The sequence below is a fragment of the Haliotis rufescens genome, unplaced genomic scaffold (assembly GCF_023055435.1).
Source record: "Haliotis rufescens isolate VD_foot unplaced genomic scaffold, xgHalRufe1.0.p SCAF_117, whole genome shotgun sequence".
NCBI lineage: Eukaryota > Metazoa > Mollusca > Gastropoda > Lepetellida > Haliotidae > Haliotis > Haliotis rufescens.
Genome location: NW_025963799.1, coordinates 997 through 73,085, shown reverse-complemented (window position 1 = coordinate 73,085; position 72,089 = coordinate 997). Strand labels below are relative to the sequence as shown.

The window sequence follows — 72,089 nt, the reverse complement described above, 5'->3', positions numbered from 1 at the left end:
TAAAACCGTGACGACACGCTACTTCAGACATTAGGGATTTACATACTTTACCGGGACGTTTAAAATGTATTGATTTTATTATTTGAACATAAAGTAGACGGCCTTCCAGCAGATGTATATGAAAACACTGTCACCAGAAAGTATATGCTGGTATATATTTTGCACGGTGTCTCGAGAGCACGGATTCAGAGTAATCGATAACTGTACAGGGTATATAATTTTTATGTATATATGGTTTGAAGTGCTCGGACAAACTACTGCTTCTGATCGGTGTTATTTTAGTGTTACAGTACTTATCGCAGTTTACTCAATTCGACTTGTAATTGGGATAAGCACATATTTCATTATCAGCTCGATTATCCTGCGTATTATTCTTTACCATTGTTCCGTTTTGAGCCCATGTCGAATGACACGCGTTAGAAACAACCGTGTTATCAACTCGCATAGTTGAGCGAGACATATTCTGGGCTAAGTGAAACAAATGTAGAGGGTGATGTCCCTTCCGGAACAAAAGTATGGTAGAGTATGGGACCAGGGTACTTATCCTACTAGAATATATACTACCCTGGACCACTGGGGATGATAATCAAGGCCACATAGAAATAAACCTTCGTTATGTGGAGTTGGTGGAATACTTCGGACCATGTTTGTGATTGTTAAAAGGAAATAGTTAGAAAGGATGTTTCAGCACGTGTCAGTAAGATGTCACCTGGTGGTGCTGGTGATATTTAAGCACGTGTCAGTAAGATGTCACCTGGTGGTGCTGGTGATATTTAAGCACGTGTCAGTAAGATGTCACCTGGTGGTGCTGGTGATATTTCAGCACGTGTCAGTAAGATGTCACCTGGTGGTGCTGGTGATATTTCAGCACGTGTCAGTAAGATGTCACCTGGTGGTGCTGGTGATATTTAAGCACGTGTCAGTAAGATGTCACCTGGTGGTGCTGGTGATATTTCAGCACGTGTCAGTAAGATGTCACCTGGTGGTGCTGGTGATATTTAAGCACGTGTCAGTAAGATGTCACCTGGTGGTGCTGGTGATATTTCAGCACGTGTCAGTAAGATGTCACCTGGTGGTGCTGGTGATATTTCAGCACGTGTCAGTAAGATGTCACCTGGTGGTGCTGGTGATATTTCAGCACGTGTCAGTAAGATGTCACCTGGTGGTGCTGGTGATATTTCAGCACGTGTCAGTAAGATGTCACCTGGTGGTGCTGGTGATATTTCAGCACGTGTCAGTAAGATGTCACCTGGTGGTGCTGGTGATATTTCAGCAACGCTCCAGTAGAGGGCAGAGGGCAGAGGACACCGATAGCCGGATTCGCACAGTATTATTGAATCCGGGGCATAACGGGCCAGCACTTTAACCACTAAATTCCCCCAGAGCTATGGCATAAAGTGCATAGTATGTCCGTCTCAAACTCTCTCCCCTTGCTAAGGCTTTGCATTGAGTTTTACTTGACACTATAATACTTGATGTTATAATACTTGACATAATAATACTTGACAATATAATACTTGACATTATAATACTTGGCATTATAATACTTGACATTATTTTACTTGACATTATAATACTTGACATTATTTTACTTGACATAATAATACTTGACAATATAACACTTGACATTATAATACTTGACATTTTGATACTTGACATTATAATACTTGACATTTTTTTACTTGACATTATAATACTTGACATTATAATACTTAGCATTACAATACTTGACATTAAAAAAATGACATTATAATACTCGACATTATGAATATTAACATTATAAAAATTGACATTATAATACTTGACATAATAATACTTGACATTATTTTACTTGACAATATAACACTTGACATTATAATACTTGACATTTTGATACTTGACATTACAATACTTGACATTATTTTACTTGACAATATAATATTTTATCCAGCTATTTTAGGTGAAGCGAGTGTTAAAAAATGTAAATATGATATTCCTGTCTCGAATATCTATCGGAACAGATTCCATTGGGCGTGAAAGGCAAAACAGCGGGAACATTATTGAATGGGTCACTGAAAGCCAGTGATGACACCAGGCCTTCGAGAAATGGGTAAGTATGTCCTGCTCTACAGGCAGCACCCGCAACCCACACTTGAATATGTCAAATGTAAATTAGTGAATGGTGAAGTGAAATGTGGTTTAAGGTCGCGTTCAAGATTATTTCACTCATCTAGCCAGTTAAACAAGTGCTAGCCAATTGCAACCGAGGTACCATGCCGCCCGCACCAATGGATACTCCACGCAGACATGGTAACCTGACCAGTCCTTGTGTCGCCCCTAAATCTCCATTTTTCACCTGAAACAATCAAGGGAACATATGGTAAGTTAAATAGGTAATTTCATCAGACATTATTAACGTCACTGACTAGTTTGTAAATGTCCTCCACATGTCTACCATGATGGTTCATGTCACTAAGGGGTCGTGTCGCTAAGGGTTCGTGTCACTAAGGGTTCGTGTCACTAAGGGCTCGTGTCACTAAGGGCTCGTGTCACTAAGGGTTCGTGTCACTAAGGGTTCGTGTCACTAAGGGCTCGTGTCACTAAGGGTTCGTGTCACTAAGGGTTCGTGTCACTAAGGGCTCTTGTCACTAAGGGTTCGTGTCACTAAGGGCTCGTGTCACTAAGGGTTCATGTCACTAAGGGCTCGTGTCACTAAGGGTTCGTGTCACTAAGGGTTCGTGTCACTAAGGGTTCGTGTCACTAAGGGCTTGTGTCACTAAGGGCTCGTGTCATTAAGGGCTCGTGTCACTAAGGGTTCGTGTCACTAAGGGTTCGTGTCACTAAGGGTTCGTGTCACTAAGGGCTCGTGTCACCAAGGGCTCGTGTCACTAAGGGTTCGTGTCACTAAGGTGGTATAACACCTGCCTCACTCTGTCTTTAACTGAAACAAGTCTGTCAGAATCTGGGTTATCCCCACTCACTCATTTTCTCAGAACTGTCGCCGGATTTATTAGTTGCCAAGAGTTATCTCTTTTTCATTTTACGGACGCTTCATCTCTCAATCTTACTCCTGTTTGTCTTACCAGCAGAATCTCGTGCTAATACCTGGGGTGTGACGTGGACACTTTCAAATGCCACTTCATGTCACGCCATCGTCGAGGGAAGACATTCTTTCTTCCTCGACTCGTCAATTCATGTTGATGATATTTATATATTTTTACAGGTATGTACCCGTGTCTATCTACTTTCTTTATGGAAATCTAGTCAATAGAATAGGTAACGCGATTGTAGAAACTAAATCATTAATGTTATAAATTGTTTATATCATACTCGGTCTAAAGGCATCGCGTTGCACGAGATTACTAATTCAAACACTAAGTTTAAAGCACCATCCTGTAAGTAAGATTGTGAGTGAAAGATCTGGTTAAGTTCCATTTGTTTATCATGTATATATATTTTATTATTACATAAAAGATCATAAAAATGTTACTTTGTTTATAATGTGGTGACGTCACACATAACGTGTGCCGCCGAAATCATTTATTGCTGCATTTATAGTATATAAAGTAACAGCGTTTGAATATTATATTGTGCCATGCTATGCAACGTAACAAAATGCGACTTCATGTCACGCCATCGTCGAGGGAAGACATTCTTTCTTCCTCGACTCGTCAATTCATGTTGATGATATTTATATATTTTTACAGGTAATAAATCCTTTTTATACCTCATCCACACCGCCTCAGTTCCTTCAATTACATCGTTGGCAGAACCCGCGACAAAATGGCGCCCGAACAGGGACTGAGGTAGAGCCACAACATCATTTACAACGTCATCACAACATCAACATCATCATTGAAGTCGTTATCGTCCACGTGATCATCGTTTTCAACCATATCATCCTTATCACCTGAATCACCTTCACAGACTTTTTAAGTATATACTTTGACATTTTAATGATTTTATAATCATAAATCTATATTGTCAAGCTGTGATAATTTATATTCAGACATTGATATTCAAGGACGACTGTGATATTCAAGGACGACTGTGATATTCAAGGACGACTGTGATAGACATTATATGCAGGCAAGTGTGCATTAGAATATCTCCACCTGTACTTGTGTTGTACGCTTCTCATGGCGATGGACTCCGAACACTTCCAGAAATGTTAACATTATTTTTTACAATCTGCAAAGATGAACTTTAACGTCTGCTGATTGACTATTACACTGCTGATTTCACGCTGGAAATGTGTATGCCGTGGAAATTGGTGATATCTATACTGCATGTTTATGCTTTACTACCAGCTTTATCTATTTATTAGTATTTGTGCGCACTAGGTCCTGTTGCATGTATATATATATATATTCTTATAAATCCATATAGTAGATACTTCAAGTGTTTATTATGTGATGATAAGAATATTGACTAACACTGCAGTTATTTATTATTAGTTAGTTGATACTTAGTCTGAGATAAACATTAGTAGTTAGCTTTAGTTATTAATATTAGTCTTAGATATTGGGAGACAATTAGACAATCTGTATAAACGATGTCTACTTAGATAATTGTCTCATCTTGGACTTTGTTATTCAATTTCTTAGATTATTTCTTAGTTTATTTCATTCTTCAATATCTTAATTTAGCATTAGTTTTAGTATTTACTTCATTGGGTGAATGAGAATGATCGCGACCCACATCACCGGCATTAGCACTTACTAATGTAAACAAGCACTTGTTTTCGCGTCACTTTTCGCGTTCCGTGCCTTCACTTCGCGTGTTTACATCCGGTTACGTAACTTGTTCTTGACTACGCGTGTTTACATCGGTACTTTGCTTCCGGGTTATAGACAATCTTATTTAATAAAATCATGTAGGTTTCATACTGAGTTTTCTTTTAATTACTGGTGACACTATTCCTGACTTTGTCATTGGTAATTACCTCCCTTTGCTACACACTGTAGACTGCTTTACATTTGCTCTTCACTGTATTATGCTTTACATTTTATTGCTATGAACTGACGTTTGTGTTACACAGTATCCTTAGTGGATCAGGCGATATTGGTTGGCTGTCACATCCGTGGGTTGTGTTTGGTTGGTTTGCTCTTCCTGAGTTGGCAGTAGGTCTTGTGTATACACAAGCTGGTATTATTTTTGTTCGTTATATTGGCTTCAGTTGGTGAGGCACTTGGTGTGTTCCTTGTTTATCACTGAGGATAATCGGAACTTTGGTGATTGTGCATCTGTTGTTCTGGCAATAGATAGTCCGGTATCCGTACTTCATTGTTCAACATGGCTTCTGGAGGTGAGAACTGGAATGATGACAAGCCCATAACACAGGAAGACGAACAGAAGATGTTAGCATATCTCACTACCACTGGCCGGTATAACATTCATCCTGTACCCCCTTCCTTCTTGCTTCACCAAAGCAACGTATCTACGCCAGTACATAAAAGGGAGCCCATCACGCCAAGACATCTAGGATTTCAACCTGGACACACCACTGATCAACATGTCCCTACAAATAGATCACCATACGAATACAGAGGATCTCTCAACCAGCAGATGTACCAGTTTCAGTTGCCTAGGATTTCCCACTTTTCCGGAGAAACCCCTGTACCGAAAACGGAGTCATCATTTGAAACTTGGAAATGGGAAGTCAGATGCCTTATTCGAGATGATGCTTACCCACCTGCTATTCTGTCTCAGGCTGTGAGGAAGTCCCTCAAAGGTGATGCATCAAGTGTTCTTCTTTCACTAGGTGAGAGGGCAACAGTTGACACTATCGTGAGGAAACTGGAAGGACTATATGGCACGGTGGATAATCCGGAATCCCTGATGCAAGCTTTCTACACGACTCGTCAACAGGAATCTGAATCAGTTGCATCATGGGGAATTAGATTGGAAACCCTACTACAGAGAGCCACAGATAGAGGAAGCTACATGGATGCTACATCGAGAGACAGTATTCTGAGGAATAAATTCTGGAGTGGATTATTTCGGGAAACATTAAAGAATGCTACCCGGCCTTCATTTTACTCAGGACAGGATTTTGAGGATCTTCTGCAGACCACAAGAGAAATTGAACGTGAGATGCAAGGAGAGCCACATCCAAGGATGAGATCCAAGGTCCAACAGCAACCACACGTCATGGATAGGAACCCCACACCAGAAACAAATGTTTCTGCCAAGATATCTCAGCAGCTATCAGAAGTTATAAAGAGACTGGAAAAGCTGGAACCAGCGCAGCCAAAGCAACAGCCCCAGACGGACAACAAACTTCTGAAGCAGATCTTGGATAGACTTTCAGTATTAGAAGCCCAGAAGGATTCTTCTACAGTTACAGGTATCCCAGTTAGAGGCAGAGGTCGTGGTAGACTTGAACGTGGGAGACGTGGTGGATCTTTAAACTAGAATGGCCTACTGCTGAAGGGCTAGTAGAGGCCAATGGAAGTGATAGCCCTAACCCAACAGATTTACATGACAGAATGATCGGAGAGGCTAATGAAACTCAAGTAGTCATCGCTGGCATTAAATGTTCTGCACTTTTAGATACAGGATCCCAGATTACAACTGTCAGTCAAGCCTTTTACAATTCTACATTATCAGAGATTGAATGTCGGCCCCTAACTGAGTTTGAACTTCAAATAACTGGAGCTGGAGACACTAACATACCTTACTCTGGATACATTGATGTATCAATATACATTCCTTGCTATGATGTCGAATTTCAGATTCCTATACTAATAACCAAGGATACAAAATACAACAAGGACATCCCTGCAGTGATTGGCATCAATGTTCTCAAGAGATTAAAAGCCAGAAACCAGGAAGCAGGAAAGGGATTACCAAAGGAATGGACTACTGCACTGGATTCAATTAGTTACAATGGAATTCTAGGAACAGTCAAGTCTACCAATGATAAACCTATCCTTATTCAGCCAAATGAGATGGTCACCCTCAGTGGAGTTATTCGTCATAGTCCAGGGAATTACACTGCTGTTACTGAACATCTTGAAGTTGAATACGACATGCATACAGGTTTGTCTGTTTGTCCACGCCTAGTTGAAGTTGGAAAACATGGGAAGTTATCCAGAATACCAGTTCGATGCTGCAACCTGTCTGCAAGAGTCATCACCATCCGTCCAAAGACCAGACTCTGTCAACTCCACCAAGTTCGTGTCATTACACAAGTGCCCCTGGATGTATCTGCTAAAAAGACGAATCATGTATCAGAGGACACAACAGATACTTCTTCTCAGCATTGCAAATCAAGGATTGATCTCTCTGACAGCCATCTTGATGACCCACAGAAGCAAGTAGTCTCTGACATGCTACAGCGTTGGGATTGCATTATGTCTTCAGATATCACAGACTTAGGTTGTTGCAACACTGTGAAGCATGGAATCAGGTTGACAGATGATACTCCTTTCAAGCAGCCACATCGAAGAATCCCTCCTGGATTATTTGAAGAAGTAAGGGAACACTTACATGAGATGATAGCATGTGGAGCCATTAGAGAATCTCACAGTCCCTACTCATCTAATGTGGTGTTAGTCCGCAAACAGGATAACAGTCTTCGTTTCTGTCTTGACATGAGATTGTTGAATTCAAGAACAGTTCGGGATTCCTACTCAATTCCAAGAATTGATGAAACCTTAGATTGTCTGTCTGGATCGAAATGGTTCTCCAAGTTGGACTTGCGCTCTGGATACTGGCAAGTTGAGCTTGAGGAAAAGGACAAGGAGAAAACTGCATTTTCCGTTGGACCATTAGGTTTTTATGAATGTAATAGAATGCCATTCGGTCTAACCAACGCTCCAGCAACATTTCAAAGGCTCATGGAGAAATGCATGGGAGATTTAAATCTAAGAGAATGTCTAATCTACCTTGATGACATCATCATCTTCTCAAGCACAATTGACGAGCACTTGGAAAGACTGGAAGCAGTATTTCAAAGACTCAGAAATAACGGACTAAAGCTAAAACCATCTAAATGTCAGCTTTTCAGAAAAAGGGTGAAGTATCTTGGTCACATTGTATCTGTTAATGGATCCAGAGAAGATTAGTGCTCTGAAGACCTGGCCAGTACCACAGAATACAGAAGATGTTCGCAAATTCCTAGGATTTACTGGGTACTACAGGCGATTTGTGAAGGATTTTGCCAAGATCACTAAGCCACTCAATGATTTGCTCATAGGACAACCCAAGAAGAAGAGCAGGCGACCTACAAAAGAGATCAACAATTGGATCTGGTCAGGAGAACAGCAAGCAGCATTTGATACTCTCATCCATCATTTAACGCAACCACCGATACTCGCCTATGCTGATTATTCCCTGCCTTTTGAGGTACACACAGATGCAAGCGGAGCTGGACTTGGAGCAGTTCTTTATCAGAAGCAACAAGGATGTTTGAGGGTTGTAGCCTATGCCAGTAGAGCTCTAAGGAAGAGTGAGAAGAATTACCCAGCTCACAAACTGGAATTCCTGGCACTCAAGTGGGCAGTAACTGACAAGTTCCACGAATATCTCTATGGAAACAAGTTTGAAGTGAAGACGGATAATAATCCTTTGACATATGTCCTCACTACTGCTAAACTTGATGCCACTGGACATCGCTGGCTAGCAGCACTTTCAGCCTATGATTTCAAGGTCATTTATCGCCAGGGAAACAAGAACCAAGATGCAGATGGATTGTCCAGACGGCATAATCATGGAGCTGATTTAACCAAACTTGATGTTCCAAGTATCAAGGCAATATGTCAAGTTCACCAGGCGATAGGTACTCGTGCTGAAAGTCTCACTTTTCATGAGGAGGCCATATATCCAGAGGAACCATCCCTGCCTTTAGCCTCGAAAGAACACAACTGGAGGAAAGAACAATCACTGGATAAAACACTTGCTCGGCTGATATCACTTTTGAACCTAGGACACAAGCCAACAGCACGCCAACGTTCTCTTGAAGATCAATCCGTCAGGAAACTCCTTCTGGAATGGGACAAGTTTCTTCTAAACAAAGGAGTTCTCTATCGAAGTGTGAACAGTTGTGATGGAGTTGTACATCAAATTGTGTTACCAACCATACACAAGGAAACAGTTCTCAAGGCCATCCATGATAATTCAGGACATCAAGGCAGAGACCGTACTCTCGACTTAATTCGAAACAGATTCTTCTGGACTGGCATGAATGAAGATGTAGAGAGATACATTCGTAAATGTGGAAACTGCATCAGGCGAAAATCACCTGTAACAAGGAAATCAGCTGAGCTAGTCAACATTCAGACAACCCAACCAATGGAGTTAGTGTGCATGGACTACTTGCAATTGGAGGAATCAAAAGGAGGATTCGGGAACATTCTTGTGATCACAGATCATTTTACAAGATATGCTATTGCCATACCAACCAAGAATCAATCCGCCAAGACAACAGCAAGAGTTCTTTTTGATAATTTCCTTGTGCACTATGGATTTCCAGCCAAACTCCACAGCGACCAAGGGAGAAACTTTGTAGGCAATATCATCAAGGAGTTATGTCAACTGACAGGAATTCGGAAGACTCGAACCACACCATATCATCCCCAAGGAAACGGAATGTGTGAGAGATTCAATCAGACTCTTCTGAACATGTTGGGAACCCTTGAAGAAGATAAGAAAACTGACTGGAAGACTTATGTTTCTCCACTGGTTCACGCCTACAATGCCACAAAGCATGAGAGTACAGGATACTCACCTTTCTACCTTATGTTTGGTAGACATCCACGCCTGCCTGTTGATGCTTTCCTTGGAGTCAAGAAGATTGGTGATGATCACACTACCACGACAGAATACATCAACAAATTGAGAAAGAGATTAAACTTTGCCTATGAAAGTGCATCACGGGAAGCCCAAAGAGCTGGTCAACGTCATAAGAAAAGATATGATGCTAAAGTGCGCGCCTCAACTCTCCAACCTGGTGACCGTGTCCTTGTTCGTCTTGTAGGACTTACTGGGAAACACAAGCTTGCTGATAAGTGGGGACGGGATGTGTTCCAAGTTATAAACCAACCAAATAAGGACATCCCAGTATTCACCCTGCAACAGGAAGATGGCAAAGGACTGAAGAAGACACTTCATCGGAACATGCTCCTGCCACTTGTGTCAATACCAGCGGAACCAGTGTTTGGACATCAGAAACACAATGAAAGAAAGGCAGGGACGAAGAAATCTGTATCCTTGAAGGTGAAAGAATACCAAGAACTCATGGAGTCAGAAGACGAAAATGCCGAGGAAGTATTTGTATTGTTACCAGATCCGATTAGTCCACCAGTGTCTCAGGTTACTGGATCCAATGGAACTAACTTTGGTCAAGATCTAGAAGAAAGAACTGAAGCTTATAGAGAGGAATCCACGGAAACAGTAGGAACTGTGATTGAGCTTGAAGACTCATTTCCTGCTGACACGTCTCCTGGACCATCATCTAACAGTTCTCAAACACGCTATACTTCCAGCCCTCCTGAACAGTCATCTGCTTCAGCGGAAGAGGAGCCCGATACAACGTCTGCTCATGACGAGGATGTAGTTGCAGACTCCACTGATCATGTGTCAGAACGGAACTCTGATATGGGGAGGCCTACCCGTAACAGAGCTCCTCCGTTTTGGCTCAGAAATGGCGATTGGGTAACTGACTACAGTATTCTTGCCAAACCATCTGTTTCCTCTGATAAAGATGTTTTCCTTTCTGAGGATACATCATCGGCCGCTGGTATCTCTGAATCGTTTGAGGTTTCCAACCATACACAAGGAAACAGTTCTCAAGGCCATCCAATGGTAACCGGTGTCGCCGGATTTATTAGTTGCCAAGAGTTATCTCTTTTTCATTTTACGGACGCTTCATCTCTCAATCTTACTCCTGTTTGTCTTACCAGCAGAATCTCGTGCTAATACCTGGGGTGTGACGTGGACACTTTCAAATGCCACTTCATGTCACGCCATCGTCGAGGGAAGACATTCTTTCTTCCTCGACTCGTCAATTCATGTTGATGATATTTATATATTTTTACAGGTATGTACCCGTGTCTATCTACTTTCTTTATGGAAATCTAGTCAATAGAATAGGTAACGCGATTGTAGAAACTAAATCATTAATGTTATAAATTGTTTATATCATACTCGGTCTAAAGGCATCGCGTTGCACGAGATTACTAATTCAAACACTAAGTTTAAAGCACCATCCTGTAAGTAAGATTGTGAGTGAAAGATCTGGTTAAGTTCCATTTGTTTATCATGTATATATATTTTATTATTACATAAAAGATCATAAAAATGTTACTTTGTTTATAATGTGGTGACGTCACACATAACGTGTGCCGCCGAAATCATTTATTGCTGCATTTATAGTATATAAAGTAACAGCGTTTGAATATTATATTGTGCCATGCTATGCAACGTAACAAAATGCGACTTCATGTCACGCCATCGTCGAGGGAAGACATTCTTTCTTCCTCGACTCGTCAATTCATGTTGATGATATTTATATATTTTTACAGGTAATAAATCCTTTTTATACCTCATCCACACCGCCTCAGTTCCTTCAATTACATCGTTGGCAGAACCCGCGACAGAACAGACACGTATTATCGAGTTTAATCGCCCCCACAAGAGTTTATTTTTATCTCAAATAAAATCCAAGTCTTCTCCGTCACTGTCAGGATGTTAGACAAGGAGCAGACCAATAACTAGATTAAACACTCCAGTGATAAAGAAGATTGAATACGTGTATGACCTTCACTTGATGAAATATACCTTAATCCAATAACACTGTCTGCACTGACAGAAACGAGGCCATGCCTCACACAAGCTGCTTTGGTTGCATCTGAGTCTCCAGCAATATGCGTCAGTATCCTTCACGGGACTGTTTGTTTGGTTGTTTGTTGTTTAACGCCGCACTCAGCAATATTCCAGCTATATGACGGTGGTCAGTAAATAATCGAGTCTGGACCAGACAATCCAGTGATTGACATCATGAGCATCGATCTACGCAATTGGTATTCGCCAAGTCAGCGAGCCTGATCACCCGATCCAGTTAGACGCCTCTTACGACAAGCATAGTCGCCTTTTACGGCAAGCATAGGTTGCTGAAGACCTATTCTACCCCGGATCTTTAATGAAACCCTGACAAAACCATCAAACTGACATACATCCTCATGGTATAAATGCACTTTTATGTGGCAGTGATTGTAACTGTGCTACATTGTTTCTGTTGAGATTCGGTAGACGCTCGTTGCATTGTTTTGGGACAGTGTAGTACTATTTAACCTAAGCAGTCGTCAGGAAGTTACTATATTCAGATACTGGTGTGGCGTGTAAACGTCCGGCATACCGTGGACAGGTAGGGGATGTTCTGTGGTGTTCTGGAAGCGAGTTGGATTATATATAAGGGGGCAGCTGCGTGTTTGTGTATCTCTCACACATTTCGTCTCACGCTTTTAATCGCTCTGGTACCGGTTTTCATGTGAGGATCGCTCAGCATCCCTGATTCCCTGCCATGCCCATCTCGGAAACCTGACGGTAGTCGCCGCTGGGTGAATATACTCTTATGACTGACTTTTGCTATCACCACTGTATTTGTGTATTTGATACTGATCACTGCCATCATGTTATATATTGCTATTGAATACTGTCCTACCACTTTAGTGTGTACTGCCATCGTAATTACCCTGAATTTATTTGTATTAATTTGTGAACTTGGTGAATTTTGTAATACATTTCTTGATTATATACCACTTGTTGGTTGTTTGTTTCATTAACGTACAGATTTCTGGATTAACAATTGTTTCAATTTGGGAATCTACACTTAACAACACATGCCCATACTCAAGGGCAGTGGGGCTCGATCGACATGGTGAAAACCCCGGTTTGGCCTATTGACATAAACTGATCCCAGTCTGAGATTTGAACACACACCTGCTAAATCATTAGAGAAGTGAGTGAGTGAGTGTGGTTTTACGCCGCTTTTAGCAATATTCAAGCTATAACACGGCGGGGGACACCAGAAATGGACTTCACACATTGTACCCATGTCGGGAATCGAACCCGGGTCTTCGGCGTGACGCGCGAACGCTTAAACCACCAGGCTACCGGTCCGCCACAAAAACCTACACTAGGGGCGGTGGTGATAGGCCTGAGTTAAAGTGTTATCACCAAGGCCAGAGTTTGATTCCCCACATGGGTACCAAAGATCTCACTCACTCCATTTATCTTAAAGATTCTTAGTTGAGAAATAATCCTAAGTATCAATTCACAAAGTGTCTAACCATTCAATTAATATTTCGTAAAGTATTAGTTTAATTCTTCTCTGAAATATACATTATTTTTACTAAGAAATTTCCAATACCCATCGAGCGACGTATTGAGGTCCCAACCACGATATGGCTGAAATATTGCTGAAGCCTTCACACCACACTTGGTTTGTTACGCTACAGATTAATGTGTTACTCTGACATATTCAGCCAGCGACTGGGTCGCCCCTGAGCTTGTTAATCGTACGTGATATTTTTGTACGGTTCTATTCGAAATGTAAAAAAGATAGTTGGATTCACCTGTTACATTGCGTCACGTGACCATGGACCAGATACAGGGATGGGGTCCGGCCATCATACATTGATGATCGGAAAATGGTCGCACGTGCAGGTTTCCCTATTTGGAGACAGATCTGAAACTGGTGTTTTGGATTGCGGTACAAACGTTACGCAGAATGACACGAGACTGTAGTGATTGTTTTACCCTCGGGTATAACGGAAGACGAAACAGAAGAGAAAATTACGATATGATCGGCAACATGTGGAGGCGTTGCCAAGTCGACACACGTCGGATGGTGTTTCTAATTATAGATGACAACAGTGGAGGGTAGTTCGGCCTGATGCAGGAGTGGTAGGGTAGCCTACTGGTCAAAGTGGTCGTTCGTCATACCACAGTCGCGGGTTTGATTCCCTTGTGGGGACAGTAACCTGAAGCCATGCTTGGTGTCTCCCGGGCCGGTGTTGGCGCACTCCCTCATTTGTTGTCTTGAATACAGTTAGTGTTCAAAGTATTTAACACGATACACATAGTATTTAAGAAATAAACATTATTTCTTTCATTACCGTTTCGACATGTCAGTCCAATCAATAACTACTCACTCGCAGGGTATTCTGTAGCATGACTGTTTCTTCTTATGCCGCACCCCACACCGCAATATTCAAGCTGTATGTATGCCCATAGCCTGTAAATAGCGTCTGGACCAGACAAACCAGTGATTGATGCCATGGGCAACGAGGTACGATGCCACACAATCAACCAGTCTACTTGGGGTTGTTGAGGATCACGTCAATCCGGCCGGGCCGTTCTATAGATCACATGTTTACAGATCCAAAATGTTCACATTTGTAAGCTATAACATGTCGATTCCCAAAATAAAACAATATGTTTACCCATAAATCTGTACGTAAAAGAACTTAGTGTGAAACCAACAAACAAGCAACAAATCGTATACAATCAACAAATGCATTACAAAAGTCACTAGTTTTTGTATTTGATACTGATCACTGCCAATATAGCCATTGAATATTGTACTCTCAATCTGTTGTGTACTTCCATTGTAATTGCTGTACAGTAGTTGGTGTTGATTTGTTAACCTAAACCAATGAGGTTTAATTTGTAAATGTAACGACAAAACCCTTTCCATATCCAATAGGAAATCTCCGTATAAAGCAGGGCTATTTACGATTCCGACTATATCATGAGCATGTGTTCATGAATCACTATCGAATAGTTATGATACCAGATGTTCGCAAAAGGTGAGCACAGTGGGTGCCCATGGGTATGCCTTCTTCTAGCCTAAATGTCCTACCCCCAAATGTTACGTAGATGGCATTTGCTTTCATTTTTCACAAATTGTCCAGAACCTCTGCATATCGATACGTGACTGTATCTGTGTTCGCTACGTTTTGTAACAAAAGTCCCATGGATCAAGGAATGAAGTCTGACATGTGAGATATTTGTGTACAGAGTTGTAAAATCAAATGTTTTGACAGAATGGAACTTGGTTCTTTTCTGAGATTGCAAAAAGAGTCAAGCAAATCCTTTTAATTTTTATAATCCACATTAGTTCGTTAACACAGTTGAAACTATAATATCTCCACAGCGGCTTACCCAACATGTCATATTGAAACTAATTATCAAGTTAACTCAGTTGAATGATAAGATTTAGGTAATCAGTTATGAACAGTTTTATATAAGGGAAAGTTAAAGTATACCTGACAAATGCCGGTCACGTGTCATCAGCTTATCCGTCACGTTTGATTTTAGGTCAGTATGAGTAGGGCAAACAAAGGACCTAGGGCTGGGATACTAATAATCCCCTCGCTGAGCACACGGCGACTGCTTCTTTGATGGGTTTTACCGTACTCGTTATATATTAATGTCGAATGCATATTAAGAGCAAATGAGTGAGTGAGTGAGTGAGTTGGGTTTAACGCCGCTTCTAACAGTATTCCAGTTATATCGCGGCGTGTCAGCTTAATGTGGGAGGAAAGCCCGAAGTGATGCAGGTCTCGGACGTTAACCACTTCGGTGAAACCCACGAGCACGGGTATGGTGCTGACAAACCTAGAAACATAATCGGTGCGAACCGGGATTCGAGCCCACAATCATAGGTTTCTGGCGTGCCCAAGGGACGCAACTCTGCACAGCGAATCGCGGCGCCTTATACGACTAGGCCACCCGTGCCCCCTAAGAGTGAATGAGTTTGGCGGGGGACACCAGAATTTGGCTTCACACATTGTACCCATGTCGGGAATCGAAAGCGGGTCTTCAGCGTGACGAGCGAACGCTTTAGCCACTAGGCTACCCCACCGCCCCCTGCTTGTATTGGGACTTTTAATTCATGGATACATACATGTAGTACCCTGGTACAGTTACTACAAAATATATATATATTATATATGGAGGAGATACACAATATTGACCTACTCCAACCTATTCCTTTTTGTCTTCCTTATGTTGGCTTGACCTACTGACCTACCTATCATATGGATTCACTAGGGCCTCCCTGTTAAGCCCTCGTGTCAGCAAAGGAGCCATTTCGCCCTAGCTCAAATCATATTCATCGCCAAGCCAGGTCTCTCGTAAGGTACATCTTAATATCTACTGTACCGTCAACTATGCAGCAACGCCCCACATAATTATTACAGGGGCGGTCGGGTAGCCTAGTGGTTAAAGCGTTCGTACGAAATTGTGTCTACTTTGTGCCTACTTTCTGCCTACTTTGTGTCTACTTTGTGTATAGATCCTTATACCGTTGTCAAGCAAGACAAGTAGACACAATTTATGAGTAACAATGTTTACTGAAATGGCGACATGTATAGATCCTTATACCGTTGTCAAGCATGACAAGTAGACACAATTTATGAATAACAATGTTTACTGAAATGGCGACATGTATAGATCCTTATACCGTTGTCAAGCATGACAAGTAGACACAATTTATGGATAACAATGTTTACTGAAATGGCGACATGTATAGATCCTTATACCGTTGTCAAGCAAGACAAGTAGACAAAATTTATGGATAACAATGTTTACTGAAATGGCGACATTTATAGATCCTTATACCGTTGTCAAGCATGACAAGTAGACACAATTTATGGATAACAATGTTTACTGAAATGGCGACATGTATAGATCCTTATACCGTTGTCAAGCAAGACAAGTAGACACAATTTATGGATAACAATGTTTACTGAAATGGCGACATGTATAGATCCTTATACCGTTGTCAAGCAAGACAAGTAGACACAATTTATGGATAACAATGTTTACTGAAATGGCGACATGTATAGATCCTTATACCGTTGTCAAACATGACAAGTAGACACAATTTATGGATAACAATGTTTACTGAAATGGCGACATGTATAGATCCTTATACCGTTGTCAAGCAAGACAAGACTAGTAGACACAATTTATGGATAACAATGTTTACTGAAATGGCGACATGTATAGATCCTTATACCGTTGTCAAGCAAGACAAGTAGACACAATTTATGGATAACAATGTTTACTGAAATGGCGACATGTATAGATCCTTATACCGTTGTCAAGCATGACAAGTAGACACAATTTATGGATAACAATGTTTACTGAAATGGCGACATGTATAGATCCTTATACCGTTGTCAAGCAAGACAAGTAGACACAATTTATGGATAACAATGTTTACTGAAATGGCGACATGTATAGATCCTTATACCGTTGTCAAGCAAGACAAGTAGACACAATTTATGGATAACAATGTTTACTGAAATGGCGACATGTTTAGATCCTTATACCGTTGTCAAGCATGACAAGTAGACACAATTTATGGATAACAATGTTTACTGAAATGGCGACATGTATAGATCCTTATACCGTTGTCAAGCATGACAAGTAGACACAATTGATGGATAACAATGTTTACTGAAATGACGACATGTATAGATCCTTATACCGTTGTCAAGCATGACAAGTAGACACAATTTATGGATAACAATGTTTACTGAAATGGCGACATTTATAGATCCTTATACCGTTGTCAAGCACGACAAGTAGATACAATTTATGGATAACAATGTTTACTGAAATGGCGACATGTATAGATCCTTATACCGTTGTCAAGCATGACAAGTAGACACAATTTATGGATAACAATGTTTACTGAAATGGCGACATTTATAGATCCTTATACCGTTGTCAAGCATGACAAGTAGACACAATTTATGGATAACAATGTTTACCGAAATGGCGACATGTATAGATCCTTATACCGTTGTCAAGCATGACAAGTAGACACAATTTATGGATAACAATGTTTACTGAAATGGCGACATGTATAGATCCTTATACCGTTGTCAAGCATGACAAGTAGACACAATTTATGGATAACAATGTTTACTGAAATGGCGACATGTATAGATCCTGATACCGTTGTCAAGCAAGACAAGTAGACACAATTTATGGATAACAATGTTTACTGAAATGACGACATGTATAGATCCTTATACCGTTGTCAAGCAAGACAAGTAGACACAATTTATGGATAACAATGTTTACTGAAATGGCGACATGTATAGATCCTTATACCGTTGTCAAGCAAGACAAGTAGACACAATTTATGGATAACAATGTTTACTGAAATGGCGACATGTATAGATCCTTATACCGTTGTCAAGCAAGACAAGTAGACACAATTTATGGATAACAATGTTTACTGAAATGGCGACATGTATAGATCCTTATACCGTTGTCAAGCATGACAAGTAGACACAATTTATGGATAACAATGTTTACTGAAATGGCGACATGTATAGATCCTTATACCGTTGTCAAGCAAGACAAGTAGACACAATTTATGGATAACAATTTTTACTGAAATGGCGACATGTATAGATCCTTATACCGTTGTCAAGCAAGACAAGTAGACACAATTTATGGATAACAATGTTTACTGAAATGGCGACATGTATAGATCCTTATACCGTTGTCAAGCATGACAAGTAGACACAATTTATGGATAACAATGTTTACTGAAATGGCGACATGTATAGATCCTTATACCGTTGTCAAGCAAGACAAGTAGACACAATTTATGGATAACAATCTTTACTGAAATGGCGACATGTATAGATCCTTATACCGTTGTCAAGCAAGACAAGTAGACACAATTTATGGATAACAATGTTTACTGAAATGGCGACATTTATAGATCCTTATACCGTTGTCAAGCATGACAAGTAGACACAATTTATGGATAACAATGTTTACCGAAATGGCGACATGTATAGATCCTTATACCGTTGTCAAGCAGGACAAGTAGACACAATTTATGGATAACAATGTTTACTGAAATGGCGACATTTATAGATCCTTATACCGTTGACAAGCATTACAAGTAGACACAATTGATGGATAACAATGTTTACTGAAATGGCGACATGTATATATCCTTATACCGTTGTCAAGCATGACAAGTAGACACAATTGATGGATAACAATGTTTACTGAAATGGCGACATGTATAGATCCTTATACCGTTGTCAAGCAAGACAAGACTAGTAGACACAATTTATGGATAACAATGTTTACTGAAATGGCGACATGTATAGATCCTTATACCGTTGTCAAGCAAGACAAGTAGATACAATTTATGGATAACAATGTTTACTGAAATGGCGACATGTATAGATCCTTATACCGTTGTCAAGCAAGACAAGTAGACACAATTTATGGATAACAATGTTTACTGAAATGGCGATATGTATAGATCCTTATACCGTTGTCAAGCAAGACAAGTAGACACAATTTATGGATAACAATGTTTACTGAAATGGCGACATGTATAGATCCTTATACCGTTGTCAAGCAAGACAAGTAGACACAATTTATGGATAACAATGTTTACTGAAATGGCGACATTTATAGATCCTTATACTGTTGACAAGCATGACAAGTAGACACAATTTATGGATAACAATGTTTACCGAAATGGCGACATGTATAGATCCTTATACAATTGTCAAGCAAGACAAGTAGACACAATTTATGGATAACAATGTTTACTGAAATGGCGACATGTATAGATCCTTATACCGTTGGCAAGCATGACAAGTAGACACAATTTATGGATAACAATGTTTACTGAAATAGCGACATGTATAGATCCTTATACCGTTGTCAAGCAAGACAAGACTAGTAGACACAATTTATGGATAACAATGTTTACTGAAATGGCGACATTTATAGATCCTTATACCGTTGTCAAGCAAGACATGCCATGCTTGACAACGTTATAAGGATCTATACCGAAACGTCGCCTTTTCCGTATTAAAGGCGTTGTTATACAGAAATTGTGTCTACTTTGTGCCTACTTTGTGCCTACTTTGTGTCTACTTTGTGTCTACTTTGTGCCTACTTTATGTCTACTTTGTGTGTACTTTGTGTCTACTTTGTGTCTACTTGTGTGTACTTTGTGTCTACTTTGTGTCTACTTTGTGTCTACTTTGTGTCTACTTTGTCATCCTTCTGCTGGTATTATTTAACCTACATATGTTAATCTCTCATGTGTGCATTTGTTGTTACTGTTAATCCTCCACCTACTATATATATTTTCTGTACCATGTCAATTAGTCAGCCTTGCTTGAAAACGGTATAAGGATCTATAAATGTCGCCATTTCAGTCAAATAAAACAGTTGTTATCCATAAACTGTGCTTACTTGCCATCCGTCAACTTCTGAGAAACAATTATAGCACGAAATATCGTGTTATGTCTACAGACTAAATTGCTTTCAGTTGCCTGTACGCTCTTGGTCATCAACACAGACTAGATCTATTGTTGTCAGTCTACCTGTCGTGATGTGCCTCCTTGTTCCGCTTCATGATAAGTATCACTTGAGCAGCTTATTGGATGAAGATTAGCCGCATCACCAGCTACTGCCACGTTTTAATACCACCCCCACCCACCCCCTCCCCCACGAACCTCTCACTCCACTCGCCAATTCCTGCCAGTGTCACTCACGCAAAGTCTGGCGTTGTTCCATGATGTTTAACACTGCGGGCTGCCCAGACAGATCAATGATGCAAGTCTTATCTTTGTTCTGACCGAACTCACCATCACATGTAGACATGATGTTACAAAAGGTATTGTCATAATGTACAGCGTTGATCGTTGAACATGTAATATACATCAATTGATTGTCTGGTCAAGACTCGACACGACAGTAGGCCAACATAGGGCTTGAATATTGCTGAGTGCTACGTTAAACACCAAACACTGAGTGAGTGAGTATGGTTTTACGCCGCTTATAGCAATATTCCAGTAATATCACCGCGGGGGACGCCAGAAATGGGTTTCATACATTGTACCCATGTTGGGAATCGAACCCGGGTCTTTTGGCATGGCGAGCGAATACTTTAACCACAAGGCGACCCCACCACCCCTGAACACCAACCACACAGACAAGGTGTCACAGCTTGACACTCCACCTCTGGTCTGTATGTAGATAGACCGCCTCCGTGGTCTAGTGGTAGAGCGTCCGCCGGAGAGCGGAAGGTCCGGGGTTCGACCGCGTCATACCAAAAGACGTCAAAAGATGGTACTTGTTGTAACCCTGTCTGGCGCTCGGCATTAAGGGGCTAAAACAAGGACTGGTCGGCTCGGAGTCAGTATACTGTGTCTGAGTGGGGTATTCATGTTAAACTGCAGCATGGTATCTCAGTGAGCTAGCACTATAAATCGGCATCAGTCCGGACTAGTACAAGCAGCCACACAAACACACACACGTACATGCACGTCGTTTTATAAGTGCAATAATCTTGGACGCAACGTTAAACTCCATTTCACCTCACCTGTATGTAGATAACATGCAATCTTCAAGGAAAGCGATAAAAAAAAGAAAGGCATGTGTGGTTGTCAAGAGATTCATCCTGCGACTTCTGCAAGACAAACAGCGATCCGTGGTACAGATGTGAGATTGAAGATGACAAAGTTAACCAGAGAATTCATTAAAGGTTAGGGGAGTACGTGCGCCAGTTACTCCACCATGTCAAACACGGGAGTCGTAACGCCTGGTGTCGTGTGTGTCCACCAGTGGCCGGAATGACTGCACGGGAGTCGTAACGCCTGGCGTCATGTGAATGACTGCACGGGCGTCGTAACGCCTGGTGTCGTGTGTGTCCACCAGTGGCCGGAATGACTGCACGGGAGTCGTAACGCCTGGCGTCATGTGAATGACTGCACGGGCGTCGTAACGCCTGGTGTCGTGTGTGTCCACCAGTGGCCGGAATGACTGCACGGGAGTCGTAACGCCTGGCGTCATGTGAATGACTGCACGGGCGTCGTAACGCCTGGTGTCGTGTGTGTCCACCAGTGACCCGAATGACTGCACGGGAGTCGTAACGCCTGGTGTCATGTGAATGACTGCATGGGAGTCGTAACGCCTGGCGTCACGTGAATGACTGCACGACACCTTTTGTGATGGAACGAAGAACCATGGCAAGGGCACCTTGTGGAATGGCAGCCCACTCGTGAAGAACTTGGCGTAATGCGACAGATGGTGTGGCTCTGGTTAACGTTGACGTCCACAACACTCTTGTTCGTTCCACGTGCTCATTTGGGTTAGGATCCAAGGATCTTGACCTCTCAAGAAATCAGTACCGACTCGCAGTTCACGTTCATTAACAGACTGACGTCAAAGTATACCCACTCGCCAGTGTCCTCTCTGTCAAGTACAACGTTGTTACTAGGACCGTGCGTGATCTTCTCCAAACATGGTACTATGTAACGCGGATCGGGTGGTCAGGCTCGCTGACTTGGTTGATGCATGTCATCGATCCCAATTGCGTAGATCGATGCTTACGATATCAATCACTGGATTGTCTGGTCCAGACTCGATTATTTACAGACCGCCGTCATATAGCTGGAATATTGCTGAATGCGACGTTACACAACAGACCAACCAACCAACTATGTAACAAGTATATGCTTGATCGAACTATCGAGCGTTCGTCTGTTCCCCGATGAAACACTTGTAATGAAGGTACTACCCATGTCATTCGACAGACACATTTACTCAGAACAAAACTGATGTCCTTGTTTGACATGACAGGGTAGAGTGAGGGCAGGCCACAAACCTGCTCCCACATCCTGCTGACCCGAGGACGACCCATGAGGTCATGCAATCATGTCGAGAAACTCGCACGGTAGAACGCAGCGTGGTCAGGGTTCGTTGTGGCCGACTGGAAATGTAAACTGTTGGAAATAACACACAGTGACACACATTTGCTGTATGACGTAATCAAGTACAGAGGCATGGATAGCATGACGGGAAAAAGGTCGATTTTGTTCATTTCAAAACGAAATCTAACTCTGGTCTATGACCCAGGATGTCTTTTGTTTCCTGTTTCCTCTTTCGAGGAGTGACTGATACGTTGTGAACATCAGTAATAACACCGACGTAATAGTGAAATATTTTCTTGTGGACATTGCACGATGTCATGTAGGTATATGCACAAAAACGTGAGTCATTTGAACGATTTGTTTCTCTGTGAAATCACTAAAATAAGCACTGGTCCGTGACCCTGGAACATGGACAAACTCGTGGACGGCGCAGTGATCAGATTATGACGCAACCCCTTCTACCTGAGGCTTAGAAGTTATACATCGATCCTCGTATGCATTCGACTGTCAACGCGTTGCTATGGTGATTCATGTCAATACTCATCGCCTGGCAGTTTCCGCGTACATGGAGCGCCTGCCATGTGAAAAAGTTGATGACACACGGATACCCACTCACTCACTCACTCACTCACTCACTCACTCACTCACTCACTCACTCACTCACGCACTCACCCACCCACCCACCCACTCACTCACTCACTCACTCACTCACTCACTCACTCACTCAACAATGTCTAATACACGTTCAAGGATCCGGAGAAAGAATATCTTTGTTGATTCACACACTACTTGCAGATGAATGTTTATTTAGTGTGTACACATAGACGAGCAATACGTCACAGTAATTGTAATGGGAAAGATAATACACGATATGAGGTTTAAACATGACAATGGGATTTGGTTTGTCACGATAAGACATTCGGACAATACACATTGAAACCCTTCAGGCGTGATATCTAAACCTATTAAAGTCACCGAAGAAGAATTCCTTTCAACCTCACGCTGTCTCAAATTTGATATTTCCTGATTAACTCGATTTCTGTGTTGCCAAGCTTCTTACATTGTGGGTTATCTTCAGTGCGTGCTGTTTGTACAAAGTAGGGGGCAAACAGTGGTGGAAATGCCATTGCTTCATTAGGCGAAATTGAAGCCTTGCTTCTCCCAAATGAATCCCTCGGAGCTGATTATCTTGACTTGCCATTCATTACCATCATAATTACCATTCAACACAGGGCAAAGAAGCGAATTGAGTTTATTTATTAGGACCGAGTAATTGTCCAGCCTACTTAATTTGTCTTGCTTTTATCGCCTCCCTCCTCGTTCTTTAACCAATTAAGGAAGCTGATAACGAAGCAGGGGCGTCTCTCTCTCTCTCTCTCTCTCTCTCTCTCTCTCTCTCTCTCTCTCTTTCTCTCTCTCTCTCTCTCTCTCTCTCTCTCTCTCTCACTCGTTATCAATGTGACATTCTACGCCGCAGACGCAGTCAGATGGTTCTCTTTGCCAGGACTCGTGTGTAAGATTATTGAACACTGAGTGAGTATGGTTTATCGCCGCTCGAACAGGATTTCAGCTGCATCACAGAGTGTCTGTATGATGTGGGAGGAAAGCCCGAAGAAATTTTGGAAGAGGTCTTAGATTTTGATCGCGTTGATGAAAGCCCACACGCACAGGTATGGTACTGAAAATAACTAGATTCGAACCAGTCCTAGGTTTCTGGCGTGCCTAAAAGACACAGCCCCTTTAGTCGACCGGGGGGGGGGGGGGGGGGGGGGGGGGACTCCCAAGACATTTTCACAACATGTAATAATTTGATTACATCGTGTTATTTGCTCGGACATTAACCTTTACCTGTGTTAGATGAAATCACCGCTTCTGATCTCACTGTACAGACGATGTTGTTATCACAACGTCTGTCCTCATTTAGTTATACAGTTTACGTAGTCTTTGCACACTGAGAATGTGTTGAGTCAGATTTCACTAACATGCAGTATACACTGCAGGAAACAGGTGGTCGCAATGCATGCTACGCATGTAAACCAGTATTACACAGGATTCCACATGAGGGGGAAACACTTTGGGGGAATCTCTCCACGCGATGTTTGCACTGTGCACGCTGTGGTACACCATTAGTCTGAACACTGTCAGAAGGTGTAGCATTGTCATGCTAATCTTTGTCTGATCTTTATGATATTCTTGTTGGAAACCAATAGGTCTAAGAATTTGATGCATTAATATACCGTGAACACACTGGGTTTTATACAAGCCGGGTCTTATACAATACTGTGCTTGGTTTTGGTTTGCTTTTTGTTTTTTAACGCAACAATCCGACATATTCGAAACAACCACTGGTTACTGTGTGATCAACACGTCGTACTATCAATCAAGGCACTAAGCCTGACATCCGGTCAACCAAGTTGCCAAGTCTGACCATTTGATCAACCAAGTTGCCAAGTCTGACCATCCGATCAACCAAGTTGCCAAGCGTGACCATTCGATCCATCAAGACACCAAGTCTGACCATCCGATCCATCAAGACACCAAGTCTGACCATCCGATCCACAAAGTTGCCAAACCTGACCATTGGATCCACAAAGTTGCCAAGCCTGGCCATTCGATCCATCAAGACACCAAGTCTGACCATCCGATCCATCAAGACACCAAGTCTGACCATCCGATCCACCAAGTTGCCAAACCTGACCATTGGATCAACCAAGTTGCCAAGCCTGACCATTCGATCCACCAAGTTGCCAAACCTGACCATTGGATCCATCGAATCACCAAGTCTGACCATCCGATCCACCAAGTTGCCAAGCCTGACCATTCAATCCACCAAGTTGCCAAACCTGACCATTGGATCCATCGAATCACCAAGTCTGACCATCAGATCCACCAAGTTGCCAAGTCTGACCATCCGATCCACCAAGTTGCCAAACCTGACCATTGGATCCACCAAAGTACCAAGCCTGACCATCCGATCCACCAAGTTGCCAAACCTGACCATTGGATCCATCGAATCACCAAGTCTGACCATCCGATCCACCAAGTTGCCAAGCCTGACCATCCGATCCACCAAGTTTCCAAGCCTGACCATCAGATCCACCAAGTTACTAAGCCTGACCATCCGATCCACCAAGTTGCCACGCTTAACCATCCGATCTACCAAGTTGCCAAGCCTGACCATTGGATCTATCGTATCACCAAGTCTGACTATCCGATCCACCAAGTTGCCAAGTCTGACCATCCGATCCCCAATTTGCCAAGCCTGACCATTCGATCAATCGAGTCACCAAGCCTGACCATCAGATCCACCAAGTCTCCAAGCCTGACCATCCGATCCATCAAGACACCAAGTCTGACCATCCGATCCACCAAGTTGCCAAGTCTGACCATTCGATCCACCAAGTTGCGAAACCTGACCATTGGATCCATCGAATCACCAAGTCTGACCATCCGCTCCACCAAGTTGCCAAGTCTGACCATCCGATCCCCAATTTGCCAAGCCTGACCATTCGATCAATCGAGTCACCAAGCCTGACCATCAGATCCAACAAGTTGCCAAGCCTGACCATTGGATCCACCAATTTGCCAAGCCTGACCATTCGATCCATCAAGACACCAAGTCTGACCATCCGATCCATCAAGACACCAAGTCTGACCATCCGATCCACCAAGTTGCCAAACCTGACCATTGGATCCACCAAGTTGCCAAGCCTGACCATTCGATCCATCAAGACACCAAGTCTGAACATCCGATCCATCAAGACACCAAGTCTGACCATCCGATCCACCAAGTTGCCAAACCTGACCATTGGATCAACCAAGTTGCCGAGCCTGACCATTCGATCCACCAAGTTGCTAAACCTGACCATTGGATCCATCGAATCACCAAGTCTGACCATACGATCCACCAAGTTGCCAAGCCTGACCATTCGATCCACCAAGTTGCCAAACCTGACCATTCGATCAATCGAGTCACCAAGCCTGACCATCAGATCCACCAAGTCTCCAAGTCTGACCATCCGATCCATCAAGACACCAAGTCTGACCATCCGATCCACCAAGTTGCCAAATCTGACCATTCGATCCACCAAGTTGCCAAACCTGACCATTGGATCCATCGAATCACCAAGTCTGACCATCCGATCCACCAAGTTGCCAAACCTGACCATTGGATCCACCAAATTGCCAAGCCTGACCATCAGATCCACCAAGTTGCCAAGCCTGACCATCAGATCCACCAAGTTGCTAAGCCTAAACATCCGATTTACCAAGTTGCCAAGCCTGACCATCCGATCCACCAAGTTGCCTAGCCTGACCATCAGATCCACCAAGTTGCTAAGCCTGACCATCCGATCCACCAAGTTGCCAAGCGTGACCATCCGATCCACCAAGTTGCCAAGCCTGACCATCAGATCCACCAAGTTGCCAAGCCTGACCATCAGATCCACCAAGTTGCCAAGCCTGACCATCAGATCCACCAAGTTGCCAAGTCTGACCATCGTTAATCCGACATAATAATATGCTACTAACCATGTCGGATTAACGGGACTTGACTGTATTCGTTATTTGTAGACCACTTCCATGGTCTAGTGGATACAGCGGAAAGCGGAATGTCGGTGGTTCGACCACCTCTCGCACCTCATCAAGGGACGTTAACAGATGGTACTTGCTGTGACCTTCTTTCGCCTGGCGTTAAGGGATACTGGTCGGCTCGGAGTTTGCTGTCTCAGTGGGCCCGACGTCTTACTTCATTTCACCTCAATAGTTGGACCAGTTGTTACAGCTTGTTAACATAGTAGCATGCGAGATGAAGATCATGCAGTGTTCTGGTAACAATGCTATACATGGAGAGGGCGAGTCCACGTCGCTTTGCTGGAGGTATTTTGACGTCATCGTGTTGATTCCTTTGAGGCATGTTAAAACCATACACCCAGTCACAGAGTTGCGGTCATGAGAAATATGCATATTCCAGACATGAACAACCTTTTCAAACATCGTGGATGACAAGTATTCCATGTGGCACTGCTCCATTAGAATTAAGTATGAATGTATTACCTGACACTGCACAGACGTACTCCTGCAATGCGACTGCGGCCTGTAAAGAAATCAGACAATCAGGTGATTGATGAACCAAAACATCCAATGGCACGAGAGTACCGTTACTGATTTTGGTGAAACTTTATGCTAATTTTGAATTACGTCTGCTGTGTACAAGTGCAGATATACTGCTTATAAATAGGTTCCAAAAACGTTTTAGAAATATATTCGTTTTGCAGTGGGAGCAGGTTTAAAGTCTCGGCCCAAACATTTCTCTTGTAGTTGACCAAGCATAGATAAATGCCACTGAAACTATGATGATAAGCCCAACAGCAGAACACCGACCCAGTTCAAGTAAATATGAAATGTCACTGTAATGCTACTATTCCACACAGACCACGAATCCAACGAATTGATAAATTTTAGGATTCGTAGTTGAATCGTTATCAGTTCGTGAAATTCTTAACTGATTCGCATATATTCGTAGTTAGTTCTTACAATTCTTGAGCTATCGGGAATTCGTGGCAAAGGTTTTGAGCTGTTCAAAGTTTCGGCCACGAACTCCCGATTAAAAAATATCGTAGTTAATTCGTAACAAATTCGTAATGCATACTTAGGCATCGTAACTGAATCGTAATCGATTCGTAGGCATTCGTAGGTATCCTTAACTCATTCGGGGATTCGTGAGTTCGTGGCTTTACGACGAATCGGCTACAAATCTGTCACGAATGCCACGAATACACGCCGAAGCAGGTACGAAGCTCACGACCCAATCACGAATCAGCTACGATTGCCGGTAAATTGGGTATATAAGGAAATTAACATTGATTTCAGGTCATTAGCTGCTTCCAGTTGCAGGGCCAATAATACAGCTGCTCTACGTTGGACATCCATTTTGAAGCTGATGCCCAAGCATGGGTTGGGGCCTTTTTATAGCTATCTTGGGGGAAAAAGCCCAAAATTGTCAAGAAAAGTCACGAATTCATTTTTATTCGTACCTGATTCGTACATGCATTCGGCGTATTCTTAACTGATTCGTAACTGATTCCTAACTTTCGTGCAGTATTCGTAATAGCTTCTTGTAAATCGTAGTGAATTCTTGACAATATTCATGCGAATCAAGCCGAATCCCACGAATATTCGTAACTCTATCGTACCTGTATCGTAACTAGATCGTAGAGCGTCACGAATTTAACCAGAATATTTGCTAAATTCCACGAATCCTCACGAATCCTAAAATTTACAAATCGTGGCGATTCGTGGGATTCGTTCTCTGTGTTGAATAGTAGCATAAGAGAATAACCAGTCAAGATTATCCGTTATCCCGCCATCTGTACAAAACGTAATATGTCCCAACGTGCCTCAATCTCCTCTGTAAGTGCACGACTCTACACTGTTATTTAAGCCCGTCCCAATGTAATGATGACTTGTATATGCTGCAGGTTTAGTTAAATGCAGTACTTAAAAAAAAACCGCTTATTAATTCGGCAAGTGATCTGTCTTCAAGTATTGCCTATATTCCTGTAAACAGCCGCGAACATTTGTCGACTGCTAAACTACTTTTAGTTTATATAAACTGCTCATGTGAAAATCGTTCTGACGCATATAGATCCGGGGTAGAATAGTTCTTCAGCAACCAATGCTTGCCGTGAAAGGCGACTTTGCTTGTAAGAGGCGACCAACGGGATCGGATGGTAAAGTAGGTTCATAAACCTGAAACCTTTTCAGAAGTAACACTTTACAAATCCGTATGCATTCAGTTGATACTTTGTATCGTGAAAGTACAAAAAATATAACTTTTGATTGGACTTGCCTTTTAAGATCGTTTTTAACACGTCTGACGTCATTTGACATCAAGCAACTGTTAATTCACGATCCGAATACAAACCTGTTGACCCCATTTGTCAACAACGTATTGATCTCTGCCATTTCAATTGTTCTGTCACACAAACCTTGACGTCATCACCCACCATGTGACGTCATCCTTTATTAAGTGGTAATTCTCTCGACTCGTGCTGAAGTGAAATGCTGTCCTAACCCTATCTCGTCAAGCAAAAGTGAATACTCCTTTATTAGATCGACCTTTACAAGCACTGTGTTTTATTATTGCTTTAAAGATAACTCGCGCGGTGACATTTACCATACGTGCTATTTTTTATCGGTTTATCGGGAACTCAATGGAATAACTGACCAGTGTTTGACCTGTCCATTAAGCAGAAACAATTCACGCCGACTCCGTGTGACAGTGTGAAAGACTGTTGTAACATTGTCTCCTTCAAACATAGGTTTGTACACGGTATTAAATAAGTGTGTGTGTTTGTTTGTTGTTTAACGCCGCACTCAGCAATATCCCAGCTATATGACGGCGGTCTGAAAAATAATTGAGTCTGGACCAGACAATCCAGTGATTGAAACAATGAGCATTAATCCACGCAATTGAGATTTGATGACGTGCATCAACCAAGTCAGCGAGCCTGGCCACCCGATCAACGTTAGTCGCCTCTTATAGCGATTAAAGGGACCTTCTAATAGGAGTCATAGGGAGACCCTTAAGTGAATCGCTTATACTGAATAAAGAAAGACGCTAAAAGGAGGAATAGGGAGACTCTATGATGGTTAATTAGAGTTGAGGGGAGAATATTGAGGGAGTAATAGGGAGACTCTATAGCTAAACAGAGGATGAGATTCTAAAGGGAGTTAAAGGCAGACGCTAGTGGGAGTAATAGGGGTAAAGGGAGACTCTAGTTGGAGTAATAGGGGTAAAGGGAGACTCTAGTGGGAGTAATAGGGGTAAAGGGAGACTCTAATGTGAGTAATAGGGGTAAAGGGAGACTCTAATGTGAGTAATAGGGCTAAAGGGAGACTCTAATGTGAGTAAAAGGGCTAAAGGGAGACTCTAATGGGAGTAATAGGGGTAAAGGGAGACTCTAATGGGAGTAATAGGGGTAAAGGGAGACTCTAATGTGAGTAATAGGGCTAAAGGGAGACTCTAATGGGAGTAATAGGGATAAAGGTAGACTCTAATGGGAGTAATAGGGCTAAAGGAAGACTCTAACGGGAGTAATAGGGGTAAAGGGAGACTCTAATGGCAGTAATAGGGCTAAAGGGAGACTCTAATGCGAGTAATAGGGCTCAAGGGAGACTCTAATGTGAGTAATAGGGCTAAAGGGAGACTCTAATGGGAGTCATAGGGGTAAAGGGAGACTCTAATGGGAGTAATAGGGCTAAAGGGAGACTCTAATGGGAGTAATAGGGCTAAAGGGAGACTCTAATGGGAGTAATAGGGCTAAAGGAAGACTCTAACGGGAGTAATAGGGCTAAAGGGAGACTCTAATGTGAGTAATAGGGCTAAAGGGAGACTCTAATGTGAGTAATAGGGGTAAAGGGAGACTCTAATGGGAGTAATAGGGCTAAAGGGAGACTCTAATGGGAGTAATAGGGCTAAAGGGAGACTCTAATGTGAGTAATATGGCTAAAGGGAGACTCTAATGTGAGTAATAGGGCAAAAGGGAGACTCTAATGTGAGTAATAGGGCTAAAGGAAGACTCTAACGGGAGTAATAGGGGTAAAGGGAGACTCTAATGGCAGTAATAGGGCTAAAGGGAGACTCTAATGTGAGTAATAGGGGTGTAGGGAGACTCTCATGTGAGTAATAGGGCTCAAGGGAGACTCTAATGTGAGTAATAGGGCTAAAGGGAGACTCTTATGGGAGTAATAGGGCTAAAGGAAGACTCTAACGGGAGTAATAGGGGTAAAGGGAGACTCTAATGGCAGTAATAGGGCTAAAGGGAGACTCTAATGCGAGTAATAGGGCTCAAGGGAGACTCTAATGTGAGTAATAGGGCTAAAGGGAGACTCTAATGGGAGTCATAGGGGTAAAGGGAGACTCTAATGGGAGTAATAGGGCTAAAGGAAGACTCTAATGGGAGTAATAGGGGTAAATGGAGACTCTAATGGCAGTAATAGGGCTAAAGGAAGACTCTAATGTGAGTAATAGGGGTAAAGGGAGATTCTAATGGCAGTAATAGGGCCAAAGGAAGACTCTAACGGGAGTAATAGGGGTAAAGGGAGACTCTAATGGCAGTAATAGGGCTAAAGGGAGACTCTAATGTGAGTAATAGGGGTAAAGGGAGACTCTAATGGGAGTAATAGGGCTAAAGGGAGACTCTAATGTGAGTAATAGGGCTAAAGGGAGACTCTAATGTGAGTAATAGGGCTCAAGGGAGACTCTAATGTGAGTAATAGGGCTAAAGGGAGACTCTAATGGGAGTAATAGGGCTAAAGGAAGACTCTAACGGGAGTAATAGGGCTAAAGGGAGACTCTAATGGCAGTAATAGGGCTCAAGGGAGACTCTAATGTGAGTAATAGGGCTAAAGGGAGACTCTAATGGGAGTCTTAGGGGTAAAGGGAGACTCTAATGGGAGAAACCGTGCTACAGGAAGACTCTAGTGGGAGAAATAGGGCTAAAGGGAGACTCTAATGGGAGTAATAGGGCTAAAGGGAGACTCTAATGTGAGTAATAGGGCTAAAGGGAGACTCTAGTGGGAGTAATAGGGCTAAAGGGAGACTCTAATGTGAGTAATAGGGCTAAAGGGAGACTCTAATGGGAGTAATAGGGGTAAAGGGAGACTCTAATGTGAGTAATAGGGGTAAAGGGAGACTCTAATGTGAGTAATAGGGGTAAAGGTAGACTCTAATGTGAGTAATAGGGCTAAAGGTAGACTCTAATGTGAGTAATAGGGCTCAAGGGAGACCCTAATGTGAGTAATAGGGCTAAAGGGAGACTCTAATGGGAGTAATAGGGCTAAAGGGAGACTCTAATGGGAGAAACAGTGCTACAGGAAGACTCTAGTGGGAGAAATAGGGCTAAAGGGAGACTCTAATGTGAGTAATAGGGCTAAAGGGAGACTCTAGTGGGAGTAATAGGGCTAAAGGGAGACTCTAATGTGAGTAATAGGGCTAAAGGGAGACTCTAATGTGAGTAATAGGGGTAAAGGGAGACTCTAATGTGAGTAATAGGGGTAAAGGTAGACTCTAATGTGAGTAATAGGGCTAAAGGGAGACTCTAATGTGAGTAATAGGGGTAAAGGGAGACTCTAATGGGAGTAATAGGGGTAAAGGGAGACTCTAATGGGAGTAATAGGGGTAAAGGTAGACTCTAATGTGAGTAATAGGGCTAAAGGGAGACTCTAATGTGAGTAATAGGGGTAAAGGTAGACTCTCATGTGAGTAATAGGGCTCAAGGGAGACCCTAATGTGAGTAATAGGGCTAAAGGGAGACTCTAATGGGAGTAATAGGGGTAAAGGGAGACTCTAATGGGAGAAACAGTGCTACAGGAAGACTCTAGTGGGAGAAATAGGGCTAAAGGGAGGCTCTAATGTGAGTAATAGGGGTAAAGGGAGACTCTAATGTGAGTAATAGGGGTAAAGGGAGACTCTAATGGGAGTAATAGGGGTAAAGGTAGACTCTAATGTGAGTAATAGGGCTAAAGGGAGACTCTAATGTGAGTAATAGGGGTAAAGGGAGACTCTCATGTGAGTAATAGGGCTCAAGGGAGACCCTAATGTGAGTAATAGGGCTAAAGGGAGACTCCAATGGGAGTAATAGGGGTAAAGGGAGACTCTAGTTGGAGTAATAGGGGTAAAGGGAGACTTTAATGGGAGTAATAGGGGTAAAGGGAGACTCTAATGTGAGTAATAGGGCTAAAGGGAGACTCCAATGGGAGTAATAGGGCTAAAGGGAGACTGTAATGTGAGTAATAGGGGTAAAGGGAGACTCTAATGGGAGTAATAGGGGTAAAGGGAGACTCTAACGGGAGTAATAGGGGTAAAGGGAGACTCTAATGTGAGTAATAGGGCTAAAGGGAGACTCTAATGGGAGTAATAGGGGTAAAGGGAGACTCTAATGTGAGTAATAGGGCTAAAGGGAGACTCTTATGTGAGTAATAGGGGTAAAGGGAGACTCTAATGTGAGTAATAGGGGTAAAGGGAGACTCTAGTGGGATTAATAGGGGTAAAGGGAGACTCTAATGTGAGTAATAGGGGTAAAGGGAGACTCTAATGTGAGTAATAGGGCTAAAGGGAGACTCTAATGTGAGTAATAGGGGTAAAGGGAGACTCTAATGGGAGTAATAGGGGTAAAGGGAGACTCTAATGTGAGTAATAGGGCTAAAGGGAGACTCTAATGTGAGTAATAGGGGTAAAGGGAGACTCTAATGTGAGTAATAGGGGTAAAGGGAGACTCTAGTGGGAGTAATAGGGCTAAAGGGAGACTCTAATGTGAGTAATAGGGCTAAACGGAGACTCTAATGGGAGTAATAGGGGTAAAGGGAGACTCTTATGGGAATAACAGATGCAGGCTCTAGAGTGAGTTAACGGAATACTCCTTAGGAAGTTGTACGGAAAAAGTTTAAATGAGTTAATGAAAGAATCTCGACCAGTTTCTATTGATCCTGTGTGATTATTTACTGATTCACCATGTAGTTCTGTACGCACAGATTTCTGAGTCAACCTTCGCATTTCAATTTATGGATGAACACGTAAAAACTGGTTCACCAGCTTTCAATCCAAATACTGGACAAAAATATTTGATCGATTCCTCTTCGGATAAGGGCCTCTATTTAAGATCTAGACAGCTATCTCGCTGAGCTAACCATGCTCATCGGTCGATTAACCAACTGAACAAAAACAGTCCACTGGAAATGCCCGATACACTTATCTGCTGTGAAGTCCCACCCGTGCGGTTCACCCCAGCCGGAAACTAAATCGGATAGCATAAAGATGAAAATGTTGCATTTAATTGTTAATACCACATCCAGGCAAGTTTTCCCCGATACGTCTCTCTACACAACCACGTGGAAGTTGATTAAACTTTGGTCGATGCCTGGCACCCTGTAATATAGACCGTAGTTCGTTTAACTGGTCGCCATATTGGTCGAATAACTCCGCCTTCAGCACGTTGAGAGTTTCGACCCTTCTTATTAGCTGGGCAGTTTGGGTTAGGTTGCGGAGAGACGTCTTGATATGGACAAGGCTGGTGAGAGAAACCAAGTATTTCCCAAAGCTGTTATTATGTAATTCTCGCTATGAATGCACCTGTCCCGGTTTGTGGGACTATCGACGGAAACAGCTTCTTAAATACAAGCCCGATGTTGTCCTGCTGCCATCGCTCATCCCACGAGGCCTGATTTTCAGTTGGGTTTTATTAACTTTCCAGTGAATGTAAGTGAATTAAGGGATGAATGTGCAGAGAATAAAGGGTGAATGTGTTGAGAATGAAGTGCTTAATTGTTAGTAAATTAATGGGTGATTGTACAGTGAATTAATGGTTGAATGTGCAGTGACTTAATGGTTGAATGTGCAATGAATTAAGTAGTGAAATACAGTGAATGAAGTGGTTAATTTGGTAGTAAATTAAGGGATGTTTGTACAGTGCATTAATGTGTGTGTGTACAGTGAGTGAGTGAATGAATGGTTTTACTCCGCTTTTAGCAATATTCCAGCAATATCACAGCCGTGAATGTACAGTGAAATAATGGGTGAATTACAGTGAATTAAGTGTAGAATGTGTAGGATATTTGAGGACACCTTACTTGTTTGTAGTTGCAGTGGAAATACAGGAGATTAAAGGTATTACTGATTAGGGATTCCAGTAGCGATGAAGGCGTTTTAGAACTGTTTATTTGGAGTTATATTGGATTTTAGTGGAGTTTATTTTGCAGCTACAAGGGATTTCAAAAGTTTTCATTTATAGTAATATGGAATTTTAGTAGTGTTATTTTTGTACCTATATGGGATTTCAGTCGTGTTTATTTGTAGTTATATCGGATTTCAGTAGTGTTTATTTGTAGCTATATTGGATTTCAGTCGTGATTATTTGTAGCTATATTGGATTTCAGTCGTGTTTATTTGTAGCTATATTGGATTTTAGTCGTGTTTATTTGTAGCTATATCGGATTTCACTAGTGTTTATTTGTAGCTATATTGGATTTCAGTCGTGTTTATTCGTAGCTATATCGGATTTCATTATCATTTTATTTGTAGCTATATTGGATTTCAGTGGTGTTTATTTGTAGCTATATCGGATTTCAGTAGTGTTTATTTGTAGCTATATTGGATTTCAGTGGTATATATTTGTAGCTATATTGGATTTTAGTAGTGTTTTTATTTGTAGCTATATTGGATTTCAGTAGTGTATATTTGTAGCTATATTGGATTTCAGTAGTGTATATTTGTAGCTACATGTATATTGGATTTCAGTAGTGTTCATTTGTAGCTATATTGGATTTCAGTCGTGTTTATTTTTAGCTATATTGGATTTTATGAGTAGTTACCTGTCGCTTTGTGGAACACCAGAGTTACTTAGTCACATTGTCTTTGGTCATTCTACACCTATATTAGGCTTGTGCATACCATATTGCTCGACAAACACGTTGTTTGTAAACTTTAATCTTATATCTCCGCATAACAAATCCTCCGCGTCGGCAGCCAAAGGCCACAGTGCATTGATGTTGTGAATTGAATGATGCGTTTATAAAATCACACATAGATATAGCAACTAAGTCTGACATTGATGTAAAATTCAGTCCGGGCCTTGAAAAGATGATTCTCTGAAGAGCATAACCTCGTGATTTATGATGTGTTAGAGCAAAACTTGTTTTTAAAAATAGATTTAACATATGTATCCGATTCAATGAACTTAGATACGCCAAACACGTATCACCCATTGCGAATCTAAAACATGATCCAGGTAATGCAGGTCGCAGACTTTGTCCACTTGGGTGAAACCCCAGGAGCACAGGTGCACTGCTGACAAACCGCATAATCGGGGCGCACCGGGATTCGAACCAATCATCACAGGTTTCTGGGGTGCCTTAGGGACGCAACTCTGCATAGCGAATCGCGAGGCCTTAGACAACTGGGCCATCCGTGCCCCCGCGTGTTATAGGACAATACAGGGATGCGTTTGTCATCCTCGGAACCCAGGGGTGTTTTAGAAGGACGCACATTGGGCATGTAGAGTCGAACCAACTTACACCCGTGAAGATCCGGGGTAGAATAGGTCTTCAGCAACCCATGCGTGCCGGTTAAGGCGACTGTGCTTGTTGAGGCGACTAACGGGATCAGGGGGTCAGTCTCGCTGACTTGGTTGATGAATGCCATCGTATACCAAATGCGTGCATCGAAGCCCATGATGTCAATCACTGGATCGTCTGGTCCAGACTCGATTATTTGCAGACCGTCGTCATATATTGCTGGAATATTGCTGAGTGCGGCGTTAAAAACAAACAAACAAACAAACAACATGGAAGTCCGGCGCTCTACAGCATGGATGCAATGTGGCAGTTCACTCCCTCACACCCAGAACATCTTGTCACCGAGCCTCAAAGCTACCGCTATGAAAACAGTCCAAAATACTCATCCAATTAATCCACTGTCTGAAACAAAACCAAAAGTGTTGTGAGGTGAGTTGGTTCAAAGAAATGCAAATCGCTCACTTTTACCTTTGCCGGAGCCCATTAGCAACTGTGTGGTGCTGACAAACCAGCCCAACCCAGGACAGCAAAGTGCGTCACTTTACACAACATGACTTCTCATGCCCACCAGGTTCTGAAGTTCGAAACCACTCACTCACTCACTCACTCACTCATATGAACTAAGGACACGTACTAGGGTACCAGACGCAGGAGATTTAAGTAAGACAAAAATGAGAGTGAATGAGTGAGTGAGAATATCATGGCGGAAGATAGCACAAAATGTTCCACATTTTGCACCAATGTTGCCCCCTGGAGTTTTTTTTATATACAAAACAGTTTTATTTGAATCATGAAAATACAACTAAGACAAAATTGTCATGGATGAGCAACTTCTTTCTTACAATTGGGCGACGTAATAAAGAAGTTGCTCATCCATAATAATTTTGTCTTAGTTACCATTCCAACTTCTAAATGCCACTCAAAGAAGTTATGAAAATACAAGTTTTGTACAAATATTTGCCCCACTGTCAAAAAAAAGTTAACTACGGCCTTGGTTTCAGTGTCTGTGTGAGAGACTGCGATAACCCCACATTCAAAAGAGTTCCTTGTCGACATAACCGGGAAGAGGTTGGGAAATAAATGTACAAAGTGGAGGCAAGAGCTTTGTTTTTTCCTACAGAAGGATCAGTTTGGTTCTGTGAGGAACTTGCGCAGTTCGGGATACCGAGCCATTCGTGACCAACTCGTGTTATTCCGGGACAAGCCGAATAGCGACTCGTGCCTCACTCGTGCCCATTTTTGCGACTGGGTTCCGCCTAAGCGCAAACGGGCATAACTAAAAGAATTGTCATTCGTTGCGTAATGATTCACGTATATTTCCCCGCATATATCATATATATTCCTGATGCTACTGAAAACACATTGGGGCTTACATTATTATACAATAAAGTTGAACATGTTTAAATGTATCTAGAGTATATTTTTAAATTCAAGACTTATGTAAAATCAAAAATTATTCCTGAGGGATTCTTTGGCCGAAGTAATTGTAAGTCATACGTGCATTCTGATTGGTTTGTCGTATTTTCGCAAATACCATTTATTGATAGGGGGACGAGACTTCTTGTAGGTTACGGAAAGGGGCGAGTGGTTACGAATGGATACCGAGCGCAAAAGGCGCTTCGGCTGACTGGAAGTAGGGATGTCTCGCCGAAGGTCACACTGATCGCATCTTTTGATGATTGTAAATACGTCATACTCGAGATCTCCAAACAATAATGGGGTTAAGGGTGGCCCAGTCGTCTAAGGCGCCGCGATTCGTTGTGCAGAGTTGCGTCCCTTCGGCACGCCAGAAACCTGATTGTGGGTTAGAATCCCGGTTCGCCCCGAATATGTGTCTAGGTTTTTCAGCACCATACCCGTGCTCGTTGGTTTATCGAAGTGGTAAACGTCTGAGACCTGCATCACTTCGGGCTTTCCTCCCACATTAAGCTGACACGCCGTGATATAACTGGAATACTGTTAAAAGCGGCGTTAAACCCAACTCACTCACTCACTCACTCACTCCAAACAATTGAAGGTGCAGGACTCTGCACTTTGTGTTAGAAATATTCTCCTGCTAAGTCATTTGCCCAACGTGGCAAATATTACTTGTGATAACCCTTACCTCGTGACGTCAGTGACCACGCATCAATGGCACGTTCTTCATATGATGAGGAAAGACGAACTTATCGCTATATATAATCTAATTTTAGCCAGCCCACTGTGTTGAGGTTCCCATTGCCTGCTCTATATGACAGGACAAGGTCACGTGATGGTATTTGTTTCTTAATGTCATACATGCTTAAATAAACAGAGATAACTTGAAAGTGACCTCATGCATTTCAATTTGAAATGCCGGTGTGTTGACTGTTTGTTTGTTTGTTTGTTTGTTGTTTAACGCCGCACTCAGCAATCTTCCAGCTATATGACGGCGGTCTGTAAATAATCGAATCTAGAGCAGACAATCCAGTAATTGATATCATAAGCATCGATCCACGCAATTGGGATACGGTGACATGCATCAACCAAGTCAGCAAGCCCGACCACCCGATCCCGTTAGTCGCCTCTTACGGCAAGCATGGGTTGCTGGAGACCTGTGCTACCCCGGATCTTCATGGGTCGTGTTGACTGTTATTCTGGGGGTGGTCAGTGATTACTACTGACGGCGATGGATAACCTTTACACTCAGACAGTAATCGGGAACAGGATATCGTAGAGGATTTAATTGTCAACACAGCAGCTCACATCCCGCCTTATGTTGTCGTCCGTCTAACTTCTTAATTGGCACTAGACACGCACTACAACTGGTTTAACACTAGACACGCACTACAACTGGTTTAACACTAGACACGCACTAGAACTTGTTTGTACCGTATCAGGAGATAGTTCTGTGGTGAATGCGTTCGCTCGTCTGCACGGATATCAAGGCCGTAGTTAACTTTTTTTGACAAGGGGGGGGGGGGCAAATATTTGTACAAGTATTACTTGTCCCCAACTTGTATTTTCATGATTCAAATATAACTGTTTTCTATAAAGCTGTTGTGCTTAGTGCAAAATCAAGCAAGAGTCAGAAAACTGGTTTAAAAACAGTAAACGTGATACACGCTCTCTCGCATCGCTATCGCAGGCAGCCGAGTGGTCGCGTGAACGGTTCAATACAAGCTGAGCTGAGCGCTCTCCGCACGAGCCAAACAGCCTCTGTTCCCTGTCTCCGTTCATCATCGTCCGCCAATAGCCGAGCTCGTGACGACGACCGGTCGACAGACTCACTCTAACGCTGTATGGAGGGGAGTTCTGCTGACCAATCGAGGAACGTGACCACGTCCTCAACAACGATGTCGCGTCATTACCTACCACAGCCGACGATGGATCTTGTGTTACTGACGCCGGACGCGAGACAGGCTTTATGTGTTGGGCAGGTTTTCCCAGTGGAGATTCACCGCTGCTTGGGATGACGAACTGCTGGAGTTTCTAACAGAACTGGATTATAACGGTGCCATGTGAATTGGATTATAGTGCCCTGTTGGAAGAGTGTAGGAGATTCCACGACCAGAGTGTTGTCACATATATGGAATATACACCTTTTTCTGTTGGATGTGACATCTGTGGTTTCCATGACAGCTCTGACAACACTTATCAGTCCCACAAGTAAACAGCAGCTCCTCGCTAGCGCGTCACGTGACCGGTGTTTATTTCGGGCCGTGAGACAACACATCCTGTGTCGTCATACAGTGGAGCTATTCACCAGTCTGACGTCATCCGACGGGCTGAGGGCGAGCTGTAGGCGCTACTGCTGTTTGAAGTGTAGGTAAAACAGTTTCTAATTTTTACATGCATGAACACTTATAATTATGATTAACGATTATCGCTGATTAGAATTGATCATTCATTGTGAATTAGAATATGCATACATATATGCATGCATGTTTGTGTGTGTGTTGTGTGTGTGTATTATTATTATTTTTATTATTATTATTATTATTTGAGGTTTCCACGATATACTTCTTTCTACCGGAAGAGGGGCCGGTCAATTTGTGTATGAACGCAAATGACGTTCATACGTTTTTCGCGAGACTGTATTGTTGAGATGACGTAAACACTGCACTGACGCCGACTTCCACATTCCTAGGGAAAACTCTTGGAATTCGTGTCTAGACTGACAGTTACAGTCTACAGCAATCTATGAATTGACCTTAGCCTCTGTTTGTCACCTCTTTATAATCACCTGCCAATGATCAGCCAAGTGATCTATGATGACCACACATGTAACCGCCAAAGTTTATAAACAATTTCGGAAATCTCTTCCGTCACGTTTATCGTGTCGGTCATTTTGACGTCTTGTACTTGATGTAAATGTATTACGACGCGCTGTCATTGTGAAGAACTTACTGAGATAGTTCTTAAACACACCTTTCTCACCAAAAGATGATATTAATTGAATACATGTCTTGTAAACTAACTACCACAGATGTTCCTGTAAAGCAAGTTGAGCATACATATGCTCATGTCACCTCCCTTTTGGGGAACTGTTTTATTCGCAATACAGCTGGTTGTTGTATGGCTCTCAGTGTAAACATGAAGTCAAACGTACATATCCACCGCTACATCCCTCGAGGTAAAACATGAAGTCACACGTACAGATCCAACGCTACATCCCTCGAGGTAAAACATGAAGTCACACGTACAGATCCAACGCTACATCCCTCGAGGTAAAACATGAAGTCACACGTACAGATCCAACGCTCCATCCCTCGAGGTAAAACATGAAGTCACACGTACAGATCCAACGCTCCATCCCTCGAGGTAAAACATGAAGTCACATGTATAGATCCACCGCTGCATCCCTCGAGGTAAAACATGAAGTCAAACGTATAGATCCACCGCTGCATCCCTCGAGGTAAAACATGAAGTCACATGTATAGATCCAACGCTACATCCCTCGCGGTAAAACATGAAGTCACACGTACAGATCCAACGCTACATCCCTCGAGGTAAAACATGAAGTCACACGTATAGATCCAACGCTCCATACCTCGAGGTAAAACATGAAGTCACATGTATAGATCCAACGCTACATCCCTCGAGGTAAAACATGAAGTCACACGTACAGATCCAACGCTCCATCCCTCGAGGTAAAACATGAAGTCACATGTATAGATCCACCGCTGCATCCCTCGAGGTAAAACATGAAGTCAAACGTATAGATCCACCGCTGCATCCCTCGAGGTAAAACATGAAGTCACATGTATAGATCCAACGCTACATCCCTCGCGGTAAAACATGAAGTCACACGTACAGATCCAACGCTACATCCCTCGAGGTAAAACATGAAGTCACACGTATAGATCCAACGCTCCATACCTCGAGGTAAAACATGAAGTCACATGTATAGATCCAACGCTACATCCCTCGAGGTAAAACATGAAGTCACACGTATAGATCCAACGCTACATCCCTTTGAGGTAAAACATGAAGTCACACGTATAGATCCACCGCTCCATACCTCGAGGTAAAACATGAAGTCACACGTATAGATCCAACGCTCCATACCTCGAGGTAAAACATGAAGTCACACGTATAGACCCAACGCTCCATACCTCGAAGTAAAACATGAAGTCACACGTATAGATCCAACGCTCCATACCTCGAGGTAAAACATGAAGTCACACGTATAGACCCAACGCTCCATACCTCGAAGTAAAACATGAAGTCACACGTATAGATCCAACGCTCCATACCTCGAGGTAAAACATGAAGTCACACGTATAGATCCACCGCTCCATACCTCGCGGTAAAACATGAAGTCACACGTATAGACCCAACGCTCCATACCTCGAGGTAAAACATGAAGTCACACGTATAGATCCAACGCTCCATACCTCGAGGTAAAACATGAAGTCACACGTATAGATCCACCGCTACATCCCTCGCGGTAAAACATGAAGTCACACGTATAGACCCAACGCTCCATACCTCGAGGTAAAACATGAAGTCACACGTATAGATCCAACGCTCCATACCTCGAGGTAAAACATGAAGTCACACGTATAGATCCAACGCTCCATACCTCGAGGTAAAACATGAAGTCACACGTATAGATCCAACGCTCCATACCTCGAGGTAAAACATGAAGTCACACGTATAGACCCAACGCTCCATACCTCGAGGTAAAACATGAAGTCACACGTATAGACCCAACGCTCCATACCTCGAGGTAAAACATGAAGTCACACGTATAGATCCAACGCTCCATACCTCGAGGTAAAACATGAAGTCACACGTATAGACCCAACGCTCCATACCTCGAGGTAAAACATGAAGTCACACGTACAGATCCAACGCTCCATACCTCGAGGTAAAACATGAAGTCACACGTACAGATCCAACGCTCCATACCTCGAGGTAAAACATGAAGTCACACGTATAGACCCAACGCTCCATACCTCGAGGTAAAACATGAAGTCACACGTACAGATCCACCGCTACATCCCCGAGGTAAAACATGAAGTCACAAGTATAGATCCAACGCTCCATACCTCGAGGTAAAACATGAAGTCACACGTATAGACCCAACGCTCCATACCTCGAGGTAAAACATGAAGTCACACGTACAGATCCACCGCTCCATACCTCGGGGTAAAACATGAAGTCACACGTATAGATCAAACGCTGCATCCCTCGGGGTAAAACACAGTGATATAAAAGTTAATAAGAATTGACTTTCACTCTCTGTGAGGTCATTGGAGTATGCACCTCCAAAGGGTGAGGGCCAAACATTGTATGAACATCGTCGCAAGCTCCATTGTTCATACAGTCGCAAGCTCCGACGTCCATACAATCGTACAGTCGCAAGCTCCATTGTCCATACAGTCGCAAGCTCCAACGTTCATACAGTCATACAGTCGCAAGCTCCATTGTTCATACAGTCGCAAGCTCCATTGTTCATACAGTCGCAAGCTCCGACGTCCATACAATCGTACAGTCGCAAGCTCCATTGTCCATACAGTCGCAAGCTCCAACGTTCATACAGTCATACAGTCGCAAGCTCCATTGTTCATACAGTCGCAAGCTCCATTGTTCATACAGTCGCAAGCTCCATTGTCCATACAGTCGCAAGCTCCAACGTTCATACAGTCATACAGTCGCAAGCTCCATTGTTCATACAGTCGCAAGCTCCATTGTTCATACAGTCGCAAGCTCCGATGTCCATACAGTCGCAAGCTCTAACGTTCATACAGTCATACAGTCGCAAGCTCCATTGTTCATACAGCGTGGCCCTCACTCTATAAAGGTTCATACTCCAATTGTGTTTGTATGTGTTTGTGTATTTGTTGGTGTGTGTGTGTGTGTGTGTGTGTGTCCACAACATGTCCATTCCCAGAATATTATTGTTCACACAGTGAATGGACAGGTGTGCTTTAGTCCAATCGCCAATGAGACATCCTTCAACACCTTCTATGTATATATATTGGTGTAGTCGTGATGAAGCTATCGTGTCTTCTGTAGTGACAATGACAACGTTCATAGTCGCATAAATTTCTCACATCAATGCTATAGGCACTTTGACATTTCATAGTACGCTAATGCGATTGGTAAAATCAATAACGCATCCATAATGTCATGTATCTGTACGTAGTGGTTGAGAGCAGCGTGAAAAAAGTATGTCTGACATTTACTTGGCGTAAGTCTGAATCGCAATTACTTCCAAAAATGCTTCTAGGCCATGGTCCAATTATTCAGATAAATTTAATGCTATTTATACAACTCTAACAAGGCGACAAGACGGTTCCAGCTCTCATCGAAGGGGTCGTGACTGGAGTTGGGAGGGGGCGTGGCGGGAGTTTTTTGGGGTCAAGAGTTTGCACATACCATAGCATGTTCGACATGTTTTATTCGACAAAGTGTTCTTACCAGTTGAAAGATGCGGTGGGGTGTATTGGTGATGGGGACCTCTGGAGAGGCTCTCCGACACAGTAAGCCGCCACCCACCCATCCAGCCACAAGCACAAAGCCGCCAACCCAACCCCCATCCCTACCCCTACCCCAACCCCCACCCCCACCCTTAACCCCAACACCTCCGCTACTCACATATACCGGGTCCGACAGTGAAAAGTTATCGTAGTTTTGACATTGTCAAGATAACCTGCCTTGAAATAGGCATTGGCGTACCGGCAGAACAGTATGTGTTATTAATGGGAATGGAGGAACGTTACAGTCGATACAGCCTCGACGTAGCAAAAATTGTGTGTTTTAATAACAAACAAACCAAATATAGAACCATGAAGGGTTTGTTATTCTGGTTAACTTGCAGGGCAACTGTGGTTGTGACAGACGAGGATCAATGAAGCCGCGTCGAGTTTAATGTAGTTTATTCAATGCTCCACTGAAATATAGTTTTGTTTAGTACACGACACCGGGGTGTTCTGAATGTTTAGTACTCGACACCGGTGTGTTCTGAATGTTTAGTAAACGACACCGGTGTGTTCTTAATGTTTGTACTCGACACCGGTGTGTTTTGAATGCTTTGTACTCAACACTGGTGTGTCCCGAATGTTCGACGCCGGTGTGTTCCGAATGTTTAGTACTCGACACCGGTGTATTCCAAATGTTTGTACTCGACACCGGTGTGGTTCCGAATATTTTAGTTATGGACACCGGTTTGTTTCGAATGTTTCAAACAACTCCTTCGTTAAACCTCTATTTTAATTATTTTGGGGAAAATCTTTCAAATATATATTTTGTTTAACTGCTTGATGAGGCTGTGCCAGGCGCCGCTTTTACGATTTGAAGAGTTGCGGTCCTTTATGTACCAGGATCCGCTGGTCAAAGATTCAAATCCAAGAAGTTCCCTGCTTATGATCCGTGGTTTGTAAGCACCCGTTTGTAAGTTCCCTGCTTATGATCCGTGGTTTGTAAGCACCCGTTTGTAAGTTCCCTGCTTATGATCTGTGGTTTGTAAGCACCCGTTTGTAAGTTCCCTGCTTATGATCCGTGGTTTGTAAGCACCCGTTTGTAAGTTCCCTGCTTATGATCCGTGGTTTGTAAGCACCCGTTTGTAAGTTCCCTGCTTATGATCCGTGGTTTGTAAGCACCCGTTTGTGAGTTTCCTGCTTATGATCCGTGGTTTGTAAGCACACGTTTGTGAGTTTCCTGCTTATGATCCGTGGTTTGTAAGCACACGTTTGTAAGTTCCCTGCTTATGATCCGTGGTTTGTGAGCACACGTTTGTAAGTTTCCTAAAAGTGGTAACCATGTACAGGATGTGTCATTCGGGTCGGCCTCCCACATGAACCTCACAACAACTCCCGTGCAAAAGAAAGTATATATTTAGAACCTGGTTTGACCATAAGATAACAAGCGTCATCAAAAACGTTACTAGGCTGAAGACAAAACACTGCAGACTTAAGGTACAAAACACTGCAAACTTCAGGTACAAAACACTGCAGACTTAAGGTACAAAACACTGCCAACCTATTTTCAAAACACTGCAGACTTAAGGTACAAAACACTGCCAATCTAAGGTACAAAACACTGCCAACCTAAGGTACAAAACACTGCAAACTTCAGGTACAAAACACTGCAAACTTCAGTTACAAAACACTGCCAACCTAAGGTACAAAACACTGCAAACTTCAGGTACAAAACACTGCAGACTTAAGGTACAAAACACTGCCAACCTAAGGTACAAAACACTGCAAACTTCAGGTACAAAACACTGCAAACTTCAGGTACAAAACACTGCCAACCTAAGGTACAAAACACTGCCAACCTAAGGTACAAAACACTGCAAACTTCAGGTACAAAACACTGCAGACTTCAGGTACAAAACACTGCTAACCTAAGGTACAAAACACTGCAGACTTAAGGTACAAAACACTGCCAACCTAAGGTACAAAACACTGCAGACTTCAGGTACAAAACACTGGCAACCTAAGGTACAAAACACTGCAGACTTAAGGTACAAAACACTGCCAACCTAAGGTACAAAACACTGCAGACTTCAGGTACAAAACACTGCAAACTTCAGGTACAAAACACTGCCAACCTAAGGTACAAAACACTGCCAACCTAAGGTACAAAACACTGCAGACTTCAGTTACAAAACACTGCCAACCTAAGGTACAAAACACTGCAGACTTAAGGTACAAAACACTGCCAACCTAAGGTACAAAACACTGCAGACTTCAGGTACAAAACACTGCCAACCTAAGGTACAAAACACTGCAGACTTCAGGTACAAAACACTGCAAACTTCAGGTACAAAACACTGCAGACTTCAGGTACAAAACACTGCAAACTTCAGGTACAAAACACTGCAGACTTCAGGTACAAAACACTGCAAACTTCAGGTACAAAACACTGCAAACTTCAGGTACAAAACACTGCCAACCTAAGGTACAAAACACTGCCAACCTAAGGTACAAAACACTGCAAACTTCAGGTACAAAACACTGCCAACCTAAGGTACAAAACACTGCAGACTTAAGGTACAAAACACTGCCAACCTAAGGTACAAAACACTGCAGACTTCAGGTACAAAACACTGCCAACCTAAGGTACAAAACACTGCCAACCTAAGGTACAAAACACTGCCAACCTAAGGTACAAAACACTGCCAACCTAAGGTACAAAACACTGCAGACTTCAGGTACAAAACACTGCAAACTTCAGGTACAAAACACTGCAGACTTCAGGTACAAAACACTGCAAACTTCAGGTACAAAACACTGCAGACTTCAGGTACAAAACACTGCAAACTTCAGGTACAAAACACTGCAAACTTCAGGTACAAAACACTGCAAACTTCAGTTACAAAACACTGCAAACTTCAGGTACAAAACACTGCCAACCTAAGGTACAAAACACTGCCAACCTAAGGTACAAAACACTGCAGACTTCAGGTACAAAACACTGCCAACCTAAGGTACAAAACACTGCAGACTTAAGGTACAAAACACTGCCAACCTAAGGTACAAAACACTGCAGACTTCAGGTACAAAACACTGGCAACCTAAGGTACAAAACACTGCAGACTTAAGGTACAAAACACTGCCAACCTAAGGTACAAAACACTGCAGACTTCAGGTACAAAACACTGCAAACTTCAGGTACAAAACACTGCCAACCTAAGGTACAAAACACTGCCAACCTAAGGTACAAAACACTGCAGACTTCAGGTACAAAACACTGCTAACCTAAGGTACAAAACACTGCAGACTTAAGGTACAAAACACTGCCAACCTAAGGTACAAAACACTGCCAACCTAAGGTACAAAACACTGCCAACCTAAGGTACAAAACACTGCAAACTTCAGGTACAAAACACAACTATGTATCAAACTCGTCGCCGTCCATTTCTTGTTTGTTTCATTAGCGGCCACAAAAAAATATGCGCGTATACTTTCTATCCGGTGTAAATCGGGAAAAAAAGGCGAAAACCCTTCTCGCCCGCCTTCTTTGACAATTTCTCAACACATCTACCCAACACTACTGATCAAAATTACGTACCTGACATTAAAGGAAACAAGAAAACAATGTTATTATGGTACAATGGTAAACATTGATTGAATAAAACCGTTTCCGCCCCCCTCCCCCCCCCCCCCAGGAGATAAGGGAAAATAGTAATACTAAATTATTAAATGTAACCTAAACTATAAGAAATATCAATTCTCAGGTACTTTAATAAATGAAGCTTCAGGTTTAATAATTTAATGGTTGTCATGGCAACGGTGTTATTTCTCTTATTATAGTAGTATGTAGTGCGTGTACCGTGAATTAAATATATTTCTATGTCAACGAGAGCAATCAATTATTACAAAAGCTTCCATTATCATCACTACTCGTTAAATGTGGACTGAAATCACTCACCTGAAAATATGCTGATGTTTCGACAGAATCACAATTATTTGTATTGTCGACTTCCAAATTAAAACATTAAGTTTACCCAGAAATCTATACGCAAACGAAGTCAGTGTGAAACCAACAAATAACAAAGAAATGCCATACACTGTATTATAAAATCAACTAGGTTTACAAATCAATATAAATTACTGTGCAACAACTACAATAGCAGTAAAGTACAATGGCGGCATAAAATACAGCAATAGAGGTAATGTCAAAACACTGGCATAAAACAATCAACACATACACACACACACATACATATTGTAAAGTTAAGCGTCATATTCTCACTGGCGTTATAGAATTTCAGGGAAAGTGATTTTTATTCAAGTTGACAGCTGTTGTTAAACGCCGCACTCTGAAATATTCCAGCTACTAGTATATGATGGCGGTCTGTAAATGATCGAGTCTGGACCAGACAATCCAAGGATTAAGTATGATGATCATCGATCCACGCAATTGGGATACGACGGCATGCATCAACCAAGTCAGCGAGCCTGACCACCCGATCCCGTTATTCGCCTCTTACGACAAGCATAATCGCTTTTTACGGCAAGCATGGGTTGCTGAAGACCTATTCCACCCCGGGATCTTCACGGGTCCAGTTAACCGAATCCGGTCAACGTCTATGCACAATAATAAGTAATGTATCGCACGGAAGAGTCTTTTGCTCCATCAGATTAAAGTAATGTTGAATCCCTCTTGACCAGGTGTCATGACCAGGTGTCATAGCCTGGTGTCAGCCTGGTGTCCGCCTGGTGTCCGCCTGGTGTCATAGCCTGGTGTCATAGCCTAATGTCATAACCAGGTGTCATAGCCTGGTGTCAGCCAGGTGTCATATCCTGGTGTCATGATCAGGTGTCATAGCCTGGTGTCCGCCTGGTGTCATGATCAGGTGTCATGGCCAGGTGTCATGACCAGGTGTCATAGCCTGGTGTCAGCCTGGTGTCATGACCAGGTGTCATAGCCAGGTGTCATGGCCAGGTGTCATAGCCTGGTGTCAGCCTGGTGTCCGCCTGGTTTCATGACCAGGTGTCATAGCCTGATGTCATGACCAGGTGTCATAGCCTGGTGTCAGCCTGGTGTCCGCCTGGTGTCATGACCAGGTGTCATAGCCTGGTGTCATGACCAGGTGTCATAGCCTGGTGTCAGCCTGGTGTCATAGCCTGGTGTCATGACCAGGTGTCATAGCCTCGTGTCATGACCAGGTGTCATAGCCTGGTGTCATGACCAGGTGTCATAGCCTGGTGTCAGCCTGGTGTCATGACCAGGTGTCATAGCCTGGTGTCATGACCTGGCCTCCGGCATCTAACCGACTTTTGTTATTTGTTTTTTCTTTATCTCCTTTGAGGACTGGAACAATGAAATTAAAAAAATTGCTTGAATGAACAAATGGTATCTACGTGGTTGGTTCAAATTATGCCAAGCCGATTTTCATTCTCCAGGCTAACTGAACTCCGGAAAATGTTCGCTCGTCATGCCAAAGACCCGGGCTCGATTCCCCACATGTGTGAAGCCCATCATTGGTGTCCCCGGCCGTGATATTGCTGGCATATTGCTAAAAGCGGCGTAAAACAATACTCACTCATCCACTCACTTACTGAATTCCCGATGATCCGGACAATACAGTACAGACGTCTAAGTTTGTTTTAAACATATTTTATTGACATATATGGTCAACGGGATTGGGCAAAAGTTATCCAACTTAGGTGGCCCCTTACCTAAGTTAGTAAATGTCAGGATAAACGAAGTCTTGGTACGCAGTTACGCCACTTTGTATAGAGTGAATGAATAGGGTTTTACGCCGCCAGAGGAGATGATATCTCGGCTTTGACAGAAATGTTTATATGTAACCCGGTACACAGACGTTGGTCGGAGTTTGCATCTTCGTGCACTGGTTTGTCTGGACCAGGCTCGACTACTTACAGACTGCTGTGAAATAACTTACTGAGGCAGAAACGCCACTCACTCTCTGACTCCTGTTGCTTTCAACATCGGCGTCGTTCGTTGTGGCCGCATTGGAAGTGTGAGTTGCATATGGCCGGTACTGTACGTCCCGTCATTCACCAGAGGCCCACACTGTGTGTTAACAAAGTATCTATTTGTCAGGATCAATGGCCTCGTTTTTCGCGTTATCATGAATTATAGCTTTTAGTAACATTAGACCTAAGATGCTATCCATCACATAGTATGTATCACTATATCGCACAGAAATAACTCGTTATCGACATTGATAATCCTACAGACAGACCCGCTGAATATTGACGGCCTGTGCCAAGCTCATCTGAGGCAATTAGTCACGGGCGGTCGAAGCGATAGACCGGGTTCGATTCCCAGATGGATACAGTGTTAAAGCTCCCCCTTATATATGCCTGGCATTTAAGAAATTTTGTATAATTGGGATAACACTTTCTTACAAACATACAGATTCTATTACTTTTTGGGTTGAGTCCCACCCGGGATTCGAGCCCACACTGCCTCACTCTGGCTCAACGGATGCGACTCAACCCCCAAAAGTACTAGAATCAATACTTTACAAAGACAGTATTCCAAATATAACATTTGTTACATTGTACCACTTTCTAAAATTGCCGGACAGAATAAAGTACACACATCCATTTTCGATGGAGCTTTTTGATAACGTTTTTAATTCTATGGAAATAAAAATTTGTAAGTCCATACTTTTGTTAGCCCAGGTGTATATTCAGATTGCTCTGTCCTCTACAATTATCTCATATACTGCAACTACATAGCATTCGGTTATATAAAACTTGCCATTTTTCGTCCCTTCAACTTGAAGGTTACGACAATCTGTGAGTGAGTTAAAGTGTTTACGTGGCATCAGCCATCAGCCATCTTTTCAACCCGACGAAACGGGTAAGGGACGTTCGTCTTTATTTGTTTCATGTTCAAGAAAACTTAATGTTAAAATATCAAAATCATTTTTTCAGACTTGATTTTACCCCCCAACAACCTGACTGTGCTCTCAGCGACAAAAACCCGTGCCTCACTCTACTGGATCGTACCACCTGACACCCCCTGCATCCTCCGATTTGAACTCACCTACGATCTAGTCGACTCTCCCTTTGGGAGATACAGTGTGACACGCGGTATCCATGGTGACCGACGTCAGGTGGCGCTCGTGGGGTTGATTCCGTGTCAGCGGTACCGTGTCTTCATGGTGTCTATAGGGACGACGGGTACGACCAGCAACTTCAGCAACGAGGTTGAGTTTACCACAACAGCGGGTGAGTTTCGACTTTCCGTCTTGTAGGTCATTGCATGTCATTCAATCATATTCAACCAGCTGGCTTTCGGCTGGTGACGTTCACTTTTTCGCCATCTTATAATCTTCCCTTTCAGAGCGCGGTAGTTTGAAGTTTGGTGAAAACTGACCACCATATATTGTGGAAATATTGAAGCGAGCGTAAAGCCTGGGATTTCTACTAAAAATATGTTTTCTTCATGTATGGGAGGTTGGCAGCCAATGTACATTTAAATTACATTTCGTAACACACAATGGAGGCAATTTACATTGAATTCAATACTTAGGGTATAAGGCTTTGTTGGTAGTAACAGAGCTTCCTTCACATACCTAGCTGCATTTCTGAGTATACAGTCATTTTTAAAATTTAAGAGATTGCTAACGGTATTAACACGTGGATTGTTATAACATCTGACAGGAATATACTTCTGTCTGAATGATGCGTAAAACGGGCAGATAAACACAAAATGGACTTCGTCCTCAATATAACCATTTTTGCATAGCCGACAAAAGCATTGTGAATAAACATCATGTCAAAATCACTCCGTACCTGGGGGTTTAATCACATGTCTGACGGAATGTAAACTCGAAGAAAAACGGGTGGAAAACAGTTCATATAGTATGTGTGGAACAAAGTGTTTTTATTGTGTAGACACTACAGACACTACACACACACACACACTACACATACACACACAGACACTACACACACACACAGACACACACACACTACACATACACACTATACACACATAGACACTACACACACACTACACACACACACACTACACATACACACACACACACACTACACACACACTGTTTTTGTTTCAACCAACAAGCGTGCCCTTGAGAATTATTATAGCGTCTGTGTTCATTTATTCCTTAAGCACAACGTGTCAAGTATACAAGATGTTCGTGAAACAAAATAAACCAGTGTCACTCAAAAAGCATAAACGGAATAAGATCATGTTCCTCGTGAGGAGAAAATGATGAGTCGCTCTTGGCACAACGCCAACCTGCAATCTCGTCTGATAAAACTGTTGCCTAACAATGTATGCAAACAAGTCACGTGATACTTATGTCAGGTGACAGGAATGTGTCACGTGACCCTTTGTATGAGAAGAACACATTTCAGGAAGCCAGTGATTTTTTTAGCTGTAATTACTTTAGCACACGTCCACTCGGCGTCCGTCCTTTTGACGTTGCTTTGAAAGAAACCCATTTCAGTCGCCGTGAGGGATATATATATTTGCAACGCCATGAATACTGTCACATTAGTTGAGTATATAAAGATAAGAGAAAGGAGATATAATATTGTCTTTCACTGGTGTACGTTACAGACATCTGATTGACATTATGAGCATCGATCTAAGCAATTGGAAAACGATGACATGCATCAACCAGGTCAGCGAGCCTGACCACCTGATCCCGTTTGTTGCCTCTTACGACCAGCATAGTCGCCTTTTTTGACAAGCATAGTCGCCATTTACGACCAGCATAGTCGCCTTTTATGACAAGCATAGTCGCCTTTTACGACCAGCATAGTCGCCTTTTATTACAAGCATAGTCGCCTTTTATGACAAGCCTAGGTTACTGACGACCTATTATAACCCGGATGTTCACGTGTCGATAACAGTGATCATCATGTATGATGTCAAGGTAATGCAATGTGCATAAGCATACCGAAGATGTAAAAAGTGGCATGGTCTTGGTACACTTTAAGACAGTCGTGAGAGATTGATCATTATCAAACATTGCCGCTGAGTGAATTTAGGGTCATCAAGATGACAGCTAGCCACAAACGTGTGAGTATGGCGTGGGAAAGAGGCCAGAATATATCGAGATTCTCAACCCTTGAAGATCCGTGGTAGAATAGGCCTGCAGCAACCTTGTCGTGCGAGGCGACTAACGGGATCGGGTGGTCAGGCCTTTCGATTTTTCGATTCATTTTTGCGATCACGATACTTTTTCAAAAGCAAACATTTGAGAAGATGTGTTTTATATAGCCAGATAAACCTTTACTGGGGACATTTGTTAATGTTTGTAATCAGGAAATACAACTGACGTAGAGCATGTGCACGTGTCTATCGTCTCAGTTCATTATTGAATTGCGGTTTAATCTCGACAATCCGAGAATTGTAAACTAATATCTCCTTACATATTCTGCTGGTACAATCTGAACCTTCCTGTATGCTTCTTTCTTACTGGGTGGTATGATGTAGTACTGTTGTAAGCTATTATCATCCACAAGCAAAGCGTTAATTGTCGTATGTTAGGAAATTGTGTAGCCTTATATTAAAAGTGGTCTTCTCGACGGCGAACGGGGCGTGAATTATTCGTGTCGCGATCGAGGGGATGTTTGTTTTGAACAGTAGTGTACATATGTTTTTTTTGCAGTGAACTGGTAAACTGAATATGCTGTGGTCAGCACTTTTCAGGGTCACCTGACACTGTACGTAGCTGCGCATAAAATCATGACAAGAACATAAAACTGCAAAACCAAATCAAGATCACATGTATTTCCGTAATTGTTTGACTTAGTGACAATGCAAAGACGAAGACAACTGAATCGCTTCTTTCTTTATACAAATAATTGATCTTAGGATGTAGATTTTAGCCAACGAATCAAAGACAAAGACATGATCGAACCAACAATATCGAGTAGTATGAGGGTGCCCTGAACATAATCGAGTATTGACTAGACAAACCAGTGATTGATATTATGAGCAACGCCCGGGAACGATGATCCAAAATGAAGCAAGTCAGTCGCCTCTATCAACCATTGGTTGCAAAGACCTTACTTAACCCGGATCAAACTGACCAAGGCTGTCAGCGTATCTTACACATACAACCAGGCTAAATAGACAGTTGCCCAGTCTAGTGTGTGTCCGCACAGTATGTAGCGTATCACGACCGAACTGGTATCTTTGGCTATTCTACTCGTCACAGAGACCAAATTGCTTTTAACAAATATTCATGTCTCTTTGTAAAATAAATGATATTGTATTAGTAAGGCTGCATCAATATATTGAGATGGAAGCATTGGCTTCCTGTAAACAGGGCGATGACACACAGCCAGATGACCAACTGTGCCTACGCACACCATGTGGATGCGGATATCTGAGGCAATCTGTGAAACGATGTGAACGGAATTAACTCGAAATTAAGAATATCGGTTACGTTTCGGCGCAGCGAAGCATCGTTTAAGCTCAATAGAAGGTATAACTAAAGGGGAAAAAATTCTTAAATTTGAAAGAAAATCACTCTTCTTAATTCAGCACACACACAGCCTACATTCATGCTACATGCCAAGAGAACAACCAAACTCAATCAAACAACCAGTGAAAAGTTTTACGCCGCTTGACATCGTATGACACCATATTTCAGTTATATCAATACCTGTCAGCTTGAAGTGGGAGTATTTCAGTTATTGCACGGAGTGTCAGCTTGATGTGGGAGTATTTCAGTTATATCAATACCTGTCAGCTTGAAGTGGGAGTATTTCAGTTATTGCACGGAGTGTCAGCTTGATGTGGGAGTATTTCAGTTATATCAATACCTGTCAGCTTGAAGTGGGAGTATTTCAGTTATTGCACGGAGTGTCAGCTTGATGTGGTAGTATTTCAGTTATATCAAGGAGTGTCAGCTTGATGTGGTAGTATTTCAGTTATTGCACTGAGTGTCAGCTTGATGTGGTAGTAATTCAGTTATATCAGGGAGTGTCAGCTTGATGTGGTAGGATTTCAGTTATATCAAGGAGTGTCAGCTTGATGTGGGAGTATTTCAGTTATTGCACGGAGTGTCAGCTTGATGTGGTAGTATTTCAGTTATATCAAGGAGTGTCAGCTTGATGTGGTAGTATTTCAGTTATATCAGGGAGTGTCAGCTTGATGTGGTAGGATTTCAGTTATATCAGGGAGTGTCAGCTTGATGTGGGAGTATTTCAGTTATATCAAGGAGTGTCAGCTTGATGTGGTAGTATTTCAGTTATATCAGGGAGTTACAGCTTGATGTGGGAGTATTTCAGTTATATCAAGGAGTGTCAGCTTAATGTGGGAGTATTTCAGTTATATCAGGGAGTGTCAGCTTGATGTGGGAGTATTTAAGTTATATCAAGGAGTGTCAGCCTGATGTGGGAGTATTTCAGTTATATCAGGGAGTGTCAGCTTGATGTGGGAGTATTTAAGTTATATCAGGGAGCGTCAGCTTGATGTGGGAGTATTTCAGTTATATCACGGAGTGTCAGCTTGATGTGGTAGTATTTCAGTTATATCAGGGAGTGTCAGCTTGATGTTGGAGTATTTCAGTTATATCACGGAGTGTCAGCTTGATGTGGTAGGATTTCAGTTATATCAGGGAGTGTCAGCTTGATGTGGTAGTATTTCAGTTATATCAGGGAGTGTCAGCTTGATGTGGGAGTATTTCAGTTATTGCACGGAGTGTCAGCTTGATGTGGTAGGATATACACCCATGTTCCTACACACCTATGTTCCTACACACCCATGTTCCTACACACCCATGTTCCTATACACCTATGTTCCTATACACCTATGTTCCTAATCACCCATGTTCCTACACACCCATGTTCCTACACACCCATGTTCCTACACACCTATGTTCCTGTACACCCATCTTCCTATTCACCTATGTTCCTAAACACCCATGTTCCTAAACACCCATGTTCCTACACACCCATCTTCCTATACACCCATGTTCCTACACACCCATGTTCCTACACACCTATGTTCCTACACACCCATGTTCCTACACACCCATCTTCCTACACACCCATCTTCCTACACACCCATCTTCCTATACACCTATGTTCCTAAACACCCATGTTCCTACACACACATGTTCCTACACACCCATGTTCCTACACACCCATGTTCCTACACATCCATCTTCCTATACACCCATGTTCCTACACACCCATCTTCCTACACACCCATCTTCCTATACACCTATGTTCCTACACACCCATGTTCCTACACACCCATGTTCCTACACACCCATGTTCCTACACACCCATCTTCCTATACACCTATGTTCCTAAACACCCATGTTCCTACACACACATGTTCCTACACACCCATGTTCCTACACACCCATGTTCCTACACACCCATGTTCCTACACGTCCATCTTCCTATACACCCATGTTCCTACACATCCATCTTCCTACACTCCCATGTTCCTACACACCCATGTTCCTACACACCCATGTTCCTACACATCCATCTTCCTATACACCCATGTTCCTACACACCCATGTTCCTACACTCCCATGTTCCTACACGTCCATCTTCCTATACACCCATGTTCCTACACATCCATCTTCCTACACTCCCATGTTCCTACACACCCATGTTCCTACACACCCATGTTCCTACACACCCATGTTCCTACACACCCATGTTCCTACACATCCATCTTCCTATACACCCATGTTCCTACACATCCATCTTCCTACACTCCCATGTTCCTACACACCCATGTTCCTACACACCCATGTTCCTACACATCCATCTTCCTATACACCCATGTTCCTACACACCCATGTTCCTATACACCTATGTTCCTATACACCAATGTTCCTGTCCACCCATGTTCCTACACACCCATGTTCCTATACACCTATGTTCCTACACTCCCATGTTCCTACACATCCATCTTCCTATACACCCATCTTCCTATACACCCATGTTCCTACACACCTATGTTCCTGTCCACCCATGTTCCTACACACCCATGTTCCTATACACCTATGTTCCTACACTCCCATGTTCCTACACATCCATCTTCCTATACACCCATCTTCCTATACACCCATGTTCCTACACACACATGTTCCTACACACCCATGTTCCTACACATCCATCTTCCTATACACCCATGTTCCTACACATCCATGTTCCTACACACACATGTTCCTACACACCCATGTTCCTACACACCCATGTTCCTACACATCCATGTTCCTACACACACATGTTCCTACACACCCATGTTCCTACACACACATGTTCCTATACACCCATGTTCCTACACACCCATGTTCCTACACACACATGTTCCTACACACCCATGTTCCTACACATCCATGTTCCTACACATCCATCTTCCTATACACCCATGTTCCTACACACACATGTTCCTACACACACATGTTCCTACACACACATGTTCCTACACACCCATCTTCCTATACACCCATGTTCCTACACACCCATGTTCCTACACATCCATGTTCCTACACATCCATGTTCCTACACATCCATCTTCCTATACACCTATGTTCCTAAACACCCATGTTCCTACACACACATGTTCCTACACATCCATCTTCCTACACACCCATGTTCCTACACATCCATCTTCCTATACACCCATGTTCCTACACACCCATCTTCCTACACACCCATCTTCCTATACACCTATGTTCCTACACACCCATGTTCCTACACACCCATGTTCCTACACACCCATGTTCCTACACACCCATCTTCCTATACACCTATGTTCCTAAACACCCATGTTCCTACACACCCATGTTCCTACACACCCATGTTCCTACACACCCATGTTCCTACACACCCATGTTCCTACACGTCCATCTTCCTATACACCCATGTTCCTACACATCCATCTTCCTACACTCCCATGTTCCTACACACCCATGTTCCTACACACCCATGTTCCTACACATCCATCTTCCTATACACCCATGTTCCTACACACCCATGTTCCTACACTCCCATGTTCCTACACGTCCATCTTCCTATACACCCATGTTCCTACACATCCATCTTCCTACACTCCCATGTTCCTACACACCCATGTTCCTACACACCCATGTTCCTACACACCCATGTTCCTACACACCCATGTTCCTACACATCCATCTTCCTATACACCCATGTTCCTACACATCCATCTTCCTACACTCCCATGTTCCTACACACCCATGTTCCTACACACCCATGTTCCTACACACCCATGTTCCTACACACCCATGTTCCTACACACCCATGTTCCTACACACCCATGTTCCTACACACCCATGTTCCTACACACCCATGTTCCTACACATCCATCTTCCTATACACCCATGTTCCTACACACCCATGTTCCTATACACCTATGTTCCTATACACCTATGTTCCTGTCCACCCATGTTCCTACACACCCATGTTCCTATACACCTATGTTCCTACACTCCCATGTTCCTACACATCCATCTTCCTATACACCCATCTTCCTATACACCCATGTTCCTACACACACATGTTCCTACACACCCATGTTCCTACACATCCATCTTCCTATACACCCATGTTCCTACACATCCATGTTCCTACACACACATGTTCCTACACACCCATGTTCCTACACACCCATGTTCCTACACATCCATGTTCCTACACACACATGTTCCTACACACCCATGTTCCTACACACACATGTTCCTATACACCCATGTTCCTACACACCCATGTTCCTACACACACATGTTCCTACACACCCATGTTCCTACACATCCATGTTCCTACACATCCATCTTCCTATACACCCATGTTCCTACACACACATGTTCCTACACACACATGTTCCTACACACACATGTTCCTACACACCCATCTTCCTATACACCCATGTTCCTACACACCCATGTTCCTACACATCCATGTTCCTACACATCCATCTTCCTATACACCTATGTTCCTACACACCCATGTTCCTACACATCCATGTTCCTACACATCCATCTTCCTATACACCCATGTTCCTACACACCCATGTTCCTACACACACATGTTCCTACACACACATGTTCCTACACACCCATGTTCCTACACATCCATCTTCCTACACACCCATCTTCCTATACACCCATGTTGCTACACACACGTTCCTACACTCCCATGTTCCTACAAAGTCTAATCTCATCTAACTGTCAGCAAAACCCAACATGCTTCAGAAACTGTTACCACTCTCTGTAAACATCCTGCCAACACCACCGACTCCACGTCAATGTCCATGCACCCCAACGTGTCAACTAGTCTGCCTGATTCTAGCTAAGTGCACTGTGACGTGTATATTTCCAGGGGGTGGAAACAGGAAGGTAATAGTTTGTGCATCATGTTGCTTTTTCTCCTCAACACGTTGGTGTTTGTAATCAACATCAGTGCCGACCCGCTGAGTGTGTTAAGTGAAATATGCCACAACCCCCCCCCCCCCCCCCAATGCCAGCTGACGTGTCAATGTTTGTGTACCGCTGTAGTTTGTTTGTGGCTTAACGCCGGCTATATGGCGTCAATCTGTAATTAATCGAGCCTGGACCAGACAATCCTGTGATTGACATCATGAGCATCGATCACGCAATTGGAATACGATGACATGCATCAACCAAATCAGCGGGCCTGACCCCGATCCCGTAAGTCGCCTCTCACGACAACATGGGATGCTGCAGACCTATTCTTCCCCGGGTCTTCACGGATCACATATCGCTGTAACATACCTGTAACACTCCACGCAGAGATTGGAATAGGCACGTGTTAATTTCATGCTGCTAACATTTAAGAGGATCCATGCTTCTGAACGTTGCTCATCTATTGGTGACTAGCACACCGGGCATCTCAGCAACTCAGCAACTCACGACTCGTAGGTTGGGATGTCGTATATTAAGACTTAACGATACGCCAGTTAGAAGAGGAATTTTAATGTGTTTTATTTCAAACTGCGTCGGGCACAATAACACCCCGTTAACCCGGATTGTCTCGGTATGGATAAGCAAACGTCCAGATAATAAGTACGGAGTGACGGCTTTACCTACCAGAAAGGAGAGGTATCCGGATTCGCGAGTTTCCGTTGTACACAGTTTGAGATACGGGTAGTACCCGTATGTTGGAACAGATGCATGCCTTCTTTGGGGGTCATATAGAAGTTGGAGTACTAAGAAATGATGGTAAAGATAGTAGGATAGTAAGGACATATGGATGAACAACTTCTTCATTACAATTAGGAGCGACGTTTCGGTGTGGGTTCTAACATCGTTATCAAGTAAGTGATGTACAGGGTATGCTTGACAAGTATATATACAGGATAGGAGGCAGTATTTATACAATTGAGTAGGTTTAAGATGCAGTTACACTGGAGTGGAGAAGCCTGTTATGTACACAGACGAATAAAACATATTGACCGGTGAAGCCTATAATATAAAGAAAATGGCGAAGCCAGGAATATAAACACCTAAAGGATTATGACTGATTGGGGTCTTTGATGAGTTTGTGGTGTGCCGGTGGTATGTAGTAGCCTTGGTCACGGTTGATTGATGGTTTGAGTCTTTTAAATTGATGATGACGGCATCTTGTAGTTTCCTGATCTTGAAGTCTTTTAGGTTGGTGGCGAGGGCTGTGACTCTCTCCCACTGAATGCTGTGGCCTGGGTTGTCAAGGATATTGTCTGAAAGAACTGATTTAGATTCATATTTGGAGACGGAACTTCGATGTTCTTTAATTCGGGTTTTAAGGGGCCCAGATGTTTCTTCTATGTAAACTTGTCCATAATTGCACGGAATGTTGTACACAGCTCCTGATTGTTCTAGCTTGTGGCTGGATGGTGGCTTTCCTGTGGCTTTAATTGTGTTCTGAATGCTGTGACTAGTTTTGAAAACTAGACCACGGAGGCCGTCCCCAGTACCAGCCTCCCCTCGGGCTCTAATCCCGCAACCGTTTGAACCAAACAGACCATCAGGCCGTGACAAAAATGAAATACGTTTCAAATCAGTGTCAGTTCAAACTCATTCATATGCGATGCCTTTTGACCGTAGTCCCGCTGGGGTTTGGTTCTCTCTCCAAGGTATAAAGATAATTTCCGGTAACACTACTTCTGGTAACACAACTTACGACAACACTACTTCCGGTAACTCTACGCGTAGTCGCGGTCAATGAATCTGCTTCATCCTGTAAGAAATATGCTACACACATCTTAATAAACACAATCAATTCGGTTGCGTCAACCACAGGTCGATGTAAGTCCCAACGAAGCTCGTATTTCTGATTATTTCCATAACGACCTACTTAAAGACTCTGTAAGGAAATGTAAATCTTAATTCTCTCTTTTTCCATCGATTAGACATCAGTAGAGTTGCGTGATCGGGACCCTGTTTAGCAATAATCTTCATAATACCGGTATACTTCAATGCAAGCAAATGTCAACATCTGCTAGGATCTTGTTGTTCAATACAATTACCAGCAAGTTATTACCGTGTGGTCAGCAGACATTCCAGAGCTCCCCCGCTGACCAACTGGACACAGGGCAGTGTCGACTACAAACAAACAAGTCTGGTGCCTGGCCAGTATAAGGTGAGGTGAAATGGGGTTTAACGTCGCGTCCAAGATTATTGCACTTATATAGCGGCGTGCATGTTCCTACACACCTATGTTCCTACACACCCATCTTCCTATACACCCATCTTCCTACACGCCTATGTTCCTACACACCCATGTTCCTGTGTGTTCCCACGTGTGTGTGTGTGTGTGTGTGTGTGTGTGTGTGTGTGTGTGTGTGTGTGTGTGTGTGTGTGTGTGTGTGTGTGTGTGTGTGTGTGTGTGTGTGTGTGTGTGTGTGTGTGGTTGCTTGTGCTAGTCCGGCCTGATGCCGATTTAGAGTGCTAGCCCACTAAGATACCATGCCGCAGTTTAACATGAATACCCCACTCAGACACAGTATACTGACTCCGAGCCGACCAGTCCTTGTTTAAGCCCCTCAATGTCGAGCGCCAGACAGGGTAACAAGTACCATCTTTTAACGTCTTTTGGCATGACGCGGCCGGAGATCGAACCCCGGACGTTCCACCACTAGACCACGGGGGCGGTCTGGCCGGTATAAGATGAAGTAGGTATCCGAGGCAGATGTTGGTGAAACTGACAACACAACACATGGGGTCCACATTATCATGGTATGCCCAGTATAACTGGAATACTTTTCAAAACGGCGTAAAACACAACTCATTCACTCATATTTACATATTTCTCTCATATTTCACTTACACGCACGAATATTGTCAAAATGACAACCTGAATACTTTCGTACAATGAATACAATGGCAACATGAGTACTTTCGTACAATGAATACAATGGCAACATGAATACTTTCGTTCAATGAATACAATGTCAACATGACTACTTTCGTACAATGAATACAATGACAGCTGAATACTTTCGTACAATGAATACAATGGCAACATGAATACTTTCGTACAATGAATACAATGACAACATGAATACTTTCGTACAATGACAACATGAATACTTTCGTACAATGAATACAATGACAACATAAATACTTTCGTACAATGAATACAATGGCAACATGAATACTTTCGTACAATGAATACAAAGACAACATGACTACTTTCGTACAATGAATACAATGACAACATGAATACTTTCGTACAATGAATACAATGACAACATGAATACTTTCGTACAATGAATACAGTGACAGCTGGAAACTTTCGTACAATGAATACAATGACAACATGAATATTTTCGTACAATGAATACAATGACAACATGAATACTTTCGTACAATGAATACAATGGCAACATGAATACTTTCGTACAATGAATACAATGACAACATGACTACTTTTGTACAATGAATACAATGACAACATGACTACTTTCGTACAATGAATACTATGACAACATGAATACTTTCGTACAATGAATACAATGACAACATGACTACTTTTGTACAATGAATACAATGACAACATGAATACTTTCGTACAATGAATACAATGGCACCATACTACTTTCGTACAATGAATACAATGGCAGCTGAATAGAGGCATTGTTATCAATGCTGACAAAGGAGTGACAACTTTACAAATATACCAATACATTATAAGGTAAAATGGACAACTGAATATAGAGATGTTGTTGAATGAACTAGTTGTTAGATACCTGCACGGTTGCGATGTTAGATTTACCTTTGAATCACAAACATGTTGCATTCCCTTGAAAAATCTAATATCTGGTGAAAATTGACTGCAGTCGAATGGACGGTGACATGGACAAATTCGACGTGGACATGGACGAGCTAAGGCTGGTGGTATTTGATGACTTGATTTTCACATACTTTCATGTGTATGTACTTTCATGTGTATGTACTTTCCTATGTATGTACTTTCATGTGTATGTACTTTCATGTGTATGTACTTTCATGTGTATGTACTTTCATGTGTATGTACTTTGATGTGTATGTACTTTCATGTGTATGTACTTTCATGTGTATGTATTTTCATGTGTATGTACTTGCATGTGTGTGTACTTTCATGTGTATGTACTTTCATGTGTATATACTTTCACATGTATGTACTTTCATGTGTATGTACTTTCATATGTATGTACTTGCATGTGTGTGTACTTTCATGTGTATGTACTTTCATGTGTATGTACGTTCATATGTATGTACTTTCATGTGTATATACTTTCATGTGTATGTACTTGCATACGTATGTACTTTCATATGTATGTACTTGCATGTGTGTGTACTTTCATGTGTATGTACTTTCATGTGTATGTACGTTCATATGTATGTACTTTCATGTGTATATACTTTCCTATGTATGTACTTTCATGTGTATGTACTTTCATGTGTATGTACTTTCATGTGTATGTACTTTCATGTGTATGTACGTTCATATGTATGTACTTTCATGTGTATGTACTTTCATGTGTATGTACTTTCATGTGTATGTACTTTCATATGTATGTACTCTCATGTGTATGTACTTTCATGTGTATTTACTTTCATGTGTATGTACGTTCATATGTATTTACTTTCATGTGTATGTACTTTCATGTGTATTTACTTTCATGTGTATGTACGTTCATATGTATTTACTTTCATGTGTATGTACTTTCATATGTATGTACTTTGATGTGTATGTACTTTGATGTGTATGTACTTTCATGTGTATGTACTTTCATATGTATGTACTTTCATATGTATGTACTTTGATGTGTATGTACTTTCATATGTATGTACTTTGATGTGTATGTACTTTCATATGTATGTACTTTGATGTGTATGTACGTTCATATGTATGTACTTTGATGTGTATGTACGTTCATGTGTTAGTACTTTCATGTGTATGTACTTTCATGTGTATGTACTTTCATGTGTATGTACTTTCATGTGTATGTACTTTCATATGTATGTACTTTCATGTGTATGTACTTTTATGTGTATGTACTTTGATGTGTATGTACGTTCATATGTATGTACTTTCATGTGTATGTACTTTCATGTGTATGTACTTTGATGTGTATGTACTTTGATGTGTATGTACGTTCATATGTATGTACTTTGATGTGTATGTACGTTCATGTGTTATTACTTTCATGTGTATGTACTTTCATATGTATGTACTTTCATGTGTATGTACTTTCATGTGTATGTACTTTCATATGTATGTACTTTCATATGTATGTACTTTCATGTGTATGTACTTTCCTATGTATGTACTTTCCTATGTAGGTACTTTCATGTGTATGTACGTTCATGTGTATTTACTCACATGTGTATGTACTTTCATATGTATGTACTTTCATATGTATGTACTTTCATATGTATGTACGTTCATGTGTATGTACTTTCATATGTACGACTTTCATGTGTATGTACTTTCCTATGTATGTACTTTCCTATGTATGTACTTTCATGTGTATGTACGTTCATGTGTATGTGCTTTCATATGTATGTACTTTCATATGTATGTACTTTCATGTGTATGTACTGTCATGTGTATGTACTTTCATATGTATCGGATAACATTCATTCGTTATTGAATTGCTACCACATGCCAAGATTGACAAGAAATCTGCGACACCAAGCCCTTGGCCGATTGCAAGCCGGACAAACCGCCCGGCAAGTAGCCAATGCATTTCAAGTCCACGTAAGGACCATATACAGACTCAAGCAACGGTACCAGACCACCAACACTACAGATGGCCGACCAAGGGTCACTGCCCGACGTCTGGATCGTCAGATTGTGTGACAGCATCTTCAAGATCACTTTGTTATCGCGGGACCGTCTTCAAAGGGCAACATAGCACCAGCATTGGCGCCACCAGCAGTGGAGAAGAGTTCTCTTCTCAGACGAGAGCCGTTACTGTATCTCAACAGCAGGTGGCAGAGAGAGCGAGAGAGAGTCTGGCGACGCCGTGGGGAACGTTATTCGGGTGCTTGTGTTGTCGAGAGAGACTCTTGGGGTGGTCCGAGCATCATGGTGTGGGGTGGAATTGTTCTTGCACAGAGGGTCTTCCAGAACATCGGTCCAGGGAGAGGCAATGGTGTCACAGCAGCTCGGTACATTGATCAAGTCTTGAGACCACACGCCATACCTTATTTGGCACGTCGCCGCAACCACGAGTTTTATCCTGATAACGCCCGTGCCCACACTGCGAGAGCAACAAGAGACTTTCTCAAGCAGAATGGCATCAGAACCTTGCAGTGGCCTGCCCTCAATCCCGATTTAAATCCCATTGAGCACCTGTGGGACGAAATTCAAAGACGGCTGAATGACATCCGCCCAAGGTCGACAACTGCAGCTGATCTGCATCAGGCGTTCCTCCGAGTGTGCGCTCAGTCATCAATGCACATGGCGGACACACGAGATACTGATTTATGATGCCATTTGCTCATAGACTAGTGTTGTGTTTCACTTTAAGAACATTTGACACCTTAATTTCAACCTTGATAATCAGTTTTGCCAAGTTTCATCTTTTTAATATGTCCCAAAGTGTGTTTACCGTGTTTGGACAAATAAGGTTTCTCATATATCTATCCATGGTGACGTTGCTTTTGCGGTTCAGTATAGTTAAGTGGAATGATAATGTGTTGACTTTCAGTTGACTTTAAACAGTGTCCGTACCAAAAGGAAATGAAAGGTGGGTGCACACCACAGTGAACATATTCTGAAATCTCCATGTCTTCTCTCTGATTTTGGGGGTAAATCTGAATCTGAGCTTACGGACTCCGTGAAACATAGAACTCCCATCGTCAAGATCACGGGTCTGAGGCTTCTCCATCAGGAGGTGTTGACGATGTAGTCGGACATGGGTGGTCAAGGTATAAGTCAAAATAGGGAATTGCATTGGACGATTTGTTTGTAAGTGATGCTTCAAATCTGGAATGTCCTCCACAAATATCTACCGTCAACATTTTGAAAGTTTTCCTGAAGTCTTGAAGAACCGTTACGCTATTTAATTGCATAAAAATGGTATCTCACGTCGACCGAGGATCTTAGTTTGTTGAAAGTGCGTGGCCCGTCGACTGTCCAGCTCGGGACTCGAATTCGTTCGTGGCGTTATCATCATAGGCATTCAATATTATAAAATTGTCAAAAAATACAAACCGAGAACAAATTTAAGAATCTAGGACAATAAATATGAAATATTAAAATGACATGAAGCTACAAAATGTGTTCACATTTGTTCATGACAGTCAATTTGAATAAAAATGAATAATGAAAATCGGAATTGAAAATAAATAAGATCTGCTTGGAAACCATAAGGCCCAGCGAGCAGTAACTTTATGTGTAGGGGCCTATGATGGCAAGGCTGGCATGCCGCGATCAGGTTTGGGGTCCTCTGCGTATCCTGCTAAACATCTTCCGGAGACAAGGGAGGTAACTGACTTTAATAGTCAAGTTTCCACCCTTGTCGAACTTGGCCGGTATTGTTGCATGACAGTTTGGCTGGACTAACGAGTCTATGCATAGTCCAATCAAAGTCGCGCAACGAAATCGAAATCCCGTTCGTAAACTGTCATGCAGATTTCGGTCGATTGCAGGATTTGCAAAGCATGTGCACCGCCAACTCGTTGTCAACAGATATTTTCCATATCTTTTAATGTTTTAATCAAGTTGATTGCTTGATTTGATGGACTTCGCGATGTAAGGCCCGGTTTATCACATTATAGATCTTGATTATCGATCAGATCGTCTTGACAGGGCGGTGCCATTTTCTTTGTAGCAAATGCAAGTGATACGAGAGGTGGAATCTGATTGGTCCACAGTAGAGGCTTAAAAGGAACATAACTCGTAGTAGCCACTGGTGGCGCGACGATCCAGCCCAGGAATTCCAGCCTAGTTCGGCAAGGGTGGAAACTGAACTTTTAAAGTCAGTTAACTCTCTTGCCTCGGGAAGATGCAGTCTTAACGGTGTTTCCCAGAACATGTTAACATGTTTAACCGCGAAAGAAGTCATGTTCTTATAGGTTATTAAATGAAAGAAAGACAGCAATGATACGCATCATTATGTACACATGGTGCCATGATTGTCAACATGAAACTAATAATCATTCGTGTCAGCCGGAAACATAACGTTGGCGGTTTCCGTTTCCAGGAAGTTCTTGCTGATTCTCTGTAATGGCTGCAGGGCCGACCACGTGTTCGTGTCTACGTCCTTCATAGAATGAGTGAGTGAGTGAGTTCGCGGTTACGCCGCTTTTAGCAATAAACCTCCTTTGTACCCTAGAGTCCCAGTGGTCTGTTTGAGTGAGTGAGGGAGTTCGCGGTTACACCGCTTTTAGCAATAAACCTCCTTTGTACCCTAGAGTCCCAGTGGTCTGTTTGAGTGAGTGAGGGAGTTCGCGGTTACACCGCTTTTAGCAATAAACCTCCTTTGTCCCCTAGAGTCCCAGTGGTCTGTTTGAGTGAGTGAGGGAGTTCGCGGTTACGCCGCTTTTAGCAATAAACCTCCTTTGTACCCTAGAGTCCCAGTGGTCTGTTTGAGTGAGTGAGGGAGTTCGCGGTTACACCGCTTTTAGCAATAAACCTCCTTTGTACCCTAGAGTCCCAGTGGTCTGTTTGAGTGAGTGAGGGAGTTCGCGGTTACACCGCTTTTAGCAATAAACCTCCTTTGTACCCTAGAGTCCCAGTGGTCTGTTTGAGTGAGTGAGTGCATATTGTTTCAAGCCACAGTCGTAATATTCCAGATATATGACATCGACGCCGAGATTTTCAGATAGGAGTCACCGAACGGTGTTTAATGTAGCAATGAGCAATTTTCTAGACGTTTAGTGAAGGCCTGTTAAAATCGACACGCAGCCAGAGCTATCATCATTATGAGGCTGACGCTCAACGCCCGACGCCCGACGCCCGACGCCCGACACGTTATAAAGTTCTCGAGCCTGACCAAGCAACTACTGAACCTACTCCTATGACCAGCCTCGGTTGTTTGTGACCTGTTCTTACCTGTTCTTACCTGTTCTGACTTGAAAACCACACGGACTTCTGACACAGACATATATAAGCTGGTGTGTTACTGGTATGCGCGGATGTGCTATAGTTGGAGGAGGACTATGGACATTAATACGTAACTTGAGGCAAGGCTATGGACACCCTTAAAGTCTAACATCTAACGGCGTGACGGAAATCATAATAACGCATCCAGACGCTGTGTGTGTATTCCACTCAAAGTTGGTGGTTGCTCTTCAATCCGCCCCCGCCTGTCGACTGAGCGGTGTTTACCCAATCCTTAATCAATGGTAGATAACATTAACCATTAGCCTCCGTAACCTGACAAACGGATCAGCCAGCTAAGACATCAACCGGAATACCACGTCCACACAAGGTAAAACAAGTGGCATTGATTGCCGGAGCAAGGACACCGGGCCGCACACAGATAACTCCCGAACAATAAAAAGCGGAAACTCTATACACAGAGTTTTTGATTTCATTGTTTGTGAAACCGACTCTCATTGGCCAATCAAATCTCAGTCTGTATACATGAACACTACTTTATTATCATATTGCAAATACTTCAATTCGGTTTATTTCGTAAGTGTAGGCCATCGGCCCATAGTTACATTTGTATTACAATGGACGTGATGTACACAGCTGTTATTGTTGTGACAATGATGTACTACGAAGTGACATCGCTTGATAGATTTAGATAGCTAGACGTTCAATTAATTTACAAACAGTTGTAGACATAATGATATTAAATTTTTGTATGGTCGGATATTCATAAAATGCTTGTGGTAAGTGATCCATGCGTAGCTTGTTATAACCGGAGCAAACTAACAAAAAATGATACTCGTCCTCCACATACCCAGCATTACAAACACAACATAGTCTTCTGTTACGTGGGATATCAGCATATCTCCCAGTTTCAACACACAGCTGATGCGAAAAACATCTAAACCGAGCTAGCGCCACTCTCAATTTACTGACGGTCACACAGCTAAGATACAACTCTGTACCAAACGATACCTTGAATAGAGAATACGAGAAAGATTTACTACCCTTTACCAGAAGACTATGCCAATCCTGTTCATAACTACATTTCAGACGCGACATAAATTCTGTCAAAAACGAATGAGGATGACTTATACACTGGTTTTCCCATACAGAGCCAAAACCTAAACGGAACAATAAAGATTTACATTTTGAGACCCAATGAATTTTACCATTACTTTCTGCCTGAAGCATCATATAATAACATTTCTTTGGAAAGCGACAATCGGACATACTCAATAACCTTATCCAATAACCAATAACTCTTTTGAATGCATAAATATATAATGGATACCGCCCACATTCACCTCGAACCATGTTGTTTGGTGTTGACGATTTGACACCCAGAAAGCGCTTGCATGCCAATGTATGTATAGTTTCTGGTGTAGACCCCAGACTTCGGAACCATAGAGCAAAATTGGGACTATTTTCATATCAAATATTTTAAAATATAAGTCATATCGAAGAGGATGTAATTTTATCAATGACTTTAAAATTCCAAACATTGCTTTTTTCCCCTGTAGACCAGCATTAGAAAAATGACTTGACCAGGACAGGCTTCTCGTAAAAGTAACGCCCAAATATCTATAGGAGGACACACACTCCAACTTTAGACCTTTATAGTACCAAATCTCTTTTCTTGACAACATTCCACCTTTCTTTAAAACACCCACCTTGGTTTTATCCAAATTGACATCTAGATCATAATCATTACAATATTTTTCTAGAACATCAATACGCTTCTGAAGTCCACCTATAGTATCTGCAATTAAAATAATATCGTCTGCAAATAATAACAATATCTCTGTAATATCAGGATGAAGTTGTATTCCTGGTCCAGAATTCTGTTCAACTTCAGCAGCTAGTTCGTTAATAAACATCGAGAATAAAAGGGGGCTTAACACACAACCCTGACGAACTCCTCTTGGACACTGAAACATTTCAGAAAATGTATGTTTAAATTTAACACTGGCCTTAACAGCTGTATAAATAGACCGTATAGCTTTTATCATTTTGCCAGCGACACCTTTATTAGCTAGTACTGACCATAATTTCATCCGGTTTACACTGTCGATTGCAAATACTTGATTCCTGGACCTTAGAAACCGGAGCATGTTTGTCGAGTAGGCTTGACATCCGGATCGGGAAACCGGAGCCTCAAGCAGGATTGATGTCTGTGCACTTGTGTAAAAACGTCATGACAATTTCCCGCATGATCCACCAATCATTACCACAATAAAAACAATGCTTCTCATTAGTTCATTCATATCTTGGCTGGTGACGGGTCGGCAAAATGAAAAAACAAAAACAATTTTAAACTGTGAACCAGACATTGAAAATCGGTAATAACAACCGTTTCATGCTTCTGTGTGACGTAACGGTGGGGCGTGGTATGTCTACCATATTCTAACGGCGATGCCGTACTCTGCAACAGCACTTATCAGAAGCCAAGGGTGGACTTTCTATGGTATCTAACGAGAATGAGTGTAGTATTCTCTATATATCCCACTAGCAAAGTTGTGGTCATCAGGGCGAACATGGGATTTACTATTATTATTATTTAATTTTTTTTTATAGTACATGATACAAATATATATATGTATCATGTTCTATAAAAACATTAAATAATAATAAATCCCATGTTCCGCCTGATGACCATACCCATGCGCGTCGGTTTCACCAAGTGGTAAACGTCTGAGACCTGCATCACTTCGGGCTTTCCTCCCTCATTAAGCTGACACGCGGTGATATAATTGAAATACTGTTAAAAGCGGCGTTAAACCCAACTCACTTACGTTATGCGGCATATGCTATGTCGAACTCTATATTAGCAAGAGCA

The 72,089-nt window shown here is 42.4% G+C and overlaps 1 protein-coding gene across 1 annotated transcript; it reads left to right on the top strand.

Annotated features, from left to right (window-relative positions):
* Window positions 1–39,941: 39,941 nt before the first annotated feature.
* On the top strand, window positions 39,942–51,960 carry LOC124120007. Its single transcript, XM_048393201.1, has 2 exons — window positions 39,942–40,565; window positions 51,614–51,960. Exons 1-2 carry the CDS (start codon window positions 40,376–40,378, stop codon window positions 51,934–51,936), a joined length of 513 nt encoding a protein of 170 aa, XP_048249158.1. The 5' UTR covers window positions 39,942–40,375; the 3' UTR covers window positions 51,937–51,960.
* The last annotated feature ends 20,129 nt before the right edge of the window (window positions 51,961–72,089 follow it).

Excerpts from the sequence above, each read along its gene's own strand:
- LOC124120007 (XM_048393201.1), top strand. The coding sequence starts at position 40,376 with ATGACAGCTCTGACAACACTTATCAGTCCCACAAGTAAACAGCAGCTC. Across the intron at positions 40,566-51,613 it reads GCGCTACTGCTGTTTGAAGT|ACTTGATTTTACCCCCCAAC; the intron begins GTAGGTAAAACA and ends TCATTTTTTCAG.